Below are 70993 nucleotides of genomic sequence, written 5' to 3' on the forward strand. Positions count from 1 at the left end.
TATATCCTGTCTCTCAATTTGGATAAGAGACCCCCTATGATCTCCTGGGGAAAGGGCACTCAGGATGTGAGCTGACAGATGTGAAGAGTGTAATAGAATGAGACTCATGTGTTCATGGTTAAGAATCATTTGCACACAGGGCCCATTAGTGCTTTTAGACTACAGATGGGAAAGGTGAGGCAGGAGAAAGGCAGCAGTTCATGGCAAGCACCCAGATACCTTGAATGAGACACTGAAGATTTTTATTTAATCACGATGTGGAGGAGACGCTTAGGAGTTTTATAAGCAGAGAGGGGCTTCATCATATGCATACATTTGAATTATCACTGTGACAATAATGCAAAAAACTTAAATAAAGTGAAGGAAAGGGTGCACAGCACCAGACGGAGATGCTGTGCAAGGCCCTGGTGAGTGACAGGGTCATGCACTGAGCCCCCTGGAGCACTGCACCAGGGACAGAGGACGAGGACACGCTGTGGGAGGCCCTCGATATTGCACTGTCCGTCCTTTGTGAGGCTCATGTCTCTCATCCATCAGGGTTGCCTCCTGATCTGAGGGGGATCATAGGCTGATTGGGGATTCCAGCCCCCGTGGGGACATTTGTGATGACAGTGACTCTGTTCACTGTGGGTTTTCCCACTGGTGTAGAAGCTCCATGGGACTGAGATTTTAAATGTTTTCATGTTTTGTTACCAACATATCTACAGATCCAGAATAAAGGCTGGCATGAAGGACAAACTCAGACGTGTTTGTTGAGTGGATATATCTGGCACCTAAATGCATGATCTCGTAAAAGGCACAGATCTGAGGCCCATAGAAAGATTTCTGCTTTCTGGACACTGTGACGTGGAGGTTCTGAGTTTGTTCTAGTGGAAGCATGAATAATTTGACCCAAGGAATCAAAAGCAGGAAGTGCTATGAATCTGAGTCCTCCTGTTCTTAATGAACCATGTGGGTGGGTTACTGGTCCCAGGGCTGGGGGAGGTGATGGTGCGACAGACCAGGATCCAGGGACTCATGGGGGGAAAACGAAGAAGTGGTGATGAGTCCTCAGGACCTGAGTGAAGAACCACAGGGACAGGGACATGACAAGGGAGACTGTGAGGACCACAGACAACCTCCATGAGCCTCTACAGTGCTGAGTGTGGGTCAGGTGGGTGAATGCACACTGGTGTCTCCCTTCACTAAGGTTCCGTAATGCCATCATTTGTCCACACATGTTCCATACAGAGAACCACAGGACCCATCAAACTCTAGTATCCAGCTCCACATCCCATCACAGGAAAATTTTTTAAAAAAAGGAAGATGGGTGTGTGTGTGGTCTGCATCCACAGAGGAGAGGCTTCTGTAACGCACAGTGAGGGCAAAGCAGCCATAAATGCGGAAGTGAGAATTTCTGTCACAGTCTGGAGGTCACTGCACCCAGCGAGTCCTTCCATGAACCTCAGAGCTGCACAAGGAGGATGCATTGTCTGTCGCTCACTTTCAGTCGGCTCATCGGTTACACCGGCCAGCCCTCGGAAACAGGGAACCCAAGTCTTGTGGGTTAAAACTGCTTTAACGCACAAGAGTTTTGGAACATTAAAACATATGTACGTATTAAAGAGTATATATGTATAGAATATGTATGATTAGGACAAAATTCACAAACTTAATATGGCAACATGTGCAGATTACTACAGACATTTAAAAAATCAGTTCTTGGTGTAAAGAAGTATGTCCAGTGGTACATGCTAAGTACACCAATGTGTTAGTTCTTCACAAATCTTTGTGTATTCTCTGCTCCCTAACAAAATTCTAGAGCTTTGCCCTCGTTTGAATATGCCACCAATCCCACTTTCTGGAAAACTCCCTCACACTCGTTTTACTGCCCTCCTCTTGTCTAACTGCACTTCACGAAACACAGGAGCTCTTAACATTCTGTACAGCACTCTGGGGACCAGGAATTCTGAAATAGTTATATGTACATACTTTCCCTTCCCATAGACCAGAACTCTTTCTGGCTGTGAGAAGAAGTAGGGTGATTTGCACCACATGACTGATCAACAGTATCTAGACATCAGACCCTGGATGTGTGAATAGAGACAGCCACCTGGGGAGCTGCAGAAACCAGCTGGGCTCTCAGGGATTTGGGCCATGACCAGCAGGGGGCACTGGTGGACCACCCTGGAGCTTCTAAAGAGTTGCTCAGTGAGGATCATTCTCTCAAAGGAATCTGGGCCTGGGGCCTGGGCACTGTGCTCACTGATGGAGACTCACTGATGGAGATACAGCCCCTGTGTCCTCTCAGGTCTTGCAGAGTTCCCCTGAGCAGAGACTTTTCTTTGCTCTTAGCAGGTGCTTCCCCCCAGGGCTCTCCCCAGGGATGAAGCCAACCTCCATCATCCTCAGTTGTGGTCTAAACTGAGCTCCAGCACCAGGGCTCAGGGAGGGGCTGGGCAGTCCCTGGATGGACACACATTTGCATGGACAGCCCCTTCCCTGGCAGAGGGTTGGAACGAAAAGAGGCCTGGGCAGCCCAGCCCCACTGTGGGCTCAGGGGCTGTGTGTACCATGGCCTGGACTCCTCTCCTCCTCGTGCTCCTCTCTCACTGCACAGGTAGGGACAGTCTTGAGGGTCCCAGGACAACTACTGAAGTTGTGTCTTTCTTTTCTTGCCCAGAGTCTTGAGGAACTTTAACCTGAGTATTTCCTCCATCAACCATGACTGTCTCTCTCTGTGTTTTCCCTGTCCCAGCCTGTGCTGACTCCACCCCTCCCTCTCTGCATCCCAGGGAACCTCAGTGAGATTCCCATATACCCTGAGAACTAGATTTAACATTGACCCCTACCACATACACTGGTACCAGCAGAAGTCACGGAGCCGAATCAGCACCTCCTGGGTGACCTCTCAGACTTAGACAATCACCAGCGCTCCTGACTCTGCAGGAGGGCTTCTGTGGATCCAAAGACACCTGGGCCAGAGCAGGGGCCCTGCTCATCTCTGGGCTATAGCCTGAGGACAAGGCTGGCCTTGCTATTGTGTCCATTGCAGCAGCCCTGATGCTCACACTGCTAAGAGCCACAAGTTGGTGAGAGTGAAGGCCCCCTGTGTTCCTCCTCCCAGGGAACCTCAGCCCTGCTCTGCCTGGGATCAGGTTTCACTTGGGAGTGACATCTGTTGTCACTTTAACAGACAGGACCTGAGCTTTCTGGGAAGAACAAATCAGGCTTTTCCCTCATCTCTCATTTGGACTCACCATCACCTCTATGTGTCAGCTGATCCTCTTCTCAGGCAGAGGTTTTCTCAGAGCCACAAACCTCCCAGTGGAGATGCTAGAAGTGCAGACAGTGCCCAGCTCTGAGTGCAATGGGAGACTCGGGGATGTTTCTTCTCCAAATGATTTCCCAGGGGCTTTCAAATTTAGGAACATGCAGAAATGAATACTAATGTACCCACCACCAGTAAACAAAAAAAAAATTACAAAAAACCTTAAACACTAAAAATAAAATTTTTAAAGTTATAATGGCAACATAAAACAAGAAATACTTAATGATAAATTTAAAAACTGAAAGTGTTATTAAATGAGAGGTACAAACTATTTCTGAGATACATGAAGACCTAAATAAATGATCACACATCTAGTTTATGGTCAGACACTCAACGTCTACGTGCCCTGCCTGCATCTGAGGGAGGAGAGGCATTTGAAGTCGGCTTGAAATTAGGAGACCTAATCAGGGGGTCAAAGCAGAGCCAGTCCCTGAGCTAAAGGCTGCCTGCGCACCCTGGGTCCCAAGGACACAGTACAGGGTGGCAAGTTGACAGGTGAGGACACAGGTTGGGGAGGAACTGCAATCACAGAGCAGCCAGGACACCTGGCTGAGTATCTGGACCTTCAGTTGTGAGGTCATGGACAGGAGGGTTGGTGTGAGGGGATGTTTGTGGCCTGAGGCCAGGAGGCCTCTTAATGGGAGAGGAGAGGGTGGGAAATGGTCTACATTTCCTGGGGAACCGCCGAGCCTGCTTCAGGGTAAAGTGGGTCCAAGGATGAGACACTCTGACAGCTGACACTGCTCAGGACCATGGAGACTCCAGAGAGTGGATCCCTGAGTCTGTGGGCACTGACTGTGCCCCCAATACACACCTTCCTGCAGCTCTTCAACAGGCCAGGGTGGGGGCTGGTGGGGGGGCAGCAGGAGTGGGTACCCCCCAATCTCTTCCTGTGTCACACCCCCTGTGAAGCTCTCAGTGAGCCCAGAGACGAGGTGACTGTCTCCTGTACTGGGAGCCCGAGACCCACTGGAGGTGCCATGGCAGTGGTCCCCAGGGTCTCCATGCAGGGCTCCAGCTTTCCTTCCTGAGATAGCACAGAAGCACCTTCCAGAGGTTTCAGCTTTATTGTCCTGATCCAGGTCTGTCACCAGGTCCTATGTGATCCCCTCTGGGCTCCAGTCTGAGGCTCAGGCTTAAGTTCATTGTTAGAGAGACAGACACAACCCCATTGCCACAGAGAGCTTCTGCTCCATGTGGGGACACATGATCAAATCTGCTCCCTCCTCTCCTGTCTGACCCATCACTGCCCTGTCCCTGCCCACGAACAACACCAGCTCAGTTTTGGGCTTGTGCTGTCTCTGTGCTACTGAAGCAGGTGAGGTGGGGCAGCCGTCCTCTCAATCTCTCCTTAGAAAGTAAGTGGAAATATCTGCTTTGGGATCACTGGTCTAGCTCAGTGGCTGGGTGCGGAGGAGGACAAAAGTGCATCGTGTGTGACTAACAGACCCCGTGCCCAGTGCCCTGTGTGTCTCCTGGCGCCAGCCTGGGCTCCACTGATAACTCGCTGAGCTCTGAGACTTGACAGAAGCTGGGTCTCCCTGTGACCTGAGATCAGAGCTGTGCAGAACCCCTGCATCCCTGGGGCTGGGCACAGCCTTCCACTGAGGAGAGGCTCTCAGAGCCCCGAGTGCTCACTGTCCCAGCTCAGCATCCTGACCTCCAACGCATTTCCTCCTCCAGTGTTTTGGGTGGAAGGATGTTGGATAAATGTCAATCCATTTGGGCATAGATCCTATAAACTCCACCCTCATCACCAGACAGAAACTTGTTTGTCCATTTTTTATTAACCTTTCACTGAGGAAACCATTATTTAGACTCTAATGTGTGAAATGGGCTAGACAATCACAAGAAAATAAGGCATCACCAGGCTAACAAGGGAGGGACAATGGGGACCCAGGGCAGTAAGGAAGAGCAGAACACACGATCCCAGACAAAGATGTGTCTCATGCACAGACAGGGATCAAAGCCACAGCCTCTGCAGTGGGGGCTGGGGACCAACAGGAGACCCTCCCCACAGCAACAGCAGGGACATAAGTTAACCTGTAAGATCGAACAGTGTAGAATGTTCCTGGGTAACCTTGAAATACCTAGTATCAAGCTGTGTGCTCCCCGTCCTGTATTTAACTCTTCAGAGGTCGATGGTGATGTAAAAATCAGTGTCTGGTACCCAATCCACATGGCAGGGACCCACTGAGTGTACTGCCTTAGTCAGTGACAACAGAGAACATCCAAGGGCAGTAGTCATTCCCTTTGTTCCTGGCCTTGCAGGAGAGCTGTGTGGTGTCAGGAGGCCTGGAGCATGTGAGCTCTGAAGACAGTAGGGGGTGCTGTTGCCTGGTCCTGGGGAGATGGGGTTCTGGGACAGAACAACTAGCAAATTCTTTTCTGAATCTCCCACACATGGGGAAGCAGCGTCTGCACAGTATTTGACTTGCCATCACAAGGGTCCCCAAGAGCTACATGAGCTCTGACTCATATACTTCACATTCAATGAGTTGTTCCCACCTGATGTGCACACACCCAGTGTCAGGTGGACAGACACACAACAAAGCCAATTCTGCATGAAGAAACTTGGCCCATGAGTCTTTCTGGACAAAGGACAAGAGACCCCTGGAGCTGGGAGAGTCTCAGATCCAACAAGGAACCCTGAGCAGTCAGAGGGCTGGGGCTTCCCCATCATGACCAAGATCCCACTGCTCCTCACACTCCTCAGTCCCTGAGTTGGTGACAGAGGTCACTGTGCCTATTCAGTGCCTGAGTCACTCTGTCTTCACTGGTCTGTGTGAGTTCCCAGCATCTGCCTCTGTCCACATCTCCCCAGGGGACATCAGGGTGACACTGTGGCACCAAGAGAGGAAGCTGATTTGCATGAGGCGTCTGCTCCTCCTAATGGTCTCAGAGGCAAGAAAAGGCCCCAAGGGCACATCATTCCACCTCAGGAGCCTTGGGAGGCTGTGTCCTGTGAGTGTCCCCACCATGGCCTGGATGGTGCTCCTGCTCGGGCTCCTTACTTACAGCTCAGGTCAGAGATAAGGACTCTGCATTCTCTGGGGACAGAGCAGAGCAGGGCCTCAGGGGTGACCTTGTCTCTCATAAAAAAAACCCTGTCTTTTCTGTTGGTTTTAGGTGTGGATTCTCAGACTGTCACACAGGAGCCGTCACTGTCTGTGTCTCCAGGAGGAACAGTCACACTCACCTGTGGCCTTACCTCTGGTTCAGTCTCTAGTAGTAACTACCCCTGCTGGTACCAGCAGACCCCAGGCAAGCCTCCCCGCATGCTCATCTACGGCACAAACAGCCGCCCCTCAGGGGTCCCTGAGCGCTTCACTGGATCCATCTCTGGGAACAAAGCCACCTTCACCATCACAGGGGCCCAGCCTGAGGATGAGGCCGACTATTACTGTACTCTGGAAACGAGTAGTTATACTTACACAGTGATGTGACCCCATGGGGAAGTGCAACCAAAACCTCCTCGTGTGCTCAGAATGGCTCAGCTTTAGTGACAGAAGGAAAGAGAGAGGGTGGGAATGGTCAGCACACCAAGGGGAGGGGCTCCAGGGCTCCATTCCCGTGTCCAGTGCCTCCCCTCCACGTGCCTCCTCCAGGCTCCCCCAGCTTGTGCCCATCTGTCCCACGTGACCCTGGCAGAGTGGACTTCCTGTCTTCCCCTCTCCCTACAACCATGATGGGTGAAGGCTGAGTGCAGACACATTAACCTTCAGAGAGACTCAGAGCCCCCACTGCCCTTTGTAATCCTGCCTGTGTTCCAGGAGCTTTAACAAGATGTGCTCATGTATTGACTGAGCCTGTGGACAGTGGGAATATTTTATTGGCATTTAAATGAGAGTGTCCCTGGGAGCTTGTAGGTAATGCTGGTCCCCTGACTAAGCCTGCTGGGTCAGAACTGTGTGTTAGTGGGCAAAACCGTGTTTCAACAAGCTCTCTCCTAAAGTATTTTAGGAACACTTAAGTTTTAGATATACATCCACTTCTATTATTATAAATGTATTCCTGAAAATTTGTGTTTGAAATTACTCAAGTTAAATTCCAGGCCACCATCTCTCCTAAATGAACCTTCATAAATCCAGGTGAGCTCAGAAACAGATATAAAATCTCAGTTCATCAATGAAAACTGTGACTTGATTTCTCTTTTCCCTTGTTTTCAAATTGAAAACTACAACCGCCAGTTGAGAGAGTTTTCATGGTTTAGGTGAATATTGATGCTCTGAGACGACACCTGGTTAGAAGGGCCTCCCAGTAACCCCCTCCTAGCCCCCTGGCCGTGCCCCCTGGCACAGGGACAGGTGAGGGACTGTGGGGGGGCATCTCCACACCAGGTTCTTTAGGGCACCAAGTACTGGGCTGTGAGGGGAGGTGCTGAGTAGGAAATTGTTCTTTTACTGACACTTCTCACCTTTGTCAAAAAATCTTCTTAGAGAAACTTCATATCGAGGCAACACAAAATAAAAGAGAAAAGCATTGTATGTGGTATGTTAGAAATATGTATATTGGTTGTGCTTCTTCTCTGTAATGTTTATTGTATCACTGGATTCCTGGATTGGCTCTATCAACAGGAAAAGGATATGTTGGGTTTTGAATTAAATTTAAATTCAACCTACAGTTTAGTTTATGTTACTTTACCAAAGTTAGCTTCTTAGGTTTTAAATATGACCCTAGTTTTGCAAGAATGTAATGGTAGAAAAAAATGTGGATGACAGTTACGCAAAGAGTTTTTTATACTAACTTTCTTCTATAAAAGCTGCAAGGGCAGCAGCCCTGTGAGGACTGGTCTTGTCAGCCCTGGGTCACTGGGGAGCACAGGTGACAGGGTGTGCAACAAAGTCAGGCTCCAATTAGCTGAGAATAATCCTTTCAGGTGTGTGCAGCGGCTCACGGAGGCCCTTGGGGTGCACTTACCCACTGCAGGGGTTGCCTGTGCCCAGTTAAAGCACAGACCTACATCTGACACTACAGGGGGAAGGGGTGGTGTGAGCAGCCGCTACACAGCTCAGGCAGGGGACTGAGGGCTGATGCTGGACTCAGGCAAGATACTGGAGGTGTCATTGGGAACCAGGACCCTCATGGCAACCCAAGCTCTGGGGGCAAGGAAATAAGGGCCAATGGAAAACCTCATGAGCAGTGCAAACACAGGATTCTGTGTCTGTGCAGGGAAGGGCGTCCACTCCTTCTTATCTGCCTCCTCATGCACATCCTCTGCCGCCCCCACTGTCTCCTTCCTAGAGCAGGGTTCCCAGGGGGTGGCCTCTCTGCTGGTCACATGGCTTCAGGAGGTCACACTCCCTCCAGACCCTCAGACACTATCCTGAAATGCCCTCATCTGGTTTGAAGAAATCAGCGTGGTGCATCCTGCTCCTCACTCACTTACCCACTCACTCATCTCCCTGTTGGACCAAAAGCCATATGTCCCCAGGAGGGAGCAGAGCAGCCTGAAGCTCAGAGAGGAAGGAGACACGTGTGGGGACCACACCCGTGAGGTACCGTAGGAAGAGAGCGTCACGGGGATGGGAAGCACAGCGTGGGGAACGTGGTCAGTGATGCTGCCACAGTGGGGACGGGGCCCCGGGAGGACGGGGAATATCATGAGAAACACTCTGTAAAGAATATGATTGTCTAACCAGTCTGCTGTGCACCGGAAATCAAAACAAAATAATTTTGACAATAACTAGATCAAGGCTAACAGGGACCAGAAAATACAAATGAGGGTTTGTAAATTCTGTAATGGAGAAAGGACTTCTTTAAAGAGGTGGACTGCCATTCATAATAATGTTATTTTTATCAATCCTTGTGTTGATAATTTTATAAAATTAGACAAAATTATCTTCAATTCACCCTGGCTGGTGTAGCTCAGTGGATTGAGCGCGGGCCTATGAACCAGACGATTGTGGTTCAATTCCCAGTCAGGGCACATGCCTGGGTTGCAGGCCAGTTCCCAGCAGGGGACTCATGAGAGGCAACCATACATTGATATGTCTCTCCCTCTCTCCTTCCCTTCCCCTCTAAAGATAAATAAATAAAATCTTTTTAAAAAAATATCTTCAATTCTTGAAAAGTCAGAAGTATTGTGAGCATCACAGTCAGTAGTAAATGAGAACCAGCAGGAGGAACGAAGAACACCAGGTGTGTGTTCCTCACAGGGATACATTCTCGTGGCAAAGGCAGGAAGAGAAGGCCAAGGCCTGTGCCTGGGGCTGGGAACCCAACAGAAAACCTTCATGACGATGACAACAGCAAAAACAACATGGAATGTTTTGATCTCAAAGAGTCACCCAAAGAGAACTGTGACCAGCGATGAATTAATGGGGCTCCCTGAGGAACTTTCAACCTCAAAAGTGACTCTAAGTGGTCATGTACCAGAAACAAGCCAAGGGCCCAGACAGAAGGAAACTCAACTATCACGTAATCCTTTATCATATGGGAAAACAGCATTTCATGTAGTTCCATGGAGGTCATTACTTACCTGAAAAAATTAATGGGCTAATCCAGAATCACAGAGGGCATCTGCTCATTCCACTGCCTTGGGTGCTGACAGCAGAAAGACCCAACTGCAAACAGCAGAACCCTCCCAGGAGAACTGAAGGCTTGAGATGAGCTGGGATATGTGCCTTCTGAGACCAGCAGGGGGTGCTGGAGGACTGGACCTGAGAGTCAGGGCTCTGGGGCAGGCAGGCTGAGAAAAGGCTCTACTGGCCCTTGCACACCTGGGCAGGCAGTGTCCTCAGTGAGGAATGACTGTCTGGCACCTGGTCCTCAGGGGCCACATGAGCACTCAGCTCTGACTCACACTTGCCTCATATCTCGCCCTCCTCCCCTCATAGTCATTGTCCAGGCCGGTTTCAGAGGACAAGGTAGGTGGACAATCACACAATGAAAATTAATTTCCTTGATAAAAAAAAGTGCCCTACAGTTCTCCCTGGACATAAGGTAGGAGACACCTAGGCAGGGACAGTCTCAATGTCAACAATTAGGCCTCAGCTAGCAGAGCTCTGGGGCTTCCCCACCATGGCCTGGATTCTTCTGTCAGTCCTCACTCATTGCAGAAGGAGTTGGCTCCCATGGACCCTGAGGGATACGTGGGGACAGGCATTGGCACTGCCTTTTCCTGCTGCCATCGGGGCACAGCTGGTCGGTCGGCCCATTAATTCTGCCTCCTGCTTCTGGTTCTAGATCACACAGTGCTGCCTCTGCCAGAGAGGATGAGAGAATGCCACCTAAATTAATGTTTTCCTTCTAGCAAAGCAAAGGAGCTTAACGCAAAATAATTACTGGAGAATTGTCCAAAATATCTCATTTTTTATTATAGCTCCTGTTTTCAGAGATGATTTCACATAGGAGCCAGAAGAACCCATGTCTCATCAAGAAAGTTTCTCTTTGATCACAGGGACGATTTGGGCTGAGGCTAGAATCTGTTCACCTCTCTGGGTAATGATGGACCTGAAATCTGGGGAGAACAGAGGTGAAGAGGCCAGGTCAGCCTGCAGAGGGCATCTCTCAGAGGTGAAAGTTCAGTAGGAAGGAAATTGCTCCCCGAATAAGGCTGTGTCCCCTAGGACCCACAGGGGGCGCTGCTGCATTTCCCTCATATGTGGGAGGGGCTCCTGGGGTCCTGGGAGTGTCCCCCACCCAGCCTATCATTCCCATCATCCCACAATGGCTCCTAATCCTTAAAGGCAGGCAAAATCTTTAGTGTCAGGGGAAAGCCTGAGACAGTCTGTACCCGTGGCAAACCTCAGGGTCATTTGCTGCTACACTTGCAAGTGAATTGATGTTCAAATTGGTAATAAATGCATACACCTTTTCCCTCATCATTTAACTTGTTGTTTCTTACTAGTCTGTTCTTTGTCTTTCATTTCAATGGTGTAATGACCTATGGGACTGGTAGTAATCACACATTCAACTCTCTGTTTTTCTTGTGTCTTAACCCTCTTCCTAATCTCCAAGTACAATGGGTGTACACTCAGACAGTGTATCTCTCCACACTATCACAGATACAGTTGAATAATGGGAAAATAACTCAGCATGAGTAATTCATCTCCTGTGAGCTCAGGTCTCAACACCTAGGAAAGGAAAGGAAAGATGAGCATTCAAGTTCTTTTCCACACACAATTTACCTGGAATTTCAAAATGAACCTCAGCAGGATTTCGCTTCCCACCAGCACACCCACTGTGTGTCGTCTTCGCGGAAGGGGGGAGACACTCTGCCTCCAACTCGTCCTGTTACATCCCGGACCTCTTGTCCACCCTTCACTCCCTCTGCCCACAGCCCAGTGCAAAGGGAAACAGAGCTTTTAAACGTTCCATCATGTTCACACAAAAGCATGATTAACAGTTATTTTTGTTTCTGACGATGAGACACGGTTTCCTACTTTGTATGTCTGATGTTGTGAAGTATCTCAGGACTTCATGGTGATGCTGTGACTTTTCTGACTCACTATCTCCAGTTAAAATGAAGCTGCTCCATGTAATTGCCGGCTTCTCAGCCCAGAGGAGAGCCACCCTCCCCGAATGGCGGTGCAGCCCTGTGCCCACTCTCAGCCTTGGTCGGCTCCTTCGCTGCGGCTGCTGGGTCAGGGCTGAGTCAGGGGAGACCCTGTGCCTTCACTCCTCAGACGAACTCTGTGGTTTCCCGGTGGACTCTCTGTAGGAGGAGAAAGTGTCTGCTATGTCCTTCAAATAAGACAAGAGTGGTTTTCTCTGAGGAGGGAAGAAATGTTCTAATCTAAGGAACGAGGTGAAATTTGAGATGAAGTAGATCACTGGGACCAGGAGGTAAACACAGTCGTCTCATCATGTAGGCCACAGCTGATTCACAAAGACATTTAGCACTAAGACCACCAGGGACAAGGGGGATCTGATTTGGTGACAGAGGTGAACAGTTGATTCAGGGCTTTAGTCACCTGCAGTCATTGGTGTTGTGAGGTAACAGCATCTGTCTTTTTGCAGATCTCCCGAGGCCCCAAGGACAACTCCTTCCACCCTAGCAACCTGAGGAGGCCATGTCCTGTGAGTGTCCCCACCATGGCCTGGACAGTGCTCCTACTCGGGCTCCTCACTTACAGCTCAGGTCAGAGATAAGGACTCTGCATTCTCTGGGGACAGAGCACAGCAGGGCCTCAGGGGTGACCTTGTCTCTCATTAAAAAACCTGTGTCTTTTCTGTTGGTTTTAGGTGTGGATTCTCAGATTGTGGTCACCCAAGAACCATCACTGTCTGTGTCTCCAGGAGGGACAGTCACACTCACCTGTGGCCTTACCTCTGGCTCAGTCTCTAGTAGTTACTACCCCAGCTGGTACCAGCAGACCCCAGGCAAGCCTCCCCGCACGCTCATCTATAGCACAAACAGCCACCCCTCTGGAGTCCCTGAGCGCTTCTCCAGATCCATCTCTGGGAACAAAGCTGCCCTCACCATCACAGGGGCCCAGCCTGAGGATGAGGGGGACTATTACTGTTGCCTGTACTACAGCAGCCCTTACAGTTGCACAGTGCTGCAGAGTCATGGGAAGTGAGACTGAAACCTGCCTGGGCTCCTCCTGCCAGGGAGCCTCACCCCTGCTCTGCCTGAAACCAAGTCTAATGCAGGGCTCATACCTGGTGCCACTTCTGCAGACGGGACCTCAGCCTCCTCTTAACATCCATCTGGTCTTCCCCTCATCCTCACTGAGACTCACCATGGTCACTAAGTCTCAGCTGTCCCTGTCCTAGAGGCAGAGAGGTCTTCCCAGGGAGAAAACCTCCCAGTGGAGACACTGCAGGTGTGCACCAGGGTCGGTACCGGCCGTACGTAGCTCTGAGTCCAGGGGAGACTCAGTGATGTTTCTTCTCTAAATGGTTTAATTGGGGCCTTGAGATACAAGAGCATCATGCAGAAATGAATACTACTGTACGTGCTAGCAGTAAACCATCAAAAATTAACAAGAAAACTAATACATTAACAAGAAAATTATAATGGCATCAAAAGAAAGAAATCCTTAAAGATAAAACTGAAAAACAAAATTGGTATAAAATGAGAATTACAAACTATCCTGAGATACATGAAGGAGCCCTAAACAAATGAAGACATGTTTAGTTTAAGGTCAGACACTCAATGTCAATCATCTGCAAATGCATTTATATATGTGTGGCAAGAAGTTGAGTGACAATCACTTGTAACAAATGAACAGGTAGAAAATCTCAGCAAAGAAGTGGAAACCATAAGAAAATCATGGAGGACGTTAGAGCCCTGGGAAAACACTGCTCCGTGTCCACGTGACCTTCCCACATCTGCGGAGGGAGAGGCCTATGGAATTGAATAGAAATTAGGAGACCAAATCAGGGGGTCAAAGCAGAGCCCATCCCTTCACTTTCAGTCCCTGAGCTCAAGGCTGCCTGAGCACCCTGGGTCTCAAGGACACAGTACAGGGTGGCAAGTTGACAGGTGAGGACACAGGTTGGGGAGGAACTGCAATCACAGAGCAGCCAGGACACCTGGCTGAGTACCTGGACCTTCAGTTGTGGCATCATGGACAGGAGGGTTGGTTTGAGGGGATGTTTGTGGCCTGAGACCAGGAGGCCTCTTAATGGGAGAGGAGAGGGTGGGAGATGGTCTACATTTCCTGGGGAACCACCGAGCCTGCTCCAGGGTAAAGTGGGTCCAAGGATGAGACACTCTGACAGCTGACACTGCTCAGGACCATAGAGACTCCAGAGAGTGGATCCCTGAGTCTGTGGGCACTGACTGTGCCCCCAATACACACCTTCCTGCAGCTCTTCAACAGGCCAGGGTGGGGGCTGGTGGGGGGGCAGCAGGAGTGGGTACCCCCCAATCTCTTCCTGTGTCACACCCCCTGGAAGCTCTCAATGAGGGCAGATTTGAGGTCACCATCTCCTGCACGGGGAGCCCCAGACCCACTGGATCTTCCATGGCAATGGCCCCCCGGGTCCTCACGCAGTGCCCCAGCCTCCTTTCCTGAGACAGCACAGAGGGACCTTCCAGAGGTTCAAGCCTGATTGTCCTGATCCAGGTCTGTCACCAGGTCCTATGTGATCACCTCTGGGCTCCAGTCTGAGGCTCAGGCTGAAGCTCATTGTTAGAAAGGCGAACACAACCCCATTGCCACAGAGAGCTCCTGTTCCATGGGGGGACACATGATCAAATGTGCCCCCGTCTCTCCTGGCTGACCCATTGCTCCCCTGTCCTTGCCCCTGAACCAACACCAGCTCAGTGTGGGCTTTGTGCTGTCCCTTGTGCTAGTACAGCCAGTGGGGCCAGCCCTCGACTCAGTTCATCCTTAGAAAGTGAATGGAAATATCTGCTGTGGGGTCACTGGTCTCCCAACACAAACACAATTGTTACCACAAGTAAAATCCCGGCTCAGTGGCTGGGTGGGGAGGAGGACAGAAGGGCATCGTGTCTGACTGAGACAACCAGGTGCCCTGAGCCCAGAGCCCTGTGTGTCTCCTGGTGCCAGCCTGGGCTCCACTGATGACTCCCTGAGTTCTGAGACCTGACAGAAGCTGAGTCTCCCTGTGACCTGAGATCAGAGCTGTGTGGAGCCCCTGCATCCCCGGGGCTGGGCACAGCCTCCCATTGAGGAGAGACTCTCAGACCTCCAAGTGCTCACTGTCCCAGCTCAGCATCCTGACCTCCTATGGGTTTCCCTCCCTAGAGTTTTGGGTGGGAGGATGTTGGATAAATGTCAATTCATTTGGGTGTGGATCCTGTAAAGTCAAACACATCATCTGACAGAAGCTTGATTGTCTGCTTTTTATTAACCTTTCACTGAGGAAACAATTATTTAGACTCCAATGTCTGAAATGCATTAGACAGTCACAAGAAAATAAGACATCACCAGGCTGACTAAGGGGGCCAATAGGGATCCAGGGAAGTAATGAAGAGCAGAACACACGATCCCAGACAACAATGCGTCTCATGGACAGACAGGGACCAAAGCCACAGCCTCTGCAGTGGGGGCTGGGGATGGGTACGAAAAGGAGACCCTCAGCACAGCAACAGCAGGGACATAAGTTAACCTGTAAGAACGAGCAGTGCACAGCTGTTCCCAGGTAGCCCTGAAATACCTAGTAACAAGCTCCACGCTACACGTCCATTAATCTTGTCTTGCAATGTACAAAATGAAGAAAAAGAGAGTTAATTTTGCTGACAGGTTGGTTATAAGCAGAACAGGTTGAGATGTAATTAATTCATATCTAAAACAAACTCATAGCCTCCATGAATGTGTTAGATCAGTTACTTTCAAACTTTAACATGCACCGGGATCCTCTGGGTATCTTGTCAAATGTGGATTCTGATTCCATGGGTCTCAAGTAGAACCAAAGATCCTAAAACTTCCCTGCCTAAAAAGTCGACATGAATGTTTTACATTAAATTCATAGGCATGCTGTGAAATAAAATGGGAAGGTTTTTTTCAGACAAGAAACAGAGGGAGATTGCCAAAAGAGAGGAAAGTGCTTTGATTAGAGAAGAACCACAGGGCCCCCGGATCCCAGAGGCAGAGGCCTCCTGTCCCAGCAGAAGCCGTCCTGCTCTTTCCTTCTCTCTCCTCCCATATGTCATTTCTAGGACTTTTCCTCCTTAACCAATGCTTCTCAGGTCCTGGCTCTGACCTAGACTGGTGCCTGACCCCCTGAAATTCCCAGGAAGAAGAAGGGTTGACTCCCACCGTGGAGCAGGCCACATGCGGAGAGCAGCCACACGGACCCATGGGGACCCAAGCAGAGGCAGCAAGGAAAACCCTCACTGCTGGTCTGCCCTGCACCCACATCCTTCCAACAGGCTTGGCTTCCCATTTAGCCTCCCTCTCTGCTGTGGGGATTTCACTGTCCCAGGTATTTCCCAGGACCTGTCTATGAGAATGGTGCATCTCTGCATGCCCTACCTGTTCTTGGTCCAGAGCACATGTCTTCATGTATTACAAAACATTTCCTCAGGGACTTCTTGAGATCTGAGGGTTTATGCACCAATACAGGTGGTTGCTGAGATTCCCATGCTCCTTGATGGGCTTTAATTTCCAGGTTGTTCAATCATCGCAAGTGCACTCATAGTGCAAACAGCATCCTCAGCCCCTGTCTCCACCTACCATGTGCTTCTTGGTAGGCTAGGGCTCACAGAAGATTATTTCACTGGTGAGGTGTTCTCTCTGCTATCAACGGAAATATTAGCATCTCCAAAAATTAGAGGGCAGACAGGTTTCTTATTATTAGAAACAAGGTGAATAAAATTAGGGCAAAGGGGAGCAATCAGAGAGGACGAACACACAAAATGCAGTGGGTGTGGCTACTGTCCCGCCGTGCTCCGGGGACAAGGCAGACAGTAGCCACCAAAGCAAATGTCACTCTCTACAGCCAAATCATGAACACTGGGTGTGCAGAGGACTGAGTGTAGCCAGACTAATACAATGTTATTTTTTTATTGCCCGGTTTATTGACTTGGCCCATTTTTCAAACCCAGAAGCTTCTGAAATTCATGGTGGAAACCAGTAAGGCAGTCAGCACTTGACTAAAGTATACGGTAGTGCTTCTTCCCCTGCGGCCATAAAGGGACCCATGGTCGCTGCATGTACCATTGAATGTACCCGACGCAGGGGAGGAAATGTCCAAACATTGTGCATGCTGTTGAACACAGGACCCAAGTGACAGCAATACTGAGGAATCTCAGACTCTATCGCGCCTCCCCCACACCAGGGATGTTGGGTGTCTGGGCTAGTAGAGGCGCAGCTGGCAGCAGGTGGGTGGAATCACCCAGGGGACAGATGACCGGGACTGTCAGTAGAATGTCCACACTCGTTTAATGACCTGGAGAAGAGGCCAACTAGTCACCTTACTGGTAGTTGAGAGGGCCAAGGGAAAGCCTACACAACTTCACCTTGCTCCGTTTTCTTCAAGATGGGCATTTAAAAAAAATAATATTATTATGGGAAAATAGCAGAGTTAGAGCTACCCTTAATAATGCAGTTTGTTGGGTCCTGACATGTCCTCATTTAATCTACCAATCTGGCTACTCAGTTACAGCAACCGACAACAACCACCAAGACTCCAGGGCGCTTCCGGAAGGATGTGGGCTGTTAGGAACTCAGACAACTAGGACCCCAACGGCAGCTGTGTGTTCAACATGGTGTATGTGCTGGGGTGCATGAGCACTTTTTCAGTCCAGGGCTATGGAGCCTGAAACCTGGTGAGTGCAGGCCTCCCATGCCTCTCAGTGGTCAGTGAGGAGTATCGGGCGCCATTCACACTCATGTGCAGTGGACAATGGGATATACAAAGAGTTCCCCCCGGGTGGTTTCTACTCTGCCTGTTGGCCAACATTTCCCCAAGAAGACTGGACAATCTGCATTTTCTGTGGAACCTCACAGTACACATTACATTGCTAACATCGATTTATTTGAACAAGAAGAGCAAGAGACAGGAGCATGTCGAAGTCCTCGGTAAGAAGACGCAGGGCTCCAGAAGGCAGGGGACGCGCTGTGATTCCCCACCAGGGAATTCCCAGGGATTCACAGGCCACCAGGGATTCCCCAGTCTGTATTTTGGGGTACCTTCAAAAACAAGACAAAATTAAATGTTTTGAATATCTTACCACAATAAAAATCATCCATGTTGCTGCAAATGGCAGTACCTCTTTCGCTTTTTTAATATTTACTCAAGGACACATTCACCAACCTTAGAGAGAAGGGAAGGGCGGGGGAGAGTGAGGGAGAGAAACATGGATGAGAGAGGGAAACACTGATCAGCCGCTTCTTGCATCTGCCCCGACCAGAACCGAACCTGGAACCCAGCCGTGTGCCCTGACTGGGGCAGGGCATGGGCTTCTTTTTCGCAACAGACCTATACTTCATTGCATAGGCATACTATGTTTTCTTCATCCGTTAATCTGTTAGTGGGCACTTGGATTGTCCCCATATCTCGCTCATTGTGAATAATGCTGTAGTGAACACAGGAATACAGACATCACTTGGAGGTGCTTATTTCATTTTCCTTGGGTATGTACCCAGATATACCAAAAACAGAGCTACCCTGCCTTTTTTTCAAAAGCCTTCCCGAAGTTCTATACTACCGTTTAGATTGTGCTTCACTTACTAAGACTTTGTCACATAGGAGACAAACCCGGAGAAGTTTTAGAGGCCTGTCCTGTCACTGAGGTTCCTAGGGCGGCATTAGTCTGTGACATGACAGGTCACGGCCGCCAGAGCAGGAAACATGATTGCGCCCCACAGCACCCACCCTCAGTAGAGAGCTCTGTACTTAGTTGGCCTTCAGCTTCTGGAGACCATGTTTCACTGATGGAAATACTGTTCCACAAGATTACCAGGTGACACCAAGGTTTAAGGTGGGCCAGAGCAGACAAGTGCTCTGAAGCTGTGACACACACAGTGTTGACACATGAGTCTTATGACCCGCTGACAGAGATCACACACACACACACACACACACACACACACACACACACAGACCAAGTATTTGGCAAGCCCTGGGAGAAAAACTCCACTATAGTCTTTTAGTTTTCCAGCGGTAAACTAAACACCATTAAGAAAGAAAGAGAAAAAAGAAATAAACTCTGAAATGCTGCTAAGGCTCCAGGAGAGACCAGCACCTGACCAGGGGCAGTCAGCTACCTCTGCGGCGAGGCACCCACACTGCTGGGTGTGATCCTGAGGAACCTGAGCTAAGGCAGCAGGAGAATCCAAGACCTTAGCCTTGCTACTCAGTATAGACGCCTATGATGGGTGGAGTGAAAAGAGAGGCAGAAACTCATTCGGGCCTCCCCTTGCCCAAATTCCTCCATCCAGTTTCTGCCTGAGGAATCATAGGCACTTCATCTGACCTACAGAGACGACTAAAAGCCCCAGACCAGAGGAAAGAGAGGGGTTGCAAAAGCAGAAAGTCCTGCAGGCCTGCATCTGTCCATTGGTGACGTTTTCACTATGGACACTAGAGGGGGCTGTGGGTCAGTGTCTGGGAAAGCAGGCTCAGCTGTGAAATGGCCCTATAGGCCCTTGGTCCCACTACCACGTGGTCACTTATGTGGAACAACTCAATGGCTGTGACCACACTGCTGAGCACCCCTGGGAGTGGAGCTCGTTTTCATGGCAGCCCCACCCCCACACGCGGTAGGCGTTATAATGAGAGCTGTGCAGGCTGACTCTATGCTGTGGGATCCTGAGAAGCGCAGCAGTGAAGCGTCTCCATCATGGCCTGGGCTCCTCTCCTGCTCACATTTCTGGCTCACTGCACAGGTCAGGGGAGACTCTCCAGGCTGGGGATCAGGGGTAAGTGAGAAAGGCCACACAGCACCTTCATGACGCTCATTCCTGACCTTTGGTCTCTCACCTGTTTTCAGGGGTCGCATCCCAGGCTGTGGTGACTCAGGAGGCTTTACTGTCCACAACTCCTGGGGGGACAGTCACACTCACCTGTGGCTCCAGTGCTGGGGCCATCACCACAAGTAACTACGCCTCCTGGGTCCAACAGAAGCCCTACCAGGCACCCCAGGGTCTGATAGGTGGTACCAGCAGTCGGGTACCAGGGGTTCCTGCCAGGTTCTCTGGCAGCCTGCTTGGAGACAAGGCCACCCTCACCATCACGGGGGCCCAGCCTGAGGATGAGGCTGAGTACTACTGTGTTCTGTGGTTCAGCAACCATTGCCACAGTAACAGATACAGGGGGGAAGTGAGAGAAAAACCCCATGCTCCATTCTTCTGACCCTGAATATTTCCTTTCTGGGTCTGCAAAGCTGAACACAAGGCCCAGGAAGTGTGTGTGCCATGTGACAGGGACGTGAACCTTTGGGGACCAGAGGGCATACTGTTGTTGAACACCATTCAGACAGCCCCCCATGACCCCATCTCCTGGTGTTCATGCTCTTGTGTGAACACCTCCCTTGAGTGTGGGCTACACTGCGTGAAGTGGGGGGGTGAGTGTGAGGATTTCAGGATGATGGAGGGAAAAGGCAAAAAGCACTGTTACGAGATGGCAAAGCACAGAGAGAGCTCCATTTGGGCGGCACTTAGAAAGATGAGATGAGAGGCAAAGTCCCTCACACCGGTAAGTAAACCTTCAGATCCAGTGACACAGGGACAACACTCGGAGAAGAGGACGGAGAACCCCCAGGTGGGAAGGGAATCGGTGAAGGGCTCCTGTGTCTCCCACCTGCCTCTCGGCTGCACAGCCAGGCGTCTCTGGGTCAGACAGCGACACAGGGAAGCAGAGGATTGGGGTCAAAGCCCACCAAGCATTTGCTCATCTATAACTAGCCCTCACTGAGTGCAGTCTCATGGGGTGTGCAAAGCAGGCAGGCTCTAAATGGATACACGTATGTTTCTTTGGTCTCCATTTAAAACAACTGGACGTGTCAAGATTTGATTTCAGTTGCAGTCAGGTTTAAGCTAATGGCCGTAGCATGCTGTGGGGAAGTAAATAATGTAAGAGACGAGATACAGAGACATCTGCAACCCGCTATAGAACAACTGAGTTCTAAAAAAAAGTCACAGAACTGAGATGGGATGTCCCCTCTGATACTAGCTTACAGAAAGAGAGGGGCCTGTCTTGGTTGTTTGTCTTGATTTCTCTTGGATTGTTTGTCCTGGATGGAGCAAGATACCTCCCTAAGTGACCTCATGGAGAAGGCCACCTGGTGAGGGACCAAGGCCTGCGATAGCCCTGTGAGAAAGCAGAGGCAACTGCTCCAGTCCAGTCCTCGCTGTCTGCGGCCCCAGCTGACAACTCACCTGTAACTAATCACTAAGCACTTAGCAAGCTCTTCTGCCCTTCTGGTTCCACTCCCCTCCCCCAGTCCTCAGCATCCTCATGCCATAGGTATCATTTATTTTAGGTACAGGTTGATATGAACATGCGCTTTAATTCTTCTCTTCCTTCCTCCTTTCCTTCTTCCCTTGTTCTCTCTCCCACTTTCCACCATCCTTCCTTTTTACTTTTCACCCTCATTTCTGCTGATAATAAATCTGTACATTAATTCCATAGTCTTCATTCCCATTTCTTTTATACGTCCCCATTTATTAATCTAGTTCAACAAGCATTTACTCAATACCCACTATGAGTCAGGCCATGTTCTAGTGCTGAGCACACAGACCAAGGACCTCGTGGAACGTATGTGTTAGGAGGGAGACACAGACCAGAAAGACAAACTGTGTAGAAGGTGGGTAAACACTGAATAAAGCAGAGGATGGAAATAAGGGGTGACAGGGATGCAAGTTTAAATAATCTGGTTGGTATAATACTTGTGCAAAAATGAGGGTGGGGATGGCAATCAGTGACTCTACTGGTGCAACAAATGCTCCCAACACTTTGTTACCACGGTTATTCTACTTAAATCCCTGAGAACATTGCACTTATTTTAAATCTCGTTTTATTTCATTAGATTCGTGTTGTTAAAATGCTGAGTCAGCCCTGGCTGGCATAGCTCAGTGGATTGAGCGCGGGCCTGCGAACCACACGATCGCGGTTTGATTCCGAGTCAGGGCACATGCCTGGGTTGCAGGCCAGTCCCAGCAGGGGACTCCTGAGAGGCAACCATACATTGATACTTCTCTCCTTCCCTTCCCCTCTAAAGATAAATAAATAAAGTCTTTAAAAAAAATGCCGAGTCAATACCTTTTTATAGCGTGTGTATGTGTTGTGACAGGTGTCTGATTACTTTTGGACTGTTCCATGGGGGCCTCACCTATTCAGGTTAAAAAGGTACAAAGGAGCCCTGGCTGATGTAGCTCAGTGGATTGAAAGCAGACCTGCGAACCAAAGGATCGTGGTTCGATTCCCAGTCAGGGCACATGCCTGGGTTGCGGGCCAGTTCCCAGCAGGGGACGCACGAGAGGCAACCATACATTGATATTTCTCTCCCTCTCTCCTTCCCTTCCCCTCTAAAGATAAATAAATAAAATCTTCTTTTAAAAAAGGGTACAAAGGGAAGACACTAAAGCTCAAGACTTAGCGTGTGTTGCTGCCAGGAGCCGAGCCCCCGGTTTCACAGTGCAGTAAAGTCTACCCTCTTCTGCTGCTTTACCCCACCTGATGGACGATAGGCCCCACCCCCATCTCGCTTTACCTCCTCCTGAGGTCAGTGTTTACAGCTTGCTTATATTTATTTTCTTGTGAATGTAGGCCCTACAGGAGGTTGAGGAGTGAAGGAAGACACACCCAAACCCTTCCTGCTGTGATGCTGGTCTCTGCTGCCCTGTTGCCAGGCTGCAAAGTCAGTGTGGCCTGAGCTGGAGATAGACTGGCATGCAAAGGACAGGCAGCTGCGAAAGGGCTGCAGGTGACCCTGGGGCTGGGAGATCGACGGTGTGGAGCCATGGAGGAAAAACATGGGCACCACTGACCTGTTCATAATCAGGAATGAGTTGCTTTTTTTGACTGTTAGTCTGTACTCTCCCACATGTTCCTTTGAAGTTAAGCTCATTGAAAAGGATGAGTATGACATAACAAGAAATAAATGGCCACGGTAAAAATTGTTTAATAAGCTCACCACTTGGAGGTAACCTTTGCACATATTTTGACGACATATACTATTGTCGGTGGAAATCAAACTCTTCCACGGGATTATGAGAAAAGCATTTCATGGACCTAAGCACGGGAGATTGTGATGTAGCAAGATGATTTATTCAGGTAGAAATCTGCCCCTGTGTCCCATTTTTCTCCATCCCACCACAGAAAAAATCAAGGCAAAAACAAAGGCAGTATCCAGAGTTTGTTTCTTGTTGAAGTGTAGTCCTTCGGAGTTTGTCACTTGAAATTTTTTTAGTCACTTGAAATACTCAGATTAACAAGTAAGACCAAGTAACTTCGGAGCCCACGCAGTCCCCTGTGGGCCCTGGGAGCTTCAACCCACATGGTCACATGCTCCTAGGTGAGAGAGAACGCACAAATACAAACAAAAGGGGTGAGTGTGGGTCGAAAGAGAGAGAGAGAGAGGAATTTTTTTTTTGTTCTGGGATTATATTATCCTGGGTTTGGGGAAGATCAGGAGTTTTTTCAAATTAACAAATCAAGCTTCCCAGGCTTTTTTTGGCCGATGACGGGTCCACCCCCTAGTTAGACCGACAGGCCTCTGTCAAGCACCTTCACCTCTGCCATTTTGACTTCTGGCACGCATGCGCTTACCTCCCTCTGCTCTCCCCAGCAATCTGGTGCTGGAGGGAGAGCAGTGCTCCTGGGAATGTTCCCTGTGTTCCCAGGATGGAGTCTCCCGGGCAGCAGTCCCCTGGAAAGTGTGAATGAGTCTGTAAATGCTCTAGCTTCCTGCCTAGGGAAGCAGGCTCCTGCTCCTCAGTTTCCCTTTACTCCCTTTCTTATTAGTAATGAGCTAACTACCTATAGTAACATACCATTCCAGGCTTTGTTTGTTTTCTAGTTCCTATATGAGATGTTAGTTAGGCCAGGGCAGGGTGAAGGGTTAGGGTAGGAACTGAGAAAGGGAGAAGGGTCAAACGGCAATGTATCTTGTAATCCAGTTTCCCATTTAGTGATACAATCAACAACTCCACGCGCTTTCAAGTATTCTTCACCTGTTTAAATCATTACTTATTCAGAGCACCATAGAGGTTTTATGTGTTTTCTCTATTATGTACTGCATTGTTGAATTTTGAACTACTTCTATTCCTATAACGACAGTCATTTCCTTTGTAAAAACTCCTAAATTTCTCGCTCAAAACAGTAGGCTAAATTCTGTGCAGATCCCGGTCTCTTGCCACAGAGCAAAATGCAAATAATAATAAATTTTAATAATAAGCATGTCCCATATTTTGCAACTCACAAAGTGATTTCTTTCCTGCCTTGTACTTAAAGTTGAAATCCCTCCAAGGTGCATAAAATTGATGAATACCTTCCAGGGTCTAGAATGCCATTTTGGCTAACATGGCCAGATGACCTGCTGAGAACGGTATAGTTTAGAAGTCTGCTAAAGCATCAGAAGGGCCTATAATTCCCCAGCCAGGATCTCAATCTCTCTCTCTCTCTTTCTCTCTCTCCCCCCCACCCCCAACACACACCAGAAGCTACCAAGAAGAAGAACTTGTACAATGCCTCAGCATAAGCTTCAATTCTCTCTCCAATGAGCAGCGTGAGAAGATACTGCTTTGGGAAACAAAGTGGAGATGTCAAAAAATAAAGTTTAAACCAGAGTAATTTGTTAAATGAGTAAGAAGTGTACCATGCTTCCCTGGCCCAAAGAAGTCACAAGTTGGGGGCACTGTGAGTCTTCTCAAAAACTTGAAGGAAGTTCAGATTCAAGTGGTTCAAGTTAATGAACTGGACCCTGAGAGCGTACAGCAGTCATTTCTTCCAACAGGGAAAACCCACAGTTCAGAGATGCCCAGCCTCCCCTGGACAATGAGGCTGTGCCCAAGACCAAGGACCCAGAATTTCAAGGTGGTGGTGGGTGGTGGTGGGGAAGGGCTTAGATTTGCATAATGCATCATACAAACACCCAACCTTGACCAAAAGAGGCAGAGCAGTTTAAGAGAGTCATCAGAAGAGCCAACACTGACTGTGGCGCCAGTGGGTCCATGGAACATTCACACCATCACCTAGATTCTTCTTCTTTTCCTCCTCACTCACTGCCCAGGCTCATGGAAATTTCGGAGATCAGGCTTAAGAGTGATCCTTCGGTCTTCCTTCCTCATTCTTAACTGGATGTACATTTTTGTTTGTTTGTTTCAGGGGTGTCTTCTCAGGCTATAGTTACTCAGGAGTCCTCACTGACCAGGGGGACAGTCACTCACACCTGCAGCTCAGCACTGTAGTCCCCAAAGAGGATCCACAATAGAGCCAGAAGAAGCCTGACCAAGTTTCAAGGGCACTGATTTACTATACAAAAGCAAACAGTCATGCACCCATACTCACTTCTCAGGTGCCCTACTGGGGGCTAAGCTGCCCTCACCTTCTCAGAGGCCCAACCCAAGGACCAGGCCGAGCACTACTGTTTGCTGGTAAATCCTGGTGCTTGCCTCAGGGAGAGACCCTGAGGAGGAATGGTGAGGCATGAATCTGCCTGGGTCTACATCTGAGATCCCCTGAACTGAGTATCAAATGGACAGACATTTTAGCTCTCAAGGCAATATAAATACTAGGAAAAGAAAGTTCAGGGAAGGAGGCTAAAATGATTCAGGGAGTATGTTTGGAGAAGATGGGTCTAGCAAAAATAGAAGCCAAATATTTTGTCAATCCATAGGGGACAATACAAGCTACACTACATGAAGAGTTCACAATCAAATATTTCCCCCCCCCAAAAAAAGCATCTCTTGAAGATATACTTCTGACTGCTAGTAGCAAAGAAAATGAGCTCCTCATTTTATATGCAGGTTCACTGCATAAACTATGGAAGCTTTTTTTAAAACAGTTTTTTAAAACCTGGAAGAAGTTTTTTTTTCCTAACCTGTAAAAACCAAAATAGTTCCAAAGTTGGATTACTATAGAAGTTACTATAGTTGAGTCTTTTTTTCTTCAAATATTTTCTCCTTATCACAAAGTATACACAAATTTATATCCTGCTAGTTTTATCACATATTACTGCAATCTTGCATTTTTTTAGTATTTAAATTATTTCCACATTTTATAGGTACAAACTAAAAATCTGAATTTTCTTGTGTGCTAAATTTCTTGATACATGAGCATCATTATGGACATTTTTATTGAATTTATAACATCTATGAAAAATGTATTATGGCTTTTCCTACACATTTTTGAAAGGCTTATACCAGTTGACACTCCTCTCATCACCCTCGTATCGGCCCAGACTTTGCAATTCCCACAATATTCATCAATGAGATACCACTGTTTTAATTTCCATTTCTATGTTTGCTGTTGAGATGGCGTATTTTGCATTTATTTATTAACTAGTTATAATTTTTCTTTGTGAAACAGCCAGGATTTTTCTCTTTACAATAATTTTATAGTAGTGCATTAGACATTTTTCGTAGTAATCTCTAGAAAAGCTTCAAAATATTGTCATTATTCCTTTAAACATTTCAGGCAATGGTTCTGCCAGTTTGTATGCCATAAAACATTGTAAACATGTGATGTTGTCCAAAAAACAGCAAAAACTGTAATAGAAATCAGTTACCTACAAAAAGAAGATAAAGCCCTGGCTGGCGTAACTCAGTGGATTGAGCGCGGGCCTGCGAACCAAAGGATCGAGGTTTGATTCCCAGTCAGGGCACATGCCTGGGTTGCAGGGCAGTTCCCAGCAGGGGACGCACGAGAGGCAACCATACATTGATATTTCTCTCCCTCTCTCCTTCCCTTCCCCTCTAAAGATAAAAAAATAAAATCTTAAAAAAAAGAAGCTAAATCATCTGGAAGGCTAAAAAAGAATCTAAGTTGTTACACTTTCAGATGTTTGAACAATGTGAATATATTATGTATTCAACGTTTTTAAATTTATGTACTTAATTCTAAGAGAATCTCATCTCAAACTGGTGAGTGTCAACCACAATGGCAAACTAGAGAGTGGGAAGGTATCACCACGACCACTAGGTTTTATCTCAATTATTTGTGGAATGTTATAAAACTTCCTATCGTCCACTTCTCTGTTATATCAAGGTGGTCTGTGTGACCAACAGTATACAACAGTAGTGATGGAATTTACTCTCTGGGACTCGGTTGCAGCTTCTTCCTTGCTCTCTCTTAGATCACTAACTCTGCCAGAAGCCAGATGACACATCTTGAGGAGCACATGACAAGGAACTGAGGCCTCCTGCCGGCCGCCAATCAAGTTTAAAAGTTGATGGTGTTAGTTCATTCAAGCTGCTCTAACAAAATATCAAAGATCAGGTAGCTCATAAACCATAGAAAGGTATTGCTTATAGCTGAGGAGGCTGGGAGTCAAAGGTCAAGAGTGCCAGCATGACCAGGCGAGGGCCCTCATCCAGGTCAGACTTCTCATGGCATCCTCACATGGAAAGGGGGAAAGAACCTCTTCTGTGAGTAGTAATCCCACTCGTAAGATTCCACCCTCATGCCCTACACCTCCCAAAGGCCCCACCTACTAATATCACCACATCTAGGGGTTAGAATTTCAACATGAATTTGGTGGTGGGCGGTGGCGGGGGGTGGGGCAGGGACATAAACAGACCATGGTACTAATCCTCTAGCCTGTCAAGCCTTCAGACAATTGTAGCTCCAACCAACATTTTAATTGCAACCTCATGAAAGCAGTAAAGCCAGGAACACTGACTTAAGCCAATTCCAAATTTTTGGCCCTTGAAAAAAATCCCAAGATAAATAAAATAAATGTTTGCTGTTTTAAACTGTTAAGTTTGGAGTAATATTTTATATAGTAATAGATAACCAGTACAGATTTTTGTACCTGGAGGGGCATGCTGATGTAACACTGTACCTAAAACAGAAGTGTTTTTGGAACTGGGCGGTGTGCAAAAGCCGAAAGGACTCTGAAGAGTTTGTATAAGCCTTAGTGGGAATAAACAAAAAAAACAAAAACAAAAAAACTGGACTTTAACTTTGAGACAGCTCCAGTGTGGCTTAAAAAAGAAGTGAAGAACATGTTATTAGAAAATTGAGAAAGGAATTATGTAGTGGCTGAAAGTTTAGTAACAGCACCTGTTGTGATATAAAAAGTAGAAACCATACATAATTGAGTCAAAGGTGAAACTTAATTACCTTCTCCTTGGACTGAACTTAGTGTCTCCCTTCTAATGAATAGAATAGAATCTTAGTGTCTCCCTTCTAATAGAATATCATAGAAATGACAAGTGAAACTTCCGAGACTAGGTCATAAAGGCATTGGGGACCCCTTGCTCACTCTCGGACACTTGCTCTAGAAGCCAGCTAGCCGTGTCTTGAGAACACCCAGATGGCCCAGTGGAGAGGCTCACGTGGAGGAACTGAGGCTTTCTCCCAACAGCCAGCATGGAACCAATTTCCTCTCATCAGCCATGCGAGTGAGCCATCTTGGAAGCATATCCTCCATCCCCCGCCAAGGCTCCAGGTGATTGCAATTTCATTAAACCCCTGACACAGAACAACCCAGCTAAGCTGCTCCTGGGTTCCCAGCTCTGAGACTCAGTGAGAGGTAATAAATGTTTCTTTAACTGTTAGTTCTATGGTAATTAATTATACATCGATAGACAACACACACTCCCAACGTTGAGCACTGCCTTTAACCCAGTGGCTCTTCCTGTTTAGTCTGGTTTTAGCAAGATTCCTGCTTAATCAGTTTAGGGAAAATCTCCACCCTTTATAGCTGATCAAGTTCCTCAGCACCCTGGCCTGTCTTCAGTACAATCCTGTCAAGTTGGTTTGGCCAGAATCTACCTCACCCCTGAAAACTACCTCTTAGAAAACTACCTTTCCCATCCACTGACACCCGCCCTTCTCCTGGCTATAAATCCCCACTTTGCACGTAGTGGAGTTAGTTAAGCTCAGGCTCTCTCACAAACCCCCATTTTATCTAGTATTATACTAGTCCCTCCCTGAATAAAATTTTCCTTACCATCTTTAACAGTGTCAAGAATAACATTTTCTTTAACATTTCCAAGTTTTATTACTAGGAATTATTCTCAAACTAGTATTTTCATACCTTTACCTTTTTTATACTATATTCATTTTGAGGGACAGATTTTTAGGTTAAAATACTTCACAGTTTCACCATAGAAACAAAAGGCCCTTTTAAAATAACTCATGGAGTAATTTGAAAAGGATGTGTATATAGACATGTCAGTGTATACACATGCCCTCCAAGAAAAACTCCATTCTCAGTAAAACTATAAATTAAGGCTAAAACAGCGTGCAAATGTTAATGGAATTAACTTACGAAAAAGGTAAGGAGAATTAAAAACTCTAATAAAACTGAAAATATGCATCAAAATATTTGGGTTCAGACAAACCTGTAAACAAAGTTAGGCATTATTAAATCTTTTTTTTAATTTGAAAAAGATTTTATTTATTTTTAGAGAGAGTGGAAGGGAGGGAGAAAGAGAGAGACACACCCTCAATCAGGAACCCGGGCATGTGCCCTGATGGGGAATCGAATTGGCCATCCCCTGGGTTCTCAGGCCAGCACTCGATCTACTGAGCCACACCAACCAGGACTTCAATCCTTTAATACAAAATAAAAAAATAAAAAAAATTTAAAAAGCTTTTAAAATAAAAAGCCATAAAAAAGAACAACCCTTAAAAAGTAGGTGTATAATGAATCAAGATAAAAATAGAGAATAAAATCAAAACTACTTGGGATAATAAATCAAGAGTTGCTTCTTGGAAAAAGTAAACCAGAAACATTGATAAAACTGTGGCAAATCTAATGAGGGGGAAAAGAAAATACATTTCAACATTAGAAATGAGAAAGAGAGTAATATGCTGAGGAGGGAGGACAATATTCAACCCCAAATGGAACTATTTTGCTTTAATAGAAATGTTGTGAATGCAGCCAAGCAAAACCCTGGGTCAGTAAAGGAAAAGTAAATGATTATCTCAAAAAATGTCATAAACTATCCAATAAAACTAAATAATAATTCTCTTTAAAGATTCTAAACAGAAATTCCTTAAACAATATACTCATTACCTTTCATGGTGAGCATTTCTCATTAAAACCAAGAACAAGAAAGTCTATTTTCATATCATCATTTAGATGTTCTGGCCAATGCAAAGTCCAGAGCTTATTACATAGTGGTGCTAAAAATAAATAAACTAAAAACATGCCATGTTACTGATGAAAAGACAAATACCAAAAAAACATTTTTTTCAAAAGAACATTTTATTACTATAATTGCTACTTTACTTACATTTTTTGGCAACAATAATAAACTTTATCTGAAAGAACAAGCAAGCAAAATAGGGAAATTCACAAGAGGTAATTACAAAATAGTAATCTTGATTGCTATTCAATATATTTGTAAACAAAAGAAAGTGACATTGCCTTTAAAAATATAGAGGTTATCAATAGAAAAACAGAGAAAGCTCCTGAAGGAACTCAACTCACTATATTAATTTTCTTTTGGTTGCAGGCACAGAAATGGACTCAGGCTAGCTTAATTCTTAGAAGCAAAGCCCTTAATGATTATCCCTTCCCAGCTTTTGGTGAAAACCTAGGAACTTTAACTAGATCAGAGAGAGAAGGAAGGAGAGGCATAAAGTGTCTTTATGGGAAGAAAACGGATGAGGGTCAAATTTTATTCAGTGTCATTTTAAGAACATTAACAAAACCCAATGACTCAAAGAAAATGTCCAACAATTAATTGAGGTAGCAAATCATGCAGGTTTTGGGGAAGAGCATTCTAAGACAAAGAACAGCAGTTGGCAAGTCTTTGGATTGGGAAGAAATGTGATTTGCTTGAGAAGCAAGGCCAGTGTGTCAAAAATAGTGCATCACTGGGGAAAAATGGTAGAGTACCATGGTACAGAATGAAAGAGAGGAGGCGGGCAGGGCCCATATCACTGAAACCTTGGCAATAAAAACAACTGCACTCCTTAGGGGCATATTTTAATAAAAGAGCAAACAGCAGTAACAGTTGATAAAACTAAGCAACCACAAACACACAGAACTAAAACATTTCATATTTTTACTATCAAAACAGAATAAGGGGATTAGAATGCAGAGTCTGAAGCTCTAATTATACAAAGAAGCTTCCACCTGACGGCAGAACAAGTAGAACACACACACAGATGCATTCTCTACACCTAAGAAAGAGGTTCAGGCTAAAATTTTAGCAAAGTGCCTTGGTCCAAGCAAACTAACTGAAAAGGCCTAGTTAAATGTTCAAAGTGCAAATCAAATCAGTCAGGCAGTGAGCAAACTGATACAACAGAATCTGCGTTATACTCACAGCTACACAGTTGTCTGCAGTTCTTCCCCTGAAATTCTAAGAGGAATGCTAAACCCTTAATCATTATCGCTTCCCAGCTCTTTGTGAAAGCTTAAGGAATTTAATTAGATTAAGGAGGGAAGAAAGGAGTGGGGAGAGATAAGGTGCCTTTAAGGAAGAGGAGAAAGCAAGGGGAAAAGACGTCTCCTGGCTTGGATCTACTGCCAGGATCCCAGATCCCTTGAGTAGTGCACAGAAGCTGCCAGGTCCCTGGGTCAAGGGTGGGAGAAGGAAGGCACCAGAACATACCGAGGAAGACTCAACCCTGGGAACCCACAGAGGCAGCCAAGGCTGCTGCTATTAAATAAATTCTCAGAGGGTACTCCACAGTTCTGTGGAGAAGCCCTTGGAAATGGCACGGAAAAAAGTTCTCCCACAAATGAGAAAGGTGGGCAGATTAGATGAAGAGCAGCAACTCTACAACTGGACTTACTGAAAAAAGGGTCATTTCTTGCACATTGGAATGGGTCAAGTAAGACTCAAACAGCGTTAACTTCATAAAGTGGAAAATTATACACACCAGAGAATAATTACTGTTCATTGTAATACATTCATGTCCAACAGGCAAGATACAAAACTGCAAACTTCACATGTTCAATTAGGGTAAGATAGATGAACAGAAAAAAAATACAAGAAAATGCCCTACAACTAGCTTAAGTTTAGTCAGTCATCTGGGCTATTTTTATCCACTATACCTAGTGTTCTTGGACAACCCCCATTCCAGCTTAACAGAACTAAGTTGAGCTCTCATTCTGTGAACTGGACAGATACAATCTGTTTGGCCCTTTCCAGTTAAAATTATGGGTCCAGTACATTTCAAACTATGGATGCCAGAGCTTCTTTCCCTTGGGAAACTTTACTTCTTTACTGCTGTGGCTACGAGGGACATAGTCCATTCTGACTAAAGGCCAGGAGAAAGGAGGGAACATAACAAATTCCCCTGTGGATCAGTCAACAGTAAGTCCACTGGCACCAAGCACCATTCTATTAACTACCTCTGTTTCTCCAGCTGAAGTCAGTGATACCACTAGTTGTTTGATGTCTGCAGGGAACCCTCACCAAACACAGGCATTCCATTGTAATGGTCCTGCTTTCCTGGATGTACATGAGCTAGATAAAGACACTCTGAAACAGAATTCCTTATGCCTTAGCTCCAAGATAAGTGAATGTGTGCCTCTCTCTCAACTGGGCAAAAGAGCCACTGCTGTCCACGGACTAACCTCCCACTTTCTGGTCCTGTTCACACCACAGCTTCTTGCTCAACTTCTCCACGTTCAGGCTTTCAGAGCCAGGTTTATTTTAGGCCAGCACAACATAGGCACTTCTGGAAGTTCAGCAGCAAACAGGACTATGCCATAACAAAGCCATCCCGATTTGACTAGAGTTAACATTAAAGTCTTCAAGGTATGGAAAAAGTAGAAAATAAAATTAGACACTTAAACTCTCTATATACAGACAGAGGTTACCCACTCACAATTAACATGAAATAGCAAAATAATAAATAGGTTTCCAACTTTTTTCTTTCACATACATACACACACACAAGCACCTTTATGAGTTAAGCCACATCCAGTAACATTTTATATATAAAAATGTATAAAATCCAGGTAATACATTTTTAAATAACATCTCAAAATTCATATAAAATACTATATTTCATTAATTAAAAAACTCATATTTAACCTATTAAAGAATGTATGGTTTGTATTTTTTATGGTGTCTTTTTCATTAAAATACTCAGTTTAGATCTCCTGAAACTAGGATTTACAAGGTTTTCTTTTTTTAAATCTACTTTAGGCCCTGAGGGGTGATGATTCAGAATCAGATGTGCTCACAGTAATGGATGCTACTTCCACTGACCCCGGTTGAAGAGGTTCCAGTGATACTTGAATAACAACTTTAGTTTCAGGAGGCAACCCTTCTAGTTGCTTAGGCTTCTTAAACATTTGATGACACCGGGTCTTGTGCTCCATTTTCTCCTTGAAAGTTAAAAACTGTAGTCGGCATTTGGAACATTGATGAAAGGTCTTTTCCCAGTGTCCTCTATAATGACACATGTAGGGTGTTGCCGTTTTGAAAATTTTGAGACAAAATGGACAAAGCAAATTCTTAGTGTTTTCATGGCATGTTCTGAAATGTGTTTCTACATCAGCAAAGACCGACGATCTGTAACTGCAAACCTGGCACACATAGGGCATTTCGCCAGGCTTGTGATTGTCCTTCATGTGCTGTAAGAGAAACTGATCTGTTTCAAATGACAATTCACAAATTCTACAGACAGCAGAGGGCTCCTGGGCAGTGTGCACACTCTCAATGTGACACTGTAGCTGAAAGAGAGTGGGAAACTGCCGGTGGCAGTGCTGGCAGGTGGTGTGGATTTTCCAGTTGTCACCCCTCTGCTTCTCAAGTTCCAAATGATGCTTCATGTGATTCATAAACTTGACATTTTTTAGAACTTTCAAGCAGCTGAGGCATTTAAAGGCTGTGTGGGTCTTTTTTTCTGATTGCCCATTTCCTTTATGCTGTCCATAGTAAAAGTCATCAAGTAACACGATCAGATTTCCTTTCTTGGGATCAACAGTCTTGTTTTGACTTGCTGGACTTGAAAAGTCTGTTTTTGTCTGTCTATTTTCTCTAACAGGACTTGTAGTCTTGAAATGGACACTGTCCTTTGGATAAGCTGTTGGAAAAGGTGCTCCATTCTGAATAGGGCTTAATAAGGTATGAACACCATTTGAGGGTGTGGTCTGTTGAGGAATAATTGTATGAAAGATTCCTGAAGAGGATAAAGCTGAAGAATGTCCCCCTATGATTCCATTACTGAGTTTAGGCCTTTTGGGATTTATGCGGTTTACTTCAGAAGTGGAAAGTTGCTTTGACACACAACTTCCTACAGAAAGTGCTGCTCCTACTGGGTGCTGCAATGAACTTGTGAATGTAATCAAAGGAGAACATAACTCTGAAGAGCTATTAGGCACAACGTATGGTGAATTACCTTTACAATCAGGTTTAGACAAAGGCTCAGTGATAATAATAGGACTATCTGTTAATCTTGATTCAGATTCAGAAACTGGCAAGACAGTCACTGCTTCTGATGTTGGGGTGACGTGACTTACAGGCCGCAAATTGTGAGCAGTATCTCTTCTGGGGTAAGCATACTTTCTTCTCCTTGAACGTGAACCTGGGGTGACTCTGTTCAAAATGTTTGAAATGACTGGTTTTGAATGTGAAGTCACCCCAACAAAGATCAGATCAGCATCATCATTTACATGTTCCACTCCAACGAAGATCAGATCTCCATCTTCTTCGTCTGCCTGCTTTCTTTCTTCTGTGCTCTTCTGTGGTTCTGGCTCTCGTTCTTTCTCACATAATACACGTGTTGGTTCCATTTTCTAATTTTCTTTTTATTCTTGAAGGGTGTAGCCTTGTAGCACGAGTCCCAGTGCTTCCTTTATATATGAACTGCCACCTAAGTACAAATAACACTACACATCAGTAAGTATAGAAAGAAAATGTATCTCATTTAATTCTCTCCAAAACTCTAAGATAGTTATATACATTCTTATTTTACAGCTAAGGGCACTGAACATCAAAGAGGATAAATGACAACTTCAAACTATGATTACAAGTCTGTGCAACTCTAGAATCATAGCTTTGTCCTAGCCTAATTATGCTCTCTTCTATTAACAAAAACTTCCAACAACTAATCATCATTAGGCAAAATCACAAGTAAAGGACAAGTATTTTTGACAAAGGTACCATTGCATAGTATTTAGAAAACAAGTTTCAGAATCAGAGAAGATAAAGCTGGAAACTAACTCAGCTTCACAGCAGCTGCAGCTTCTCTGGCAAGTGTGTAACTTTAAACATGTTTCTGTTATCTTAAAGGCAAAAATTCTTAGACTTAATAGTCCTTTTTAAAAAGCACCAACTAGTCAATGGCAGTTTGTTTTGTAGTAGAATTGAGGAAAATGTATATTAAATGCACATATTCAAGTGGATTCACACATACTAATTTCATAAATATTAATACAGTAAAGTATCAAATTCAAAGAATAGACTAAGAGTACCTATACAGTTAACGCATAGTATAATTCAATGTCAAGTACTTAGCACACACAACTCTCTTGATGATCTCACCCCAACTCAAGGCCTTAATTATAATTCATTTGCTGATGTCTCCTAAATTTCTTCCTCCAGTCCTTACTCCCCCACTGAACTTATTTCCAACAGTGCTTCCTTGTTCCCTCACCCCGCCTCACTGTCTTCTCCACATAGCAGGAAAGTGATTCTGTCAAATCAGATTCTATCACTGCTCAGTTCAAGACTCTCTAATGGCTTTCTGGTTTATTCAGTAAAGGACCAAATCCCTCCAATGCCTACAAGACCATGCTTCCAACCCTGCATATCACCCTGTAGCTATCTCATACTCCTCACATCCACTTCATTCTAGCCACACTAACCTCCTTACTATTTCTTAAACACAGAGAATACTTTCTCTTGCTTAGGGCCTTTGTATTTGCTGCCCATCTAATATGAATTGTCATCATCCAGATATTTGCATGGCTGGCTCCTGGCCACCTTAGGGCTCCATGCCAAGTCTTGCAGAGAGGTTCTCAAATATACCAACAAACTTCTAACTCATATTCCTGATATTTCTTCCCTTCCTTTACCTTCAACCCCTTATCACCACCTACAGTATTATAAATTTTGTTTATTTCTCTTGATTCTTTTCTCCTGTCTACCCAGTAAAATATAAACTCCAAAGGGCTGTATCTCCAGCACTGGAGCTCAACAAATACATTATTTGTTAAATGAGCTAATAAATAGTATATATTAGGAACTTTCTTTTGCGGAGCACATTGTGCTCCATTAATTCAATGTTTTCTATGAATTTACTCTGAGAACCTTGTCCACAACAGAAATCCTATGTCAATGAAGTATTTAAAGCTGTTACCCCATTACAAACATTTTTTGCTACAATCTATAATAAAAATAAAATTTACATGGCAACCAACTACACAAACACATATAAATAATAATTTCCTTTACCACATGGGATGCTTATTCTAATATTTTCTATTTCATTTTTCCTAAATTGAACATGACCCACAAATTCAATTATGACTCATCAGTGGGTACACTACCAGCAGTCTGAAAACCATTGGGTTTATAAAGGCTGGCAAATGTAGGCACTTTAAGCCACAGTTCAAAACTCACCAACTTCTGAAAACAATGTCAAATTCACTGTAGCCCAATGTGGGTATCTTCAAACCAGCATAAACCAATCTATAAAAATCAAACTACATCTACTATGAGCTATGCACCTCTCATTAATTTAATTAGCTTATTAGTATATAGTTTTGGAACATATAGATACCTAATCCTGCAAATGTGTACCAACAGAGAAGTGAATATAAAAAGGTATGTAATATTAAGAATAATAAAAATCATTCTTTTCCTCACTATTCCACAACTATTTTGCCTGCCCAACACTGGTCTAAAAGCACTATCAAGCACGGAAAGTACTGAATGCATAAAGAAAAAAAGAAAGTTGTAAATGCTTGAAGCTTATAGTCTGATGTGTCATAAGCATAAACTTTAAAACTAAGAATAAGTAGATAATTAAGAGATACGTAATGCAAGAAAACATGATGCAGATTTGAAAACACTGCTCTTTGGAATCCACAAAAATAGGTCTGGTGTGTCTATCCACAATTTCAGTCATTTAACTCCAGATTTCACATAGTCCAGTGTTTCTCAATCTAAATTGACTTTTCAGAGCAGATAATTCTTTGTTGTGGGAGACTGTTGGCTGCATTTAGACTGTTGAGCAGCATCTTTGGCCTCTACCTGCTAATGCCAATAGCAATCCCCTACTTGTGGCAATCGGAAATGTTCTGTGGGAGAACTTCTTCCTTAATCTAACCTTCTCTGCATGATCACTTCCACATTTCTAGTAACTCCCTTCTAGGTAATTCTGTATTTATGCTCTAACATCTTCTCTAAAAAACATAAATCAAAGTCAAAATTATTAATATTCTCCCTGATAACATAAAAATCAGAAAGTAATTTGATGAGTAATATGACCATCATGTAACAGGATGCAGCCAAGGGGGGCCCCAATAGGAATTTGTAATGGGGCCCATAAATTGGTGTCCAGGAAATATTAGAAAAGTATATATATCTATATATATATATATATGATGTCCTCACCCTCACAAGTCTGAGCTGGGGGGTGGGACACATGGAATAGGGCCATTGAGAATTGTTTTGAATAGCAACATTTTTGCAAATAACCTCTAGAATGGTCATTTAACATATCTATAACCTTTAACTGGTTTCATAGATATGTTAAACAGCTGTGCTCATGTTTTGAGCCAGGGGGATGGGAGCAACTTCAACCCATGATGTAACTGGAAGGCAAGTCCCCCTGGTTACACAGCCTTCTAAAGAGCTTGGAGATGATTGGCTCCACACCACAGGGCCACACCTGCCCAGACTTACTATGGCAGCCCAGTAAAACTAGAAAAAAATACAGGAATGCTGGCAGCTGTGGCCAATTGTGAGAGGAGTCTGAAATAGGACTGCAGAGGAAGACAGGCGCTGGGATTCAAACCCAGGCATGGCAGCCATGTAGCTTGGGCAGAGAAGAACTGGGCATCGTTTTGGGACCACACAGCTTGAGCAGAGAAGAACCATGGACTTCTATTTCTTTTTCTGAGATACGGTACCCTGGACTGGGCAGAGGGGGAAGGAGGGATTTGTGGGTATTCTAAAAAACTCTGGGATCTCAGTGAAGACATTAAGTCATTACTCTTAAGTTTGTATAACTCTTTAAATAAATAATCCCTTTCCTTTTCACCAATCTCTGGCATTGAGAGGCATCTTTCCCTGGCAGCAGGCAAGGCGAACCTAGTAAGGGGTGGGAGACCCCTGGGGCACAAGGGGTGGGTCCATTCGGTAAAAGTATATCATTTAATCCCTCCCTGGGGTCTATTCTGTAACACCCAGAATTATCTGAAGATGGACTTCTAAAGCCTAGAAAAGTTTATGATTCACCTAAAGGTATATATGTAGTGTTTGGGAACAGAGCCACATTAGCTATATGATTCCTGAATTCTGGTCCCATGTTCTCTCCAAAAGAGCTCTAATTTAATACATACCTGTTTCTTATTATAATGCTATTAATTGCTTAGCCTCTAAGGATTGAAGAGCTTCACTGGATTCATTTTTACTCTACTTCTATTAGGTAGCAGCTAGGAACAAGCAGCCAGAGGGGAAATAAAGGCAGGGTCCTCACCATTATAATCTAACAAAGAACTTAATCCAGGAGAATAGAAGCAAAGTAAAACATCCCTTACCTACTGCCCCAGCAGTCTTGAGCCTAGTCCAATACGATCGCCAGGTATTCCGAACAACACAAGCAAAACTCTGATAGCCCAGGAGGAGTGGGCAGTCCTTGAGACTGGGCTTCTGTAAGCTTCTATAATAATCTTATTAAGATTGCCAGGTGTCCTGAACATCCCAAGGCCTGGAAGGTGGGAAGGGAGTCTTTGAAATTCTATGTACTATTTCCACTATCTGGGGAAAAAACCCACACAAACCTACATTTAGGTGGTCACATCCCCTGGGGAAGCTGGTACCACTTTTATCCAATGATCAACAGGTAACTTCCTCACCCCATCCCACCAACTATACAAGTCCTCAGAACAAAGGACCTGATGCCTATGGCCACCTAGCCTTTTGCCACCCTTGCTCTTGCCAACCATGCTCTTACCTTTTTCCCCCACCTCAGAACCTATCACTAATAAACTCTGCCTGCACGCTAATAGTCTTGCTGATCTGTAATTCTTTACTGCATCAGCAAGAACCAGGTTTCTCCTATTAACACTTCTATGTTGTAAAACTTATTCTAACCTCCCCCAGCTCCCATCAAATTAATCACAGAAAGTTATAAGAAATTCTAAATAAATTTTTAGAGCCTTGATCATTCTAACTACATTTCATTTCCATTTCTATTAAAGCACCTCTCCCCAACTTCTAGGTTTAGGTCCACTAATTACGTCATGTTTGTACATCTGTAATAGGCTCCAAATTGTTCTGTATTATCTCTCTATCCTTCAAATTATATAACATACCACCATTTGAATACTAAAACACCTAAATGTTGAATGATTCCTTCAATCCTTGGCAATACATTTTAGGTTTTGCTATGGACTGAATTGTATCCCACCCCCCAGACCCACGTGTTGAAGCCCTAAATCCCCCATGTAATAGAATTGGAGATAGGGTCTTTGACAGGTAATTAGGTTTAGGTGAGTTAATGAGCGTGGGGGACTCAGATAAGATTGGTGCCCTTAACGAAACTAGAGAGCTTGCTTCCTCTCTATTCCACCCCCATGTAAGGAAACAGGGAGAAGGTGACCGTATTCAAACCAGGAATAGAGCATACTCACTGGGGAACAAAGTCAGCCATCACCTTGATCTTGGACTTCCCAGGTTCCCAAATTATGAAAATTTCCTGTGTTAAAAATAAAATAAAATAAACAAGTTCTGGTAACACTGCTACACTTTCACTCAACTCATCTTCACTGGATTTCTAGCTATTATCCATATGATTTCCCTTCTATCCAACCAATAATTCAAGATGGAAAGTTAAGAATACAGAAACAATCAAAAGTGAATAAATCAATGAGTTCATTTAGAACAAGCATAACATTAGAACATGGGAATTTTCTTACCACTTCTTTAGTGTCCTTATTTTCTATAATTTATCAGAATCTTGAGACAGTAGGGCTATGAGGCTGGAACTGTAAAGACCTACTAGATCTAAGGAGTCAGTCCTGAAAAATCACTTTATACCCCTCCAGCCAGAAAGCTGCCAAGGGCTGTAGGAGGAGCCGAAGTAAAGGTTTCATTCCAAAGACAGCTGACAGGTCAGTTGATGATAATCCACTCCTAGCTTATTCCTGTACAATTACACAATGGACCTTGTAGTGGGCCATTGTTATTATCACCAGCTTTTCTCCAGCATCTGTCCTTCTTGAGTAACTTCCTAAAATAGACATCCTCTAGTACCTATCCTCACCATCTTCCCTTGCCCCAGACCCTTTCACCCCAGAACTACTACTCCAAATTCCTGTTTCAACTCCCTCACTTTCTCCCCACCCACAGCACTTGTGTCCCTTCCCCCACCCACTATTCCTCCCCCTTCCTCCATTAACCCATACATATATGCTGCCTTAGCATGTAATGCCAAGTAAACACAGAAAAACAGAGGTACTAAGAAATCAGATTCTAGATCAGTATCTTGAAGGTCCACAAGATTTGTTGATGGATTGGATTTGGGATTTGAAGAAGAGGCTGACATACAACAGCAGATAAATATATAAAACCTGAGCTCAAGGAAAGGTCTGGACTAGGTTATACAAATGTTGAAGACTTCAGCAGGTAGTATTACTTAAAATACAAGGTTGGATGAGATCATTTAAGGAAAAAGATCTGAGATCCAAGCCATGGGGCATTCCACTGGTTAGAGAGCAGGTGGAATGAGAAGAAACCAAAAAAGAATATGAAGAGGTAACAGTTACAGCCATGTGGATGGAAGTGGGAGGGTAGAGAGAAGATCAAGAAACAAAAGCATCCTGTAATCCAAAGAGGTGGAAATGAGTTACTCTGACAAAATCGCTACCAATGATGTTGGGAACCCCCCTGCCTGGTTTCAGTAGCTATACCCCCCCCCAAAGGCTAAGGCTAAGTAAGAGACCTTGAGACTCTAAGCCACTAAGGAGACAAATCTTATCTCTCTGGCAGGGGCACTGCCTCTGCCCTCTTTACTTCACCCTGTTTGGCCCTTAGTCTGGACAGTCAGCCAAAACTGGTAAGATTCCTCAAGGGAGGGATGACCTAAGACATGCATAGTCATGGGGGACCTCAGGGAAGGACTTGGGTGCTACAGTAAAAGGGGGTGATGGACCCTCACCCCTTGGCTTTGACATAGCCTGAGTCTTCATTCTGTCTGCAAGAAGTCTCCTAATCTCTTGGCTTCCTTACTTCCCCTGCCTGATTTAAGCCTGAAACAATGACAAAGGGCGGTACAGACCTGAGCCGGAAAGGGTGGGTTCCTCAGAGGATCAGGCCTAAGAAAGAATACATAAAATCCTGTGAAACCAACTTTGCTAAGAATGCCCTCAATTTTCTGATAAGAGTCCGAGCAAGAAATAAGTTTGTTTCCCAAAGTTTTATAGCTTTTTAGCTAACAGACCCTGGCTCAGAATAAGCCCTCATAGTTCTCTGTATATTATCTATTGCTTGATCATTACTGCCTGACAGTGATTAATGAGCTTTACCTATACTCCTATGCAAAATTAACCTAATAAAAGCCCATTGAGGAAAAGGCTCTTGGTCCTTCTCCTCTGAGAGATTGAACACCTTCCCTCCCCAAACAGATCATGTCTTGGTAGACTTATTCTCAGCCATGGGGGCTGGATGAGAATAATCCCACCCCTCCACAATAGGTCAAATTTTTTAAAAACTGAAAATTGACCACTGAATTAAGCATTATGGAATTGGTTATTAGCCTTAACAAGAATGGTTTTAAAGGAGAAAGAAAGAATAGCAGTCAGCAAATATAAACAACTCCTAGAGAAATTTTCCAAATATGAAATAAAATAAGCAGGAGGGGGACCTGCAATCAAAAGGTGACTTTTTAATGAGAGGTGACATTACAATCAGTCTGTTTGCAGATGGGAATGATCCAGAAAAACAGACAACATAATCCAGAACAAAGAGGAGACTTGCTGGAACAATATCCTTGAATAAACAAGAATTGCTTTGATCTAGAATTGCTTTGATCTCACCACACAAGTAGTGGTTTTGGCCTTAGCCTAGAGCCAGATAACTGACTCATGGTCATAGGACAATATCTGAGAACATATGAGGGAAAGGTTAGAACAGTATATAAATAGGAGTTGTAACCAACCTCCAAGATGGCCCCAAATGAATCCCACCTCCTGGTATTCACTCTCTTGTGCAGCCCTCTCCCACACTATCACAGGGTTGGCCTGTGGGGCTAAGCAAATACAGCACAACTAACTTGTGAAAGAGTCTGTGCTTCATCTTGGGTGCAAGCTCTCTCTCAAGTCACTCTTGGGGATGCGAGCTGCCATGACATGAGCAGCCTAATGGAGAGGCCCACAGAGTGAGGAACAGAAGCCTTTAGATAACAGTGAAGTGAGTAAGGGTAGATGAAGATCATCCAATGCAAGTCAAGTCTGCGGATATAGCCAAAAGCTTGAGTATAACCTCATGGGAGACCCTAAGCCAGAACCACCCGATGGGTCTCACTGAGCTGTATATCCAAGTTGCTGGGTATACAGCATACCTATAAACTTGCCTTCCTTTATCCAGTTACAGAAATAAAGCCCTTTTGGAAAAGGGTATAGAAATTAACAAACTAACCCCATGTAATCATTTTAACCAATATACCTTCACCCTAAGTGAATCACTTATTACCTTAACACATTTGCCGAAATCTTATGGTTTGTGATATCGGCCCATTTTAGCCTCATAACATGCTGAAAGAATCAGACTCACATACCTTAAAATCTACAGTGCTCTCATTTTTTTTTTCCTTTCAAGGGATCAGGTAAAATAATTTCACAACCACCCTCCCCCTTTTTAAGGAATCAATTCAGAGGGTTCCAAAATTACCTACATCAATGATTAGCCTGAATTTATCACACATAGTCAGATTCAGATCACACTCACTCGGGAAGCACAGGAGAAAACAAGAGAAAAATTGAAGAGAAAAAAAGATACAATTTTAAGTCCTCATGATAAAGATTTCTCTTCTCTTACCTAGAGTGTGCACTGAAAACTTCCAAGAACTTGAGATATTCCAGGTAGGAGATCACACCCTTGAGGCAACCAGAGAGAAGAATTGAGGTCACTTACATGTTACAGAAATAGTTTCTATCCACCGCCTACCTGATGTTACCATTTGGCTGTTTCTCAAGCATTTCCCACTTAACCAGAAAAGAGAATTTAGTTCTTTCCCTTAAAGCTATTCCTCAAAAAAAAAAAAAATTGAATTGTGTGTAGGCTATCATTACAGTGTTTCTTTTTCCACAGTAGTCAATAACTTTAACCTAAATTGTAAATGTTTGTACAAGGCTCACTGTCCCACCTCAAACTTGTTTAATTCCATCCACTTATGGTGAAGGAAGATATAAAAGAAATAGAAGCCAGGCACAAGTTCATATGCCTATGAGTCAATAGAGACTGAAATAATGGTCCATCTTGAGTTCGTTATTTTGAAATGCGGTAAAAATTATCACTGAGGTAAAACAACTCCATTAGCTGGATGATCACAGGATAACAGCCAATACACTTTTCAGGACGGGTAGTTTTTACTCTGGGCAAATAAGAATTATACTGTATGGTAATACCACTTAGGTTCCAAAGAAAAGAATCTGCACAGAAATATATGCAATGTATAGATTACTTTTTATTTGGGGAAACAAATTCTGAAATTCCCCCAAAGCAGTTTACTCATCAATTAATTGAAAGTCCTTCAAAAAAAGAAAAGAAAGAAAGAAGGAAGAAAAGAACAGAACTAACTAATAACCTGGAATGAAAAAGAAAAGCTCCCTCAGTTTTTTTGGTGGGACTAACTCTAAAAATACTTAAGTGGCTAAGTTTACTTGCTGCAGTCAGGAACAAATTTGTTGCTTTTAACACTGCTACTACCTCTGAAATAAATGTGTGACGGTCTGGTTGAAAAAAAAAAAAGAAAAAAACCCCTAAAATCCCCATTTTCCTAAGCACCCCACCTCAGTAAAGAAAACACTCCATCTGGGAATTGCTCAAAACTGCCAGGGGTTGTGGCCCTCGGGGCGCTGGATGAGGGCTTCATAAGCTGCCTGAAGGCCACCCAGACAGCAAAGAGGGGAAATGAAGCACTGTGTGGGGGGTGGGCGGGTCGTGCTTCCAAGGTCTTCAAGTGTCTGAGCCCACAGATGTCCAGAAAGGGGGCGACTCCGGGGCCACAAAACTGGTTTCAGATTCCCACCACAAGAGAACACTCCAGGAGGGTCCTCAGTCGGCACGCGGACCCGCCCTGTCCCCAGCCCCAGGGGATGGAGACGACCCGCTGGTTTGGGAAGGAGTGGCCCCCAGGGAGACCAGGGACGGGAACTCGTGTGAAAAGGGTTTTTCAGGACCGCGCGCAGAGGCCGCTCCCGGGCTGCGACTCGGGGACAGGCCGCTAGGCAGGGCAAGGACAGGCGTGGGGTGGCGGAATTCCTTCCTATCCCCTCAAGGAACACTCCGACCGCGCCACGCCCGGCCCTTACCGACGCCCGGCCCTTACCGACGCCCAGCCCTCGGTGTTCCCATGGCTGCCGGCACCAGCCCCAAGAGCTCCCCAGCTGAGGCCTGAGGTGACGACGTCTCCTCAGTCCCCAGGCACCGCCGACGCAGACACTACCTCTAATGCCTCCACACCAGCCGAGCCGTAACCAGTGACTGACTACCAGGTGCCGGCGAGAGGCCTCAGGGGCTCTGGGAGCTGCGATCTTATTGGTCGGGAGCCTGGTCCAGGCGCATGCGCGGGCTCTGGCTCGTGGTAGGGTCTGCTGAGGGAGGGGTCAGGGTGCGGACTGTGCGTAGGGAAATACTAAATACTGGGAGGGTCGTGGGAGTCGAGGGTCGAGGTGAACACGGAAGGCTGGGGTTCGCAGGCAGAGAACAGACTGATACTCTACCGGGGGAATAGGCTTCCCCACCTGGCGTACATCTCCTAGTCTTCAAGTATGGTCTCTTGTCCATAAAATTCTGTCCCATGTTTAAGGAACTTTATCATGCCACTGTGTCTCGCCGTCCATTTTCTTAAAGTTGCATCTGGGGCCAATCCAATCTAGCCTCTGCCACCTTAGTAGAAAGCAAAGAATGAGCTTTGCATTTTTTTAAGGGCCGAAAACCCAACAAACAGACCTTTGAAACATATGAAATTCAAATTTCAGTGTTCACAAATTTGTATTGGACATATGACACGGACGTTCCTGTAGATACTGTCTATGGCTGCTTTCGTGATATAACAGCAAAGTTGACTGGCTGTCAGAGGTCATATTTGCAAAGTCTAAAACATTTACTATTTGGACCTTTATGGAGTTATTTTTAATTGCTGAATTCTGCCAGAGTCTATCTTAGGAGTTTTTTGGTTTTGTTAATGTATAATGTCATTCCCCACCCCACCCCCATTTCATTTACATCTTCCACTCTTCCTTATCACTGTAGGTCGTTCCTTTTTAAAACTTTTTGAGATAAATGCCTAACTCATTTGTTTAAATTCCTTTATTTCTCTTTCTGTAATGCTATAAATTCTCCTTAATTTACTTAAGAGCCAGTTTAACTGTGTTACACAATTTTTGCTTTACAGTATGTTCGTTATTTAATTCCAAGTATGTCTAATTTCCCTAGTGACTGATTCTCTTTTTAGCACAAGGGTTATATAATAATACAGAATTTATTTTCCAAATCCACGCAATTTTAAGAAGCTCTTTATCATTTTCTCACTTTGTTGTGTTGTGTTCAGGCATATAGTCTAAATATTATTGCTCCTTTGCATTTAAGAATTTCTGTTTAGTGAAGGATACCATGAGAAAGTAGAGGATGTAGATATAGAGAAAATATTTGCAATGTTTAAAATGCATATATGTGAAATGACCTCACTTAGGCCTCAAAATTACTCCAGTAAGTTAAAAGTAAGTAACCTCCTAGCTTTGTTCAAATTTCACTAGTTTTTCCACTAAATGTCCTGATTTTTTTTTCTGTTCCAGATCCCCATACAGGATACCACAATGATTTTTGCTATAGCATCTCCTTATCTTATTCTGGAAAGTTTATTAAACTTTCTTTGTTTTTCATGACCTTGATGATTTTAAGGTGTCCTTAAAGTTCAGGTATTTTGCAGAATGCTTCTCAATCTGGGCTAGATGTTTTTTTTTTTTTTTCATGATTCACCTGTGTTATAAGTTTTTAGAATTCTACCACAGAGGTGAGGGATCCTTCTCATAACTTTCCATCAGGGATATATGCTATCAGTATTACTTAGCACCAGTTTCCCCACTACAAAGTGACAATTTTTTTCCACTTTCTACATTCTATTCTTTGGAAGCAAGTCACTAAATCCAGCCTACACTCAGAATGGGGCATGGAGTCTCATGAATGGGTGAGTATCTTTAAGACTCAAAAATTATAGCGAGTACACAGATTATTTGGAACTCATTTGTGAGGAAGGTGTTTCTTCTATCTTTAAATTTAATATTAAGTAATCAAAATTAAATAAAATTAAACATGGAGTACCTCCATCACACTGGCTACATTTCAATAGCTCAGTAGTCACATATGGCAAACTGAACAGAGCAGTTATAAAACATCTCCAACAGTGCTTTTACAGACACCACTGACTTAAATCATTACTTTTCTAAACCTTCTTTTAAAATATTTCTATGACAAGGAAACTCAAAAGTCTGGAGGATTTGCTAGAAACAAATGACTTATTCAAGAGTCTGAAAGTTTGTAAACTGGAAACTGGGCCTGATGAAGACAAGCCTGAACTTTTTCAAAATCAGATGGATGGAGATGAGACACCAGAAACCCTGGCCCAGCCATTTATTCAACCCCAATAAATCTTACCACTAAACCTCATCTTCCCATGCATGGGTCCCCAGACATGTTTTTCTCATGACTCATGAAAGGAACCTATTTCCACCAGCAACAAAAGGAAAAACCCGATTGGGTTTTTATATGAAAACTCAGAAACATTTGTCTGGATAGACACCAGTCTAGAGAGAACCACTAACTCCCCAGCCTATGAAGCCACTCAGATAACAGGCGTATAGGGAGCCTATGCCTGTGTTCTATCCCTACGGTATTTCCTTCTTCTGACAAAACAACATAAAACACACATAGAAAAACAAAATAATCATCTCTCTGGGAGAAAAGAATCAATAAAAAACAAAAACAAAAAAATAAAGAAAAATTCAAACATTGCTAGGCCTCAGAAACTAAATTCACAGATATTTTTTTTTTTCCTACCAAGGAAAATTTAGAAGAGAGAAAAGACTCACCACTTCAACTCCCACCAAGGCCTGCAGACAAGAGATCAGAGGGGACAACAGGGTAAATAAAATGCTTTCCACCTCTGCCAGCTGTGGTCAGGCGTCCGTGGTCTCTCAGCTGCTGCAGTCCAGGGAGCCAGCAGTGCCCCACCTGGTAATTCTACTGGCCAGCTCACCAAACCATGGGGCTAAAAAAATATTAATACTTTTGCTCCCACCTTCTGAGTTGTTCTGGCTGGGGTAATAACTAAGTTAACAGAGACAGATTAACAGGTGGAAATCAATGTGTTAATACACGTGCATGGGGAATCCACATAGGCAGGAAAACTCCAAAGACAATGAGGCAACATTAGGTATGTAAGATATTTTTGGGAAAAGGAGAAAGGGGTATTAGATTTCAGAAGTGCAAATGGACAATTTACAGCTTTTTGAGGAAGAGTGGAATACAGAGGCAGGATAATCCTTGTTAGGCACCTCAGAAGTAATGGGACCTGAGGCCTGGTGGGAGGTGTTATCTAGTTAACAGGCACTTGCCTGAAGTCCTTTGTTTACCATACTTAATTCAAATTAGGCTAAGACAAACATCCTAAGGTCTCCTTCCTGAAGCAGGTTTCTCTGTTTGAATCTCATGTGGGAAAGCAAGGAGGATCAAAGCTTCTCTCTGAGTCTTATGTTTTTTTAATAAACAGCTTAAAATCAATATCCCCAAAAGACAGCTTCGGGATGGCAGAATTTTGGTCCCTTTGATGCTTCTAAAGACTGTTTAAACCTCAGAATCACCTAGGACACTATGATACGCCCAGACTCTGGGACCACATGGTCACACCAGGACGCTGAAATTGCCAGGAGAGGGGCCTGGGAATCTAAATGTCCAATGTTTGCCCATTCGATTCTTTATAAAAAATTTTTTTTTATTCATTTCATTTTTAGAGAGAGCAGAAGGGAAGGAGGGAGAGAAACATCAATGCATGGTTGCCTCTTGCACGCCCCCGACTGGGGAATCTGGCCCCCAACCCAGGCATGTGCTCTGCCTGGCGACCCTTCGTTCGGTTCACAGACCAGCACTCAGTCCATTGAGCCACAGCAGCCAGGGTCCCATTGGATTCTTAAGCGAGGGTGCCTTGGGAAGCACTGATCTCTCAGGTATGACTGAAATGTTTCTGCACCGGTTCTTCCAAGGGAAACCTGAGGGTGGGTTGAGGGTCAGGAATTTTTTTTTTTTCATTTATTTGACATTTACACTGAGTACCTCCTTTGGGACAAGTGCAGTGTTGGGTGACACAATAGAACAACCCCAGTCTGGAGTTTGACCTGGGAACTTCCCCCTTCCCCTCTAAGTTTCCAGGACCCCCACCTCCTTTTCTGGGGCTTCTGGATGTCCTCCAGTGTTCACTGAGGTTGGGTGCGTGAGCAAAGCCCAGAGATCTAGAAGCAAACGTCTCAGTGAGGGCTGAATCACCTGGGCTTTTTAAGCATCAGTGAACCTAAGGGGTCTTATGAAACTAAAGATTCTGGTTCAGTAGTTCTGGGCAGGGCCTGACAGTCTGAATGTACCTAACAAGCTCCCAAGTGACACGGATGCCGCTTGGCCACAGGCCAGATTTTGAGCAGCAGGTGGTACTAGGGAACTTTTGAAAAGTGGTGATGTCCTGGTTGATTCTGTTGACCCTCCTCTAAACCAACAGAATCAGTATCTCCAAGGGTGGGACCCAGGATTTTGTGTTAGTAAAGTGCCCAGATATTTCTAATCAACGGCTGGGTAGTGAAACCACTGTTTCATTTGGTGATGGCTTCTGCTCAGCATTTACTGAGTAAAATAGCCTATGCGAATGAAGCCCTCACCATCACTCCCTGCTATGGCCTTGATTGTGTCCCTCAAAATTCATATGTTGAAGTTCTAACCTCCCAGTACCTCCGAATATAATGATATTTAGCAATAAGACCTTTAAAGAAGTAAGCTAACACATAAACAAGGTCGCTTGGGTGGACCCTGATCAAATCTAACTGGTGTACCTAAAAGAGGAAATTTGGACATGCAAGGAGACACCAGGGATGCTGAAGCACAGAGGAAAAGACCATATGAGGACACGGCGAGAATGCAGCCATCTACAAGTCAAGGAGAAAGACTTCAGGAGAGATGAAACCTGCCAACATCTTGGTCTCGAATTTCCAGCCCCCGTCCTGTGAGAAAATAAATTTTATTTTTTTTCTGAATGCCTAAGCCATTCAGGCTGTGGTATTTTGTTATGGCAGCGCTAGCAAACTGATACTCCCTTGAAAAGCAGCCAATAGAGAGAGCTGACCTCAGTGACAGGTAGGGGCTGTTGTTACCTAAACAGAAAAGGCTGAAGTGAGAGATAACAAGCATTAATTTGAGATTTTTTTTTGAAAAGTGTAGCTATTCAGGGCACACTGATTCAGGCAGAAGCCCAAATGGTACTCAATGAGGAGACGAAGGCAAGGGGAATGTATGAGAAAGGAAGGGGGAACAATCACATCAAAAGACGGGAGGCATTTCTATTGGGCCAGAAAACATGACACAGTGACCCTAATTCTAAACAATGTTTTTCCTTGTCAGTCCAGTCGTCATTAGTCCGGTTGTCATAATACTGGCTTTTGTGCTATCACGCACACAGTTCTTGGGGCACAAAGTTGCCTTAGGCCCAGTTCCAAGATAATTTTGTCCAGTTAACATTCTAGAGATTTGAGGCATGAGACATGCAAGGCAGCCCCTCTGGGATGGCAGCTCCGACTCCATTTCAAAATGGCTCCGTTTATATGACCTTTTATACTGTGTAGGTGATAGCCACACTCTGGCCACAAACAGATACCCATCCACCCTGATTTTCCAGGAAGCAGTCTGCTTCTGCGTCTCCTTTGTACTATTTCCTGAGACCATGACTGGTAGGAGCCCCCATTCGGCTGACTTCCAGGCCTCCAGTTCTTTTTCTTTCCCTGATAGACTGTGAGGGACAGACCCCTGAGGACAGAGTTTCGTTTTCATATCATCCCAAATGTGAAGAGAAATACCTGTGTTCTTTACATCTACTACAGCCAAGAAAAGGAAAGAAAACAAACTTTACCTGTATAGCAGTATGGTCTCAAAGCTAACTACCTGACATGCAACAAGGCCTTAAAATGTTAAGTTATGAAGATGCAGAGGGCATAGGTCAACCTGCTTGCAGACGCTGGGAAGTTCTGCAGATGTTAGGAAGGTGCCATGAAGGACAACATGCCATTTGCAGACTGGGTTGAGAGAAGAAATGCTTAGAAGGGATTTGGGGCTTTAGCCAATAGAAGAATATGAGTAGAAAGGGGGTAGGAAGGAGGGGTGTGTGATTTCTCTGTTCCCAGAAGCCTCCACAAAATGAGCCTTGAGCACAGGAATTCCCAGGAATCAGGGAGAGGAATGTTGGCCCTGACTTCACCAAAGCCAGTCACCATAGAGGCTGCCTCTCACCAGCTAATATCAGAGTGCTTCTGGGCAGCATGCTGGGCTCCCAAAATCACCTGTTCCCACCTTCCCACCCATGGACATCCCCATGGGCAAAGGAACCCGAGTGGTGCTGCGATCAAGGAGGCAGCTCCTTGACCTCAACATCATCTCTGAGACTCAAGGTCGTAGTATGTGGTCAGACTGATGATCTCCCAACAGGGCTGGCACCTTGGTCAGTCTAAGAATATTGTAGCTGGGAGGAGATCACGTTGTGCCCAGGAGGAAATCAGGCCCCGAGAACGGAGGGACTGGCATCTTGTTACATGCAGACTGAAGCTACAAAGAAATTGGAACATACTTTATGATGTGGCCTAGGGAGGTACACCTTTTTCAGGAGGGCGCTGATCAAGCCAGCCTTTGTCCCTTCCTCCAATTCCAAGGCCATCAAGGCTCTCCCATTGTTCTCACAAACATGTTTCTCTTCCCTTCATCCTGGGAAAGTTTTATCACGAGAGATTTGAGACTTTGTAATCAGAGAGTGGCAGTGCCTTTGGCTTCCTGCTGCCTCTGCTCTCAGCTTTGATTATCACTGGAGTCAGAACTCACGTAAGGATGATTTTCCAATGTAAATGCCAGGGGAGAGAAGAGAGGAACTAAAATACAAGGGAACAAGACACACTGAAAAAAATCCCATAACTGCCTTGGCTGGTGTGGCTCAGTGGATTGAGCACTGACCTGTGAACTGAAAGGTCACTGGTTTGTGCAAGAGGCAACTAATCGATATTTCTCTTGCACATCAATGTTTCTTTCCCTGTCTCTCTCCCTTTCTCTCTCTCTAAAAATAAATAAATAAACCCTGGCTGGTGTGGTTCAGTGGAATAAGTGCCAGCCTGCAAACCAAAAGGTCTCCAGTTCCATTTCCAGTCAGGGCACATGCCTAGGTTGTGGGCCAGGTCCCCAGTTGGGGGCGTGCAAGAACCAACTGATCAATGTTTCTCTAGCACATTATTGTTTCTCTCTCTCCCTTCCCCCCTCTCTTAAAATAAATATAACCTTTAAAAATAAATGAACAAAATCATTTTAAAAAATCCAATAATTTATATCATTGACTTTGCAAAGCAGGAAGATGTTCATTTCCAGGACAGTCCTAGATGACAAATTATGGTGGCTGCTCATGTTAGCCCAGCTCCGTCAGATGCAAAAAAGGCTCTCACTCAGTGAGCAACAAAGTTTGATAGGCAATAGCAGTGCTATGTCAGTCAGACTTGGTCTGTCCTGATGCATTTTGGTCCTTTATGAGATTTCATCGAAGCCTTTCTCTGTCCCTCAACTAAAACCCTGAAGGAACTGAGCTAGCAAAAAGAAGCCAAGTATGGATCTTCACACAGGACTAAAATGAGGAGTACACAGATCTATCTTGTCACAGGAAGATATATGGAATAGTCTGTGGGCTAAAAGAAAGCTATGTAGCTGCTCAGGGCCACGAGTGTGAGGAGCATGCTGAAGTCTGACAGACACCGATCTAAGCGTTTCATGTAGTTATTGGGGGAAAACGAGTTCTTGCAGTGTCCAGAGGAAAAGAATTTTCTGAGACTCACATGGGGTAATGAGGCTCTGTGGTAGACTTTATGGATGATATAAAATTAAGGGGGTTCCCTGCCTGGCTTCCCAGTGCCCCATCTCCATCTGTCTTACCATGGAAAAAGTCCAATCTTGTCTTCAGTAAGGCCAACACAAAAGCCAGTGGCCAGAGTTTCTGCTCCATATTAAAGTGCAGTCCAATCCAGCATCCGGCTAGATTAGCGTGTGTTTCCAGCTTCAGTCCACTGTTGTGCTGTGGTATTCAGGCTTCCTCCTGAAGCCTGTGTGTGGAATCCCCATGGCTGCTAAGGCCACATGGCTGCTAAGGCCACATGGCTGCTAAGGCCACATGGCTAAGGAGAGAGGATGTGTGAGTGCACCGTGCAAGTGCAGGTCACCTGGGTAAGAGAGAGAGCGAAGTTAGTTCTTCTGGAGCCCACATCATCTGCTACAGACCCCCGGAGCTGCTAGAGCCACATGGTCACATGCTCCTGGGTGAGAGAGAATAAGGGGAGTGGGGGGAGAGAGAGGGAGAGTATGTGTGTCTTTGTTTCCTGGAATTATATTAGCTTGGGTTTAGAATGGACCAGGTGCCTTTTCAAAAGAACCAACTTCCCAGGCTTTTATAGGCTTTGGATGGGTCCACACCCCCTAGTTAGATTGACAGGTCTCTATGGTCCAGCAACTCCTCCTCTCCACAATGAACGTGTGCCTCTAGCAATGACTGCAGAATCTAGTTGTGTAGCCCTATTATTATTATTATTATTATTACTTATTAATAGTAGTAATAGTAACCTGGGTTCCTAATACTGATCCAGATTTTGGGTCCGTCCAGTCATCAGTTCTGGCTGGCATCAGAAAATAGTTCAGATTTCCCCCAAATTCATTCTCCTAAAACCATTAGACTTTTTCTTTGTGCCTTGACCTCAGGCATCCTTTCAGTCTTGGTTATGCCTCTGGATGACGCCCTGAGCATGTTGCATTCAATTGCGTTCTGGCTGTTTTTCATTCAGGTTCTTCCCTTTGACAGGCATCTCCCCCAGCTGCTCTAAATTCACCCTGCCTGCTTGCTGGGTAGATCACTGGACTCCAGGGTAAATTGTTAATAGTAAGCAACCTACTGTGTGTGCCATACTCTCCTGGCTTGCTTTCTAATGAGGCCCCCACACACAGGGCCTTCATCCTCATGACCCCAGTGCACCAGCAGTTACCACGTCCCCAGGTGCCTTGCATGGCCATCCTCATGGACAGCATCTCTGTCTAAACACAAGTTTTCAAAGGTCCATTGCCTGACACTATGCCTCTTCGAGTATTTCGATGGAAAAGTCTAAATTCTAGTAAAGAATTTTGCCCCATTTCTCAAATGAGGTCTCCAGACCAAATAAGCCTCAACTGCAGATCACGGTTTTATTTTTCTTTTTAAAGATTTTACTTATTTCCACAGAAGAAGAGAGAGAGGGAGAGAAACATTAGTGTGTGGTTGCCTCTCGCATACTCCCCACTGGGCTTCCACCTGCAACCCCGGCATGAAGCAAGATGCAATATTGGCCTTTGTTTTTCTTTCTACTTGCATCTGGTGGCTAACAATCACTACTAATGCTAATAATGATGTGCCATCCTGAAACAGGGCACGCTGACAGGTGCTTTCCATAAATTAACTCCATAGGTGAATCTCACCACAATGTAATGAGGTATTAGCTCCATTTTGTGACTGAGGAACCGTTGCTGACATTATGTGGTATTTTGCCTATGTCCTTCCTCCCCAAGAATCTGCCTGTTTTGTATACTTTTTTCCCTTAAATTCCAGAGTTGCTGATTCCCATTCTGGGAACTATTGCTTGTAACTTGGGTCTAAGATGGGGATGTTGAGACACAGTGCATGTTGGGAAAAAGAATACATCTTTTTCCGATCTCCTTTTTTTCAGGCTCACCATTGGTTATAGAGATTTCTGCATTTTCTATTTTCTGAGAAATGGCAAGTGGGCCAACAGGTTGGCAGACCCATTTCTGGTTCTTTCTCATGGGGTGTAGGGTAGGGGACTGGAAGGTAGAAGAGGGTAACAACTATGGGAAGAGGCTGGACAAGGGCCAGTTGCTATACGTATAAAGACGGGACGCGGCTGAAACAAGAGGCAGAGACAGCAGTACACACGCGAGGCTGGCACTTATTGAGGCCGTTAAAGGAGAGAAAGCAGGACTGCCTCGCTCATCCTCAGGGAAGCATGCAAATGGAGCCTGCCCTGGGCCTGGACACCTGGCCCTCTCCCCAGCTGCTTTTCTGAGAGGCCACTTGGTGAGGGAGCCGAGACTGCCTAGGGCCAGCATATAGTGGCAGGGGGGCGTGGAGCTTCTTCCTTGCTGGGCAGCTGACTGCCCCCTGACCATGGGATCCAACCACACAGTATGGCATCTCCTTTTCATCCACCTGTTGTCCCTCGGGGTGGCCCCTCCACGCCAACTCCCAAGTCTGGCATTTGCCTATGTCCACTTAAGTGCCCTCTGGGACCTGGCATGGGGTTGTTCACTCTTGGGGCCCAAAATTCAGGGACTCTCACTGGCAGAGTTCGCTCACCACCTCACTAGGGAGGCAGGAAGATCACCTGGGGTCATTCTCACACTGTTCCAATCTAGCCTCCACACAATGTGTATTTAACATTGGACATGCATACTAAGCAATGTTAGATGCTTATATAATCTTAGGGTTTTGCTGAAAGAACATAGATGTTTTTGTTGGCCCCAAGTAGTTGAATTCAAGGGGCTGGACCCAGTGTTATGACAGGGGCGGATTGGGGATGGTGAGGCTTTGGCTCAGTGGCAGGGTAGACATCCCCTGGGGGCACAGGGAAGCCTTGTCCTGGAGCAGCCAAAGGCCAGGGGTGCAGGCTCTGGCTGTCAATGGAGAGGAGTGTTCAATCCAGGACCTGGGCGAATTAGCAGTGAGGACCCTTGAGAATTTTTACTTCAGTGGAGCTCACTATAGGCCACTTGGTATGTTCCAGGCCCTGTAGATGCAACTTGAATGCACTGACTGGCTGAACTCAGAGATAAGTGAGGGGGGAACAGATGTACCAGAAAGAACCAAACAGGAAATGCTAAATGGTGACATGAGCTCCTGGGAGCCAACCTTGCCCAACCTAGACCATCATCACGGATGCTCATGCCTCATTTGATTGGTAACTGAAGATTCCTAAGGTTTAAACTGGAAAATCGGGATAACAAGTCATAGAGAAAAGCAGATAGTTAACACTGAGATTCTTTATTTCTTTACAACCATTCAAGCAACAGTAACTCCCACATCTGCCTCCCAAGCCCGAAGCCCCCTCTAAATATTCAGATTCCTATTTCTAACTCTATAGAACACACCCTGCCCAAAACCATAAACTCCCCACATCAACATTTCCCCGGCTAAACTGAGTAGCCGTCTCACACTGTGGCTACTGTGCTCCCTTAAGATGCACTTATGCTTGGGCCTCAGTCCCAAATGCCCAGAATAAAGCCTATGTCCAGCCAGCTAGACAGACATGTAACAGGGACACAGAATGGGGTTTGGGTCATAGAAGGTTCTATCACCACAGTGAGGACAGGGACTAGCACTGAACCAGACCATGTCGGGGCGCCCTAACTCCTGCAGCAACTGCCTCAGTGTGGTGTGCACCTGGGCAAGCCTGCCCAGGTGGAGGGTGCCGGTGAGCTCCTCATAACTTTCTATGGGGGCAGCATACAGCACGTGGTTCAGCTTGCTCAGCCCGACGGTGTGGCGCAGCAGCTCCTCCAGGACACTCATAGAGATGGGGTTTTCACAGAAGCTGAAGGTCATGAGCTCAGAGCAGAGGCTCAGAGCAGGCAAAATGTCAGTGATCTCAGGGTCCATGATCCCACACTCATCCAAGTCCAGGTCCTGGAGGGTGGCAGAGGCTCTCTCTATCAGCAGCTGGAGGGGCCCAGAACTCATACTGGTCAGGTTGAGCCCACTGAAACTCAGGCCTTTCAGACGACTGACGTTCAGGGTCTGGCACAGATGTGCGAAGTCATTTTCTGAGAGCGAACAGTTAGTGATGGACAAGGCCTCCAAGGGGGTCTGCAGGCACCTGGGGAGAGACAGAGCAGTTAGTTCTGGGGGGTGGAGCTGGTGGACAGAGAGAGGTGGAGATGACCCAAGCCTTAAAAGCAAAGAAGCCCATTTCACCAAACCCCGAAATTTTCCAGGCGAGTCAACCCCCAATATGCCGCATGGTGAAAAGAAGCATTCAAGCAGTTCAAAGTAGAGTGGAGTCCTTTTGCCATCACTTATTTGCTGTGTGACTGAATCAAGTTAATGAAACTTCACACATCGTTTTGCTCTATGTCAAGTAGAGCATATAACGCCAACCCCTCCTGAACACACAGGTATAGTGAGCATGAATGGGGTAAAAAGATGGGCGGTGTCCAAAACAGAGCCTGACCCAATGTCTCAGGCAGGAGCGAACTGGTAAGTTTTAGTATTGGGAGACATAATCCAAGATGCATTCAACTTGAGCTTCCTTCCAGCCACAGCCTGGACCCATGACCCTTACCTCTGAGGCTGATGGGGTTACTGGCAGATGTGCAGAAAGGGTTAATCTGGGCAGGGTGCTGCCAACCTGCAGGGACTAATTTATGTCACTGTACCATCCACAAACCATCTATCCCTTTTTGCAATTCCTTACTCCAGAATCCAGAACTTCCCACTGTACTCCCTTAGCTGGAACCTAAAACAACCCTTGGCAGGCAATTCAAGGCTGGATCAAAGTGAGAAGTTCCTACTGACAATTGCTAAGTATGGAGCTTAACATCTGAAACCTCACCTCTATGGGCCTTCCCTTCCACTGCCATCCTCACTCAGTTCTTTTCATTTAGCCATTACTTTCTAAGAGGGGAGAATTCCCACAGCTACCCTCACCTGGCCTGATGAGGCCCCCATTACAGAGACTCCTAGCAAGGACAACCTGCAAGGGAATGGAGCGGTGAACAAGACGCTGACTGTGTGGACCATCTAGTGACTCAGGCACTCTGGCATGCTGACGGCAGGCACGCAGGAGAGACCATTATCGTTGACCAAAAGGAAATGGGATTGGTCTGACCTGCCATCTCTCACCTGAGCACCTGGTGCAGGCGGCCTTCCAGGAAGGAGAGAGCATCTAAACAGAGCTCCCGGAGGTGGTGCAGGCTGAGGAACTGAGACGTGAGCTGGCGAACACACTGCTGCTCCTGCGCCGGGGTGGTGTGAGAAGACATAAGAATGTGGGAGAGAAGGAACCGGCGCAGATTGCCCATCTGGCTCAGTTGAGGAACGAACTTCTTCAGGGTGGATGGCTTCCAGGTACAATTTACTTCCAAATCCTGGACAGAGTCGAGCTGCACCATCTTGAGAATATTAATGTTTTGCATCGACACTGCAAAAATCTTCAGCTTCTTACAGCAAAGGTGCAGCAAACCTCTCCCCTGACTGACTTTCTTAATCAGGTAGCTGAGGGACTCATCAGGGGCACCTTCCTTGAGACTAAGGTCTATGAACACCTCCACAGGGGCCAAGGGTGATTTGGACCCCACCCTTGAACTCTTCACTTTATGCTTCTTCCCCACAGGCTGGGTGGCCTCGGTCTCCATCAGTGAGCATGCAGCAGCTCTGGTTCCAGACCACACGGTCCAGAACTCCTGATGAGCATCCTTCTGTAAATTCAGCACCTGCAGCTTCCATCTCCTGTGCAGAAAACAGGAGACAAACAGAGATACAATAATATAACAGGGAATAAGACCAGGACCACGAATCGAGGAACCTGGGCATGTGGACCAGATACCCGACTGCATTTTTACTCCATACCTGAGAGATCAGCTGCTCCTCACACTACTGAGATCCTTCCTATTCCCCATTTCTGGTACCCTTAGGTGCACATGTTCCTTTGGTCACCTCTGCATCTTAGTCATCTCTGTATGTCCAGAAGCCTTTTTCCAGAATAACCCCAGCAATGGTTCCCAGGCCTCCCTGAACATTCTCACTGATGTCGTCCGAGGCTTCTGGCTCCACCTTTGGCACTGCACTCTCCCTGATGCCTGCTCTATTGGCACAGATCCCCAGGGCCCTACTGGGCTATGAATCCCCCTCACCTGGGGCGAACCTCCTGGGCAAGCAGGGCATCGAGTCCATCAAGCACAGCCTGGAAGGTCTCTTGCTGAGGCTGCTGATCCTTCATCAGAGCCCCCAGGGGGAGACAGGGGAAGGGCCAAGACTGCACCATCATCTTCAAGATCTTATCGTGCTTCCCAGTGAAGGCTGCCATGAACAGAGGTGGGAAGATCTCTGCAGGCAGCATCTCCACAGCACTCATGGCCAAGGCCTCGTCCCTCAGCAGACTCTGACACGCCAGTTCCAGGAGTCTGCGTGGAGTCGGGAGGCTCATCCTGATGAACCTGCTCTGAAACAGATCCTGGGGAGACACCCGGGGAGCAAGGCTGAGCATGAGAAACCCTACTCCCCTCCACCTTCGGAGGAACCAGCTGAGGGCCAAAGGCACTGCTCCATCAATCATCACAGGGTCCTCCACTTACCAAGATTCCATATTCTGCTTGGGGGGCCAAAAAGCCACAGCTCTGCCTTTGCCAGATGCAAGCATCTCACCAGGCACCAAGGAGGAGCAAGATGACCAGCAGGCCCCTCCCACACCTACCCACGGGCTGCATTTAATTCTACCGCACAGTGAGTACTGAGAAGCCCAAGAGCTGGTATCACCCTTTGGGGCATGGGAGTTTCTGATTGTCACGCAGAAACTGACAACTGTAATAAGGAGCAGCACGGGGTCCGGCACAGCCTCTTTCTAGGCTCCAACAAATCATTCAGATGGGAAAGATGCAGGAACACCCACACGATGGGTACCATAATGCCACTTAAAACGTTTTAAATGAGAAACTGTAAAAGCAGTATAATAGTACTACATAGCATGTGAAAGCTGGAGAGGAGAAAAATATACATTAATTCTGACACAGACATTGCATTGTGTTTCTTCTGTGAATGTCAGAATCACCACCTTGTTCAGGGGAATCAAGTGCTCACCTGCAGAACAAAGCCCCCACTTCAAAAGAACTATGGAACCTTTTCTAAGTTCTTAGGCTTTTTGTTACTGTTTTTATTTTAACTAGCTAATAGAATTACAAAACCATAAATGATATGAACTATTAACGATTGCTTACAAACTAAATAGTTTAAATATCATCAAAATTTCCAATGAATGGATATATATATTTTTTAAATCTGCTTGGTTAAGAAATACAGGTATCACCCCCTCCCCACCACTTCCCAAAACTTCGTGTCAGATCCCTTTGCTTTTATGAAAGACATACCCTAGTACCTGTTTGCCCTAACCAAAAGAAACCCGAAGAGGATTTTGCCAGTTCAGCTTACAAAAGGTTTCATAGGAATGTTCTACTTTCAGATAGCAGAGGAAACCTGCATTGTAAACATCTGTAAAATGGCATACACCACAACGAGAAGTCACATGTTTGGGATTAAGGCAAAACTGGCTTGTGAGGCAGAAGCCAAGCCCGCTCCTTTGTAAGGACAAAAAGGATAATTCTCTCTGTGATCTTGGCCTGCAGGCCCTTGGAGACCACTTGACACTCACGAGAGAGGTATGCTGCAGAGAGCCCTCTGCTCAGCCCTCAGCAGCGACTGGAGAGGGTTAGCCTCTGGTCCCTGCTCTGGCTCCTCAGAAGCAACTGCAATCCTTTCTGGCCACATCTTCCTTTTGAGGTCCTCACTGAAATTTCAACTTCTAACTGAAAGCAAAGCCTTATTACTGGATCTCTACCCATTTAACTCTGCTTGGGTTTTTCACTCTTTACATGACTGACTGAATTGTATGTCCATTTGTGAAAGAAAAGGAAATTCAACCAACCTGTAAGTAGACTCGGGAGCGTCTGGGCCACATGACGATTCCCAAATGTTCGAGTGAAGACGCTTTAGGCGAACTGTGGTATCATCCCAAAAGAAAAAACAAAATTCTTGAATATCAAATAATCACTTACACTTTGCTACCTAGAAAATTGCAAAGCGTGCACCCACTCCAAAAGGAATACAGGCACAACAGAGAAACAGGTGGCTGTCCAGATTTCGAGGGTCAAGGCTTCCCTGAAGGAGGTCAGGCCAAATTCCAACTAGGAGTTGGCCAGGAGGAGGGGCTGCAAGTTTGTAACGTGACAAGGGAATCCCCCAAGAGAAGGTAAAATATGTTTTGCTTGGGGAATTCAAAGGCTTTGATGTGGATGAACTTGAAAACTTAGAAGGGTAGTGGTTAGAAGGAAACTAGCCAGATCCCTTAAACCCCAGGTAACAGCGAGGGAAGGGAAGAGATTCAATCCTCCTCCCTCCCAGAAGGACCAGATCAGCTCAGCAAACTGGCTTAAGATTCAATGTAAAAATGTGAGCTGGGAAGAGGCCAGAAACCTTTGCTGACTAAACCTGGGATGTGACTCATCCAATCCTGCAGGTCACTGAGGGATAAGAGAAGTTGGCTCTTTGGAACCCTGGAATAGAGAGAAGTGAACGTGGACCAAAGGCACGCATCCTCACTACGGAACCGCTACCAGAGGGGACCTTCTCCTAGGCCCAGACATCCTCCTATGCCCTCAACCTCTCACAAGCAGAGGAGGCCCAGAACATGACTACTGAAGACCTCTTCCCAGCTGTATATTGATAACCTAGGTTTCCTCAATCCTGAGGAATAATTGGTGCAAATTTGGCTTCAAAAAGCCCCTTCTGGCCCTGCTGCCCCTAAGTCTTTCTAGGTCACTGACTGTGAGGGAAGAACACAATCAGGGATGAATGAAACTCAAGGTTTCTCTCTCAGAATGAGGCACAGTACACAGATACCAATGTCCTCCCCGTCACACGACTTGAAGCTGTATTTGGCATTAAGGATATGCCACATTTGGGGACATCCCCGTGCTTCACTGAATCACACACTGGTCCTTCTGGTCTTCCTGCCCAGGTCTGGGACAAGCGCAGGATGACTCCCAGGGCCTTGCATGGATTGGTAGATGTTTATACCACATCCTCACCACCTGCCACTTGCTCTCTTCATGATCCTTACTTATGCACAAACTCTGAGCTAAAAAACAGGGCCCTCCTGTTCACCCCAGCTTCTCCAGTCACAAAATCCCTACTGAGCTCCCAAAGCACCTGCCTTTGAGAACTTCTTTTTGGGGGGGGGTCTTTAGAACACTTCTGTTTTCTTTCTCCTGGCCTGTGCTGACCACCCCCCTTCTTTCTGCACCCCTGGAATGTCAGCCCATCTCTTATGAGCTGAGGTATGGCCACGACGCAGGGGGACACATGCCACTGATACCAACAGAAATTAGGAATCCTCCCCAGTTCTTCTGAGGTGTGTTTTGGAGAACATGACCAGCTGTGATAAAATCCCGGCCGCACTAGCAATGCTGGAGGACGACCCTTCCTGGACTCCACATGACCACCCAACTCTGCTAGCCTTCGGAGGCCCTGAGGACCGGCCCCCGATGCACAGGCGTTCCCATCTTCGGCTCTCTTTACCCAGCCTTCAAGCAGACAAGATTCCACCTGGCTTCTTTTCCTCTGGAGTCAGACTGCCTCCCACCCTGAAATACTCTGCCCTCTGTGCCTTTTGAAAAACTCAGTCTTTGCTGACACGACCTGCTCTTCCTCTTCTCAACAAGACCCAATTTCACTTGGAATCTGATAACATCTAGACCTGAACAAGGGACTGTCCCTCCTCCTTCCTTCCCAAGGTGTATAGGCCTGATGTCCAGGTCACCGGGGGTCCATCCAGTAGTCCATCCAGTAAATGCCACAGGAGGTGCTTGTAGAGGCACAGTGGGGGAAGGGGAGGCTGAGGGCTAACTCCAGACTAGTAGTTTGGGGGAATGAGAGGAGGCAGCGCTGGGCAGGGAATGGTCCAGAGAATTCATGAGGAGCCCAGAATGAGGGGAGGAAAATGATGACAAAGCAGGCGCCAGGTTTTCTAGTGCTGACAGTGCCACATTCCGTAAATGCTGGACACCTGTGTCTGAGATCACAGGGGTGGGGGGTAAGCAGGAGGGACTTTGTGGGCCTGACCCTGGGGGTGTTCTGTGGACCTGGCTTTGGTTGCCCTGGCCTGAGTGAGGCACAGTGGCTGTCCCCCGACCCCAGGGGCACAGTCCTGCCAGTGGAGAGTCCAGGGCAAGGTGGAGAGAGTGGTTAGCACTAACCCTGGACACGAAGATGAGGAAAGGTCTAGAGCAGGGGTGCCCAACATTTTAAAGCCTTGGGCCACACATCAACTACTCAAATATTAATGAAAACTGATGAGGAAAAAAAAGCTTTTAAGTTAACTTATGATTTTGTGTTGGGCCACATTCATAGCCATCCTGGGCAGCATACAACCCATGGGTTGGACACCCCTGGCGGGAAGAGGAGGGCCCAAGCCTTGGCATTCAGCCCCGGAGAGGGATGCTTCTCGTGATTCCTACACTTCAGATTCATCAGACTGTAAAACTGTGCTTCTGAGGAAAAAAAAAGAGAATGGGGTCTGGCCCTGCATCCCCGTTACCCAAGCAATTCCAGATCTCTAACCCCACGCCAGGGGAAGGTCACTGTGGCTGAGTACAAAACCAGGTACTACAGGCTACCCAGCGTGGTCCACTGCAATTCGTTCCACTGGAGGGGGTACAATAACCTGGGGGTTACAGAAGCACTGGCTTTCTTTCTGCTTGACAGGAAAACCCTCTATGTCCTGTGTTGATGGCTGGCAGGAGGCACTAGGCAGAGTGGTCACTTTCACAGGGACATCTCCAGGACAGTAAACTCCCTCCCACCAAAGCCAGACTCCGCCTCTCTCTTCAGCCCTTATTTAAAAACAAAACAAAACAAAAAGCCAAACGTTTGCTGAGGACCCAGGGTACATCAACTGCTATTCTCAAAAAAGGGCAGCGGGTCAGATGTTCTCTTGGGGATGTGACTTAAGAATGTTGACAGCTGCTCCTGCTTCTCCTCCTCAGTTAGGGACCCCAGGATGCAGATTCCACCTAGGTGCTCAAAGAAAAGAAGGGGGAGTAGAGGTGTGCGGTAGGGCATCTCCAGACACCCAAGACAGCTGGCTTACCTGAAGAAGTCTTCCTTCCACTGTGGTCCAGCTCAGACTGGCCTCAGGTGCTCCAATAGCTGGTTTCCCCGGTCTCAGTCACCTGTGTCCACGCAAGTGTGAGAGCAAGAACCGAAAGGCTCCAAAAACAAGGAGGCTGTGTTAACATGAGTATTTATGGAGCTACAGGCATCTGTGGAAATCTTTGAGAACACTACTGAGAAAATTGAAAACTGGAAACACAATCCAGCCCTTTCAGTGGGAATCACCTCCTCCCCCCAAACCTGACCACCCGTTTCTCACTGGCTGCACCAGAGGACAAACGGAGTGACAGTCCTTGCCCTCTTTCAAAAGGGACCCTTCCCACGCATGAACACGGACTACAGTCCCGCAGCCGCGTTTCTGCTTCTCGTACCCCGGCACCTCTTGAGGGGCCAGATTCCCAGGGAAGCCCACCCACCTCAAGTGCACCCACCTACACGGCCAACTAAGAAACAACGAACGCAGATGCCGGACTTCGCGAATTGTTACATTTGAAACTCAAAGCCGCGCAGCCATTTTTACGGAGCACGTGGCCTGGGCTCACCCGAACGAACCCCCTATTTCTTTTCTCCAGGCCCCGTTGTGAGAACTCATTTTCCGTTGGAAAATACAGGCAAGGGAGGGGTTGAGGGTTACTGGTGACTAGCGCAAGGTCACCCTGCGAGAAAGTGGGGTTTCAACTTACGGTTTCCACAGACCGCGCACGTCGCCACACGCGATCTCCCGCACAGCGGCTGGAGGGAAAGGAGCGGAAACGGATTTCCGCTCGGCCGGAAACAGCAGAATCTGACCAATCCTGCTTTAGGGTCCCTTCTCGGGCGAAAACCTGCGAGATCCTGAGATAACCAGTGGGGTCGCCCAGGGAGCCGGGAAGGGGTTTGCTTTAGCCGCGGAGAGGATGGGGGAGGGGGGTTTCTGGGGCCACGCCCACCAGGCTGCATGGTCTTAGTGGGGGGTGAGGTCGGGCATGGGGATGGAATAGAGGGGGTGGGGCCGGGGCTGGGCTAGGATGCGGGGCGGGGCGGGGGGGGGTGCCCTCTGGCGCGTGGAGGGAGAGGAGGGAGGTCTGGAACACCCCAACCTATCCCCAGCTCTCCACCCCTCTCCCTCTGGAGGGTGCTAGGGTCACCTCTTGGATTCCCAGAGCGAGGGTTATCATCCCACCTCCACCTCCCTCGTCTAGAAAAGATGGCGCTGCCATTAGCTAGTCCAATGTTCCGTATTTTCTGCACTTGACCACTTTTGTAACCCCTCGGGTGGAGGAGAGCCCAGCCAGATTCAGTTAGATTGTCCTATCTCCAGAGTGTACTCTCCTCCGACTTCCCTTCAGATTTGGTTTACCAGAGCTCTTTCAGAAGCCAGAAATTCCGGCGTTTGCTCTACTCACCTCCCCCAGTCCTTGAAATAATTTCAGTGTCCGCTCCCCTAAATGCAAGGCTTCTCTGCTTCTCACCAACAAATCCCTTTGGACGAAGTCACAACCAGACCTGAAAACAAACTGCAGACCGCACGCTCTTGAAGAGGGAGCAGGTCATCGGATGCCCAGGAGAAGTTGGGGAGGCACTTCGCCAGACTGCTGTAGGCCTCTCACAGAGTGGCTCCTCTTAAGCCTGGGGATATCCCGTGGCATCAGGAGGGGGCGCTAGGGACCTGGAATCCTGCATGAGTGTCCGGTTTTGGCGCTTGCTTTTTGCTGGTCCCTTTAAGCAAAGAAAGTCAGGCTTCTCTGCAAGGATGGCAAGACCTCAGATGGGTGAGGACCCTTTCCTGGTGAGGAGAGAGGGCAGGGTTAGGAGCAAAGTGGAGGCCCCAGCCTTGTCATTCAAGTTGGCCTGACAGATCTCCTTGGAGTCCTTTGAAATTAGCTTCCTCACCCATGCCTGGGAAATACTCAGCCGCTTCAAACTGTAAGACATTTTCTGAAAGAGGTGTTGGGTGCTGTATCCCTCTCATCCAAATGACCCTGAGTCTTTTTGCTATAGGCTATAGGAAGGTCGTGGTGGCTGAGAGTAACAGCTAGGGTGGTAAGGCTGGTTACTTTTTGTGTATCTACCCTGCCATTCCTTCAGACATCCCCATGGTTATGAACTAGCAGAATGTAAAGTTTCCGTCTACATAGATGAATGAGTGAATGAATGAATGAATGAATGAATACAAATGAGGTCATTGCATTGATCCTCTGTGGATCTGGGATTGTCACCTAGGACAGAGCTAATTAAAAACTCAGTTTCCTCACCTTGGAACTGGATGCTCAGCTTCCCCTTTCCTCCTATCTTAGACTCATTCGGTAAATATTTGTCCTTGATTGGCTTCTAACGCAATGCTCTGAAGTACACAGTCTCTCCTCCGTAAGGTTTAGGATGAAAACAGAAAAAAAAAACCAGCAAAAAAACAAGAAGAACATTGTCTTAAAGTGGCAAGTTGTAACTAATTTTCTGAAGAAACCAAAGCGGGAGGCACTGGAAAGTTATAAATGCAAGCAGACTCCTGTCTGAAGCCTGAGCAAGAAGCAGCCCCTGGGGGCGTGGAGACAGACTGCAAACATGCTGAGAGAGTCAAGGGCTCTGCCAACTTGAGAACATAAAAGACCAAGGCAGAGACGGGGGTGATGAGAGTGGTGGAGAGGGCAGCGGATGCATCTGTGGGACATATGGTGAAAAGGGAATCCATTTGAAGATTGCCCAACTTTGTTTTTATGATCTGGTTGCTTGTCATACTCTCTGAGATTGACACACTAAAAAGATGAGGTCTGTGATATATTTGAAAACAAAATGCAGAACACTCGATTAATTATATAATACAATCCCCTTCATGTAAAATTATAACACTCATTTATTTCATCGCTTCAAGTAATGCTTTGCAGTGTTTACTATATGCCTGGGTTATACTAGGCCTGGGTATAAAAGAGGAACTGGAAGTTACAGGGCCCGGTGCTTCTGGGATATGTGTAATTCACATTTGTTAATGTCTTAGGGAAGTAGGTCAACATGTTCCAAAGATGGCCACTAAAATATTAATGCTGATTATTGCGAAAATACTTTTCTGTATTTTCAAAATGTTTTCTATCATAATTGTTTCTCCTTAACTAGTGATGAAAACAGTGCTATTTTCATTTTGGAAATGTTAAAAATTTAGTCAACCTGCATTGCATTCTAATGATCACCATGGAGACTTTAGAAACCAGTGAGGGAAGACAGGGAGGGGGATGCTTTGGAGGGAGCTGCCGTTTGTGTGTGTGTGTAGTTGGGTCTCTGCTGAGAAAGGCTGGGGATGAGAGAGAGACGGACTGAAAGAGGAAAATATTTTTTCTATGATCACCTAAAGTAAGCCTGGAGGAATAGAGACAAGGAACAAACTGACAGCGACCAGAGGGGAGAGGGAGGGAGATGGGGGGGAGGGTCTAATCAATGAACGGGTATGAATGACCCATGGACACTGATGAAAGGGTAGGGATTCACTGTGGGGGGGGGGGTAGCAAGCGAAAATTGGGACAACTATAATAGGACATTTTTTTAAAGAAAGAAAAATAAAGTAAATTAAATAAATAAATAAATAAGTAAATGGGAAAAAAAAACCAAACAAAGTAAGCCTGAAGGGGAAAGACCCTGAATTCTCAACCTGACCATGCTTGGGATAAAAGTCACAGTGCCCTTACCAGTTGCTGCTTTCAGCCTGCAAGATGCGGGATGGTGGCCACCAGCTCTGCCCCATCTGAGATGCAGGAGAAGAAGCCGCTGAAGCCCTGCTGTGCCTGCCCGGACACCAAGAAGGCACATGATGTGTGCATCCTTGAGAAAGGAAGGGAATGCTGTGGACACCTAACTGAGGCCCACAAAGAGCGCATGAGAGCCCTGGGATTTAAGGTATGAAATGATGGTTTGCTTTGTGAATGAATAATTCCTGAAGAATGAATATGATTTAATAATTTGGGGAGTTCTTTAGTGAACTCTGATACATGGGAAAAGTATCTACAATGTATTTTTTAAAAAGGAAATTGCCTGGTCAAAAATTCAAAAATTACAGAGTGCTGGGGAGGAAGGGACAGGAGGTTGAGAGGTCCCACCCCTATGTCACGGAGGTTTCACACTGTGAGCCCTCCATGCCTGTGACAGGAGGGATGGACTCTCTTAAAAAAGAGCCCAGTGGGGACAAGTGTAGGGATGCATAAATGACTTCCTAAACTTTCTTTGATTGTGGAAGGAAAATGTCCTCTTAGGTTTATGGGGAGACATATTTTCATGGGAAGCAATGGTGAGAGCCCCAGTAGCTAGACTGTGAGCAAGACAAAATTATACCAGTGCTTATTTCTAGAACTTTTCTTTGTGAGTTCTCTGTTTATGCAGGCTCAAGCAGGAAGAGCACCACCCTAGGTTTTCATGAATATTGTACCAAGGGATATTTCTAGAACTTTTCTTTCTGAGATCTCTCTTTGTACAGGCTCAAGTAGTCAAAACAGCCTCCCAGGTTTCCAAGAAAAGGAGGACTGGCAGGTCATTTGAGTGACTTTTAAAAATCGGCTGTGGGTAACTCCTGTGTGTGGAATATGTCAGTGTGCTACTTACTGAGCAAAACATCCTGAGAACAGCCCCAGAGAGAATTTCCTTTGTGTGCCTCCAGAGGACTGGAAGGCCGGTCAGTAGCCTCCGTAATGGCCGCCAAAGATATCCAGGTCCCAACTCCTGGGACCTGTGAATGTTACCTTGTAAGGCAAAAGGGACTTTGCAGACGTGATTAAAGGATCTTGCAGTGGAAGCTGTAATGGTTTATGTGTTGGCTTCACTGACCAAGGGGAGGGGGCCTGGGTTAAACATTATTTCTGGAAGGGTCTGTGAGCAGGTTTTCCAGATGAGATGAACACTTGACTTGGTGGACTCAGAAAAGTAGATCACCCTTCCTCTGTGGGTGGGCATCATCCAGTCCACTGAGGGCGTGAACAGAACAAAAAGAAGAATTTACCCCTTTTTTGTCGTCTCACTGTTGATCTGGGACATCACCTCTCGTGTCGCTTTGCCCTCAGACTGGATCATTGGCTCCTCTGGCTTTCAGGTTTTCAGACTCAGACTAAATTATACCAACAGCTTTCCCGAGCCTCCAGATTGCAGATTGTGGGATTTCTCAGTCTCTGTAATCACATGAGCCAATTCCCCATAATCATATAAATGCGGGGGGGCAGGGGGTGGGGAGAGAGGGAGATCTTCTATTGGTCCAGCTCCTCTGGAGAATCCTGACTGATAGAAAGTCGAGGGATGTTATCCTGGACTGTCCAGTGTGCCTTAATATAATCACGTGTCTTTATAAGAAGAAGGTGCAGGCGGATTTGAGGACAGAAAAGGAGAAAGACGTGTGACCATAGAGCAGAGATTGGAGTTTGTGTATCTTCTGGCCAAGGAAGGAGAGCAAACCAGCAGCTGGAAAAGAAAGGAAGCAGTTTCTCCCGGCAGCCTCCAGAAGGAACTAGTCCATCTGACACCTTAATTTCTGCTAGTCTAAGCCCCTGGGATTTCTCAGTCCTACAGAGACTTTTCTTCTTTGTGCAGTGTTTTTTCCTTCCCACGTTTTGGGAAGTCAGCCTGTCTTCACTTAGCCCCGTGTTTCTCATCCAGCCTTCCTGTTTGGTGCGGTTTTATTTAATGTTTCCTCAGCCGTGAGCCAAGAGCTGCTTCACAAACAATTATCTTGTGTCAAGTCTGTGGCGGGACTTGCTAAATAGTCCTGAGGTGAGCATCTGGGCCACCTGGTGTGACAGGTGACACATTCCATTCTAGATGGGCTTAGAGGGAAACAGAAGGGATCAGGGATTCTGGTACGGAGCTGAGTGGAGAAGGACAGAAAATGGGAAGGAAGCCAATGGATTTCCAGCTCCCACTCAGCGGCTTTCTCTGGTGCTGGGGATGTACCATTTCAGGCCACCAGGGGGCAGCCTGAGCCTGGATGTAGGGAAGGTGCTTGCTGTAGTTTATGCTGTCCTGGGTGAAGTTTGAGGAGTTGCTTCCCTCTGAGCCCCTTTTATCCCCCAAACGGCTGTGCCCAATAAATCACCCTTTAAAAGAGCTAATATGTCGAAGGGCTCGGTGTCAGACTTCAGTCCCAAGCCACGGCAAAGGCAGAGGATGGAGCCATTCAAGAGGAGCCATCCTAACTAAGGGGAATCAGAAAGAGTTGAGGGCGAAACTTACTCCCCAGTTCTGCCATTCATACCAGGGAAATGGAGCCATGGGATGTTTGTCTGCCGTCCTGGGACCCTGCACTCGCCCCTTTCCACAAACGCAGAAGGGAAGTCCTGAGGTTTTCCCCTCAGGAGCCTCCATGACTCCCACACCATAAATCCTCCCCAGCCTGGCTTCATTTCTGCACACTGTCCTGGGCTGAAGCTATTCTTACTTAGAACATGTTAAACGGATTAAATGGATTTAAAAATTTTTTAGTGATTGACTTGAGAGAGAGAGAAAAGGTGAGGGAGGAAGAGAGACAAACATCGATTTGTTGTTCCACTGACTGATGCATTCATCAGTTGATTCTTGGATGTGCCCTGACTGGGGATAGAACTTGCAACCTCAGCGTATCAGTACTAATGCTCTGACAAACTGAGCTACCCAGCCAGGGCAAGAGTTTGATTCTTCAGAAATCTCTTCTGTCGAGGATTGCAGGAATATCTAGATTCCCAGTCAGGTCAGAGTGGGGTGAGGAGAGGCAGGTGCAGGAAGTAGATTTGCATGGAAGTGCCCTCCCTCCTCTAAAGCAGGGGGAGAGCATAAGAGAGGTCTGGGGGAGTCAAGCTCAGTGTTGGGGACTCAGAAGGCAACATTCTTGGGGGTCTACACCATGGCCTGGTCTCTGCTCCTCCTCACCCTCCTCACTCAGGGCTCAGGTGAGGCCTCCAGGGAGGGGACCATAAGGACATCTGGGCTGATTCTGTGTCTCATCCTCAGACTCATGTGGCTCTGCACTGAACTGAGCAGAGTGTGTTTTTCCTCTTTTCAGGTTCCTGGGCCCAGGCTCCCCTGACTCAGCCTCCCTCAGTGTCTGCGGCTTTGGGACAGTCAGTCACCATTTCCTGTGCTGAAACCAGCAGTGATGTTGAGTATATTAGTCATGTCTCCTGGTACCAGCAACAAGCGGGCACAGCCCCCAAACTCCTGATATATAGTACCAGCAATCGGCCCTCGGGGATCCCTGATCGCTTCTCTGGTTCCAAATCCGGCAAGACGGCCTCCCTGATCATCTCTAGGCTCCAGGATGAGGACGAGGCTGATTATTACTGTGCTTCACAGAGGAGTCCTAGCAGTGTTCCACAGTGGTGCGAGTTCATGGGGAAGTGAGACCAAAACCTCCTTTGAACTCACTCAAGTCCCTTTAATCATAAACTCAGGCTTTCATTTGTTTATTCTTTGTTACTATTTTATTTTTAAATAATGGCAAACTTAAAATTTTAAAGATAATATAAAGAAATCTTATATAACCTTTTTACCAATTTACCACTTGTTAACACTTTACCATATTTGATTTTCATTATATTTCCCTATTTTCATCACAGC

The 70993-nt window shown here is 46.0% G+C and overlaps 3 protein-coding genes and 4 gene segments (V, D, J or C); 5 read left to right on the forward strand and 2 right to left on the reverse strand.

Moving 5' to 3' along the window:
• The first annotated feature begins 6237 nt into the window (after positions 1-6237).
• On the forward strand, positions 6238-6756 carry LOC118981460 (immunoglobulin lambda variable 8-61-like). The segment is given in 2 exon segments: positions 6238-6335; positions 6440-6756. Coding segments are annotated over 2 exon segments (363 nt in total).
• Positions 6757-12296: 5540 nt separating this feature from the next.
• On the forward strand, positions 12297-12852 carry LOC118981468 (immunoglobulin lambda variable 8-61-like). The segment is given in 2 exon segments: positions 12297-12395; positions 12500-12852. Coding segments are annotated over 2 exon segments (384 nt in total).
• Positions 12853-19473: 6621 nt separating this feature from the next.
• On the forward strand, positions 19474-20029 carry LOC118981358 (Ig lambda-2 chain V region-like). The segment is given in 2 exon segments: positions 19474-19563; positions 19668-20029. Coding segments are annotated over 2 exon segments (408 nt in total).
• Positions 20030-32906: 12877 nt separating this feature from the next.
• Positions 32907-39698, reverse strand: LOC118981442 (zinc finger protein 280B-like). Its single transcript, XM_037038229.1, has 3 exons — positions 39624-39698; positions 38529-38698; positions 32907-34633 (listed from the first exon to the last, which is right to left on the reverse strand). The coding sequence occupies exon 3, from the start codon at positions 34551-34553 to the stop codon at positions 32958-32960; it is 1596 nt and encodes a 531-aa protein (XP_036894124.1). The 5' UTR covers positions 34554-34633; positions 38529-38698; positions 39624-39698; the 3' UTR covers positions 32907-32957.
• Positions 39699-55819: 16121 nt separating this feature from the next.
• On the reverse strand, positions 55820-60248 carry PRAME (PRAME nuclear receptor transcriptional regulator). Its single transcript, XM_037038091.1, has 4 exons — positions 60216-60248; positions 58432-58751; positions 57422-58027; positions 55820-56396 (listed from the first exon to the last, which is right to left on the reverse strand). Exons 1-4 carry the CDS (start codon positions 60246-60248, stop codon positions 55820-55822), a joined length of 1536 nt encoding a protein of 511 aa, XP_036893986.1.
• A 6896-nt stretch (positions 60249-67144) lies between these two features.
• LOC118981476 (cytochrome c oxidase copper chaperone-like) lies at positions 67145-67380 on the forward strand. Its single transcript, XM_037038261.1, has one exon. The coding sequence runs from the start codon at positions 67145-67147 to the stop codon at positions 67325-67327; it is 183 nt and encodes a 60-aa protein (XP_036894156.1). The 3' UTR covers positions 67328-67380.
• A 2864-nt stretch (positions 67381-70244) lies between these two features.
• LOC118981371 (immunoglobulin lambda variable 2-18-like) lies at positions 70245-70777 on the forward strand. The segment is given in 2 exon segments: positions 70245-70326; positions 70440-70777. Coding segments are annotated over 2 exon segments (384 nt in total).
• Positions 70778-70993: the final 216 nt, after the last annotated feature.

The sequence above is a fragment of the Sturnira hondurensis genome, unplaced genomic scaffold, assembly GCF_014824575.4.
Source record: "Sturnira hondurensis isolate 20B ecotype Veracruz unplaced genomic scaffold, ASM1482457v3 Scaffold0001932, whole genome shotgun sequence".
Taxonomy (NCBI): Eukaryota; Metazoa; Chordata; class Mammalia; order Chiroptera; family Phyllostomidae; genus Sturnira; species Sturnira hondurensis.

What these genes read in the sequence shown, in the direction of transcription:
- PRAME (XM_037038091.1), bottom strand. Translation starts at nt 60,248, where the DNA reads ATGTGGCCCAGACGCTCCCGAGTCTACTTACAG. An exon ending in GCCCAGGAGGTTCGCCCCAG is followed by an intron (nt 58,028 to 58,431) that starts GTGAGGGGGATT and finishes TTTTCTGCACAG; the next exon opens with GAGATGGAAGCTGCAGGTGC. An exon ending in CGCCTGCACCAGGTGCTCAG is followed by an intron (nt 56,397 to 57,421) that starts GTGAGAGATGGC and finishes GTCTCTCCCCAG; the next exon opens with GTGCCTGCAGACCCCCTTGG.
- LOC118981476 (XM_037038261.1), top strand. Translation starts at nt 67,145, where the DNA reads ATGGTGGCCACCAGCTCTGCCCCATCTGAGATGCAGGAGAAGAAGCCG.
- LOC118981442 (XM_037038229.1), bottom strand. Translation starts at nt 34,553, where the DNA reads ATGGAACCAACACGTGTATTATGTGAGAAAGAACGAGAGCCAGAACCA.